This window comes from Spinacia oleracea, chromosome 4 (assembly GCF_020520425.1).
Source record: "Spinacia oleracea cultivar Varoflay chromosome 4, BTI_SOV_V1, whole genome shotgun sequence".
In the NCBI taxonomy this organism is placed as follows: domain Eukaryota; kingdom Viridiplantae; phylum Streptophyta; class Magnoliopsida; order Caryophyllales; family Amaranthaceae; genus Spinacia; species Spinacia oleracea.
In genome coordinates this window covers 182,653,741-182,725,829 of record NC_079490.1, presented here as the reverse complement: position 1 = coordinate 182,725,829, position 72,089 = coordinate 182,653,741, and the positions used below count along the sequence as shown (strand labels likewise).

Sequence of the window (72,089 nt, the reverse complement as noted above, 5' to 3'; positions counted from 1 at the left end):
CTTTATTTTTTATTCATTTAACAGACGTTAGTAACAGAAGTCAAAAAGCAGCGGTTTCCATCCATTTTGAGGGACCTAAATGCTCCTTTTGAAACTTGAGGGACCTAACTGGTCCTTTTGGCAAAGTTTAGGGACCTCCAGACCTATTTACTCAGTCTGAAACTCTCAGAGCAAAGTGGGGGAAGTTTTTACCTTTTGTGACGGGCTACGTTAGTTAGAGCATCAGTGATTAATCAAACTATGGTTTATGCACCCGGGTGCACAATGCTCACTGTGCACCCTATTTTTGAATGAACATATAGTTCAAATACAAAGAACATATTGTTCATCCCCAAAGAACATATAGCCAAAGAACATACAGTTTAAATTCATAAAACATATAGTTTAAATATTTCACTAGTATATGTACATTGAAATCATTCTCCATATTCATTAGATTTTCAATGAATGTTCAACGAGGTTCACAATGAGTACTGTGCATCCGGGTGTATAATCCAAATTGCGGTGATTAAGTGGTAACTCTTATTTTTCATCTTTATATGTCTCACTTCGTCCACCTCATCATCACTCTTAATAAGAGTTAACTACTAAAAAAATACAAAAAGTACACTAACTCTTAGATAACTTTAGCATATTTACTCTTAGATAACTTTAGCATATTTTTTTATTTTATTTTTGTATCAAAGATGCAAAAAGGAAAACATAATACCAATCAATATTTCCTCTCCTCTCTTAATTTTTAAGAGTAGCTAATAGGATTGAAGGTCCCTCAACTTTCCAAGAAAAACGCAGTTTAGTCTCTCTAGTTGCAAAAGTGCTTTAAAAAAGAGAAATTAATTTACACGTGGATTAATGATTGAAAATAGTTGGTTTTGATTAAAAGTTAGCCTTTTCAACTTCGTTTTTATCCATTTACATGTGTAAACCTTTCCAACTCCTCCCCCCCCCCCCCTTCTGGTTTCTTCCATAACTTTTTTTGGCGGTTCTTTTTGTTTACTGTTCCTAACCTTATCTCCCCTCTTTTCACGTCCCTATTTATATGGTCTCCCCCCCCCCTCCACTTTCACTTTCACTTGTCTTTTTCTAATTTACTCACTTAAACACAAGAGAATTTGAAGTTATTGCTCTGTGTTTTTCTGCAAAAATGGTTGCTTCTTCACCGTCATCAAAGCGATCTACTGCTGCCAAATAGGAAGGTCTGTCCAGGAAGAGGCCAAGAATCTCTAGATAGAACGAAGGTACTCCTCATGGTACTTTTATTCATTCTCTTTGTCGGTTTTTTCAATAAATGTTGGTAGTTGTTGCATGATAAATTTAGGGCTTTTTTGTTAAGTAAGTTTTTCCCGAAATTGGTGCATGCATTATCTTGCTAATGGTGTTTTTATGTTAATTTAAACAATCGTGGCTTGATTTTGCATAATCTAACTGTAACACCTCGACAATTCTCCGTTTTCTAGAATGACCCTTTTTATAAATATAACTATAGAGAATTATCAAAGTATTATCGCCCGTGTGAAAACGTATCAGCTTATTCAGAATTTTGCAGCAGAAAACATAAAACTAACTTTAAATTTATAAATAGTCAACTACGGAATTAATTCCAAAACCAACCAACGAAAGCAAAGTCGATGTAACTAGTTCAACAAGTTTATAGTCCACTTAAACAAACCAACTTAACTTAAAATATTAAACTAAACTACAAGCTCTCCAAACCCGAACCCAATGATGCATCATCTTCAAACCTGCAGATGGACAATTCTTATTGATCCTTAGAGACTGCTCACCAAAATGGGTCATCTCAGGATCAATAAGGCGTAGCCGTGATCAACACACACAAACAAAGCACGTAATCAGCAAAGCTGAGTAATTACATACTAAATCAATGATAGTCCTAATATGATTATATTAAACGAACAATCCTAACATGATATTAATAAAACATCGTTAAGGACAACCAAAAAATATTAACTTGAAAACCACACTTGACTAGACTAGACTAGACTTTTATAATATTAATATTATTTTAATTGAAATAGTCAATGGACCGAGTTGTCTACTAGAAGCCTTCACTAAGGAAGACGAAATACGGGCGCGACTCCGTAACCCCAATAACCTGCGATATCGAGGAACTTTTGAATAAAATAGAACCGGTGATCAATCCGGCCCCGGAAAAAGCCATAGGCGACCCATGACCCCAACTCCTGATTGTCCGTCACTTCAGATGTGCACATTCTCAAGCTTTGATACTCAGTTTCACTTTACATGATTTACCAATTAATACTTTGTTATGACTCATCAATCACATAAATCATACAATCAACAAGTATTCACAAATGTTTTATCTTGGAATTAAATAAGTGATCACAAAGCTGTCAATCAAGAATTTATTCCAATTAATTCAATCCTTCCTTTAATAATGGTTAACCACCTTTATGTAGGTGTAAAGTTTCAACTTACTAAACAAGGTCCTCGGCCCTCATAAAGTAGTGAAATGCTAAAAGGGAACAACGATCAATCGATCTAAACCAATATATATAAAATAATATAATGTTCCCAACTGACATGCTTGCATCAATCATCCATGCTAACATGTTATAATTCTCATAATAAAATCTATATTTAACATGTTCGTCCAACGGCATTAAACATGTAAATTTCAACATAACCAAGTTCATAGGCATATTCAACATGGTTTCCATAATAGCACACATCCACAAGCACACAGGTATGTACGTACCTTGTGTAAACAAACTGCGAGACCACTTTAATAATTCAAAAGTCGCCTACGGAGAATTTTCCACCTAACAACAACTAATATAAATCAATTCACATTGAATTTCAGCAACATTAGGATGCTTCAAACCCTTCCTAAACATAATTAGAACATTCTCCAATGTCAATACTTAATTAGCTACTAAACCTCCTAGCATAGTGATTACTACACTAATGATCACCAATTATCATAAACTTCAATAAACATGCCCTTTACAAATTTCCAGCAATATAAGGTGATTTAAAACTACTCCAAAACATATTCAACATGCTTACAATCATAAAAATCATAACATTAATAATTCATAATCATCATACTATGGTTTTCTAACTATTAAAACCTTAAAAATTCATGCTTTAATAATTAAAAACCCTTATTTAACAAAATTAATATATCTGAAAATTAAATAATTCGTTATGCAAAATATGAAATATGATTTCTATATTTACATAATTAAAACCATAAATTTAAAGCATGAAAACATTAATTAAATTACTAAAACAAAATTAAAGCATTAAATAGTTTTAGGATTAAAGAAATAAACCAAAAAGAGAAGAGAAGAAGGGTTGCCGGCGGTTGGTGCAGCGGCGCGGCAAGGCCACGGCGGTAGGGCGGCGCTGGGTGGTGGCGCAGGTGGTGGTCGTGTGCACTAGTGGTGGTGGCCCGTGTGGAGCAGTAACAAAACGGAGAGGAGAGAGAACAAGGCCGGCGAAGGAGATGGGCGGTCAGTGAGAAGCTGGACGGTGGAGGAAGCCGGGCGTAGGAGGAGAGCAGCGGCGGCGGCTGCTGCTGATCGGCGACGGTGGTGGTTGCGTGAGAGGAAAGAAAAGAAAATCAACGTGAAAGAGAAGAAGAGAAAGGAGGAGAGGAGTTTTCACATGAAACTTGAAAACTAAGGAGAGAGAATTTGTTGTGTGGGTAAACTTTTGGGTTTAGGGTTTATTTGGGCCTAGGTATTTTAATTAGGCCAGGATTAGGATACCTTTTCTAATTTTAAAGTGTTCGAGTCCAAACTCGAATAGTAATACTTTTCTAAACCGAATTGTTTCTATGTTTCAAATCGTTTTCGAATTATGATTCTAAAAATGTTTGATTTCAATCAATCATTAAAATATTTATAATGCATTTAAATAAAATAATACATTAAAAATAAATTTATTACTAAAATTCACACATTTCATTTAAATATAATTAATTCATAGTTAAAATATATTAATAACTTTATAAATTTACGGGGGATTGCATTAACAATTTAAGTTGGAATTAGGGTTTCGTCTGTTTTTACTTTTCAATTTTTAATTCGAAATGATGCTTGCATGTTCTTGAAAATGGTGTTTAATAAGTTTAATTAAACAATTTTTGCTAATTTGAAAGTAATTTAAAGTAGATTCTGTAGTAATTAATTAGGGTTTTACTTACTCTTTTCACTTAAATCAAAAACAGAGTTTGCTTGATATTAACTTTGGCCGTTAATTTGACTTTAGGAGTCCTTGTTTTGAGGGAGGCACACCCCCTTTGCCATCATCAAGACATTCTCATGAATGAGATCTTCCCCGGGCTGGACTGGGAGGGGCAGGTTGTTGTGCAGGTGGTCTGCAATCAGTGGCGTAGGTGGTCCAACTTGCGTTACCGCCTCCCATGCATACTTGTACCCTGCAGGATGCTACCGTGGGTGGCTGCGAGAGTGGGTCATCATGGAAATCATTGAGAGTGATGGTCGTGACTTCCACGCCTGGCTTGACAAGCACATGACCGTCTACTTTTACGGCTTCCCCCTCCTTTTCAAGGAGGAGCAGTAGCTGTTCGTGGAGGCCATGCAGGGGTGCGTGGTGGTGGCGATGGTGGTGGCGCCTGTTTTGTTAAGCTTCTGATGATCCAACTTGTTTAAAGATTTTTTTTTTTAATTTTCTAGGTCTAACTCACTCACTACTGTCATAGCAAAGTAGGTTTTTGTGGAAGGTGGCAAATATTGATTTTTTTGGAATTTGTCACTGCTATGACAGTATGTTATATTTAACTGTAGGTTTCTCCCACAATAATTGATGGGGGTGTTTAATGTAAGGGAAGAAGCCTACCCTTTTGTAACTGGAATGATTCTGATGATGCAATGAAACTATTTCTTTTGGTTATCTCTTATGTTATTATTCAAGCTTGCATTTGGTTTGATTTCTTAAAATTTTGTTCTTTATTTGATATTGGTTTAACTGTGATCAGATATGGATGTTGATGACTTGACTTTGAACCCTTGCATATTTGTGAATCATGGTGGTCAATGAGTTGTACAAGGGGATGTGGTTTATCATAGGGGGAGGGTGGATGTCTTCAGAATGCAGATGGAAAATATGTGAAGGCATTAGTTGATGGTTTAGGGTACACTGATATAGAGAAAGTACATTTTTGGGAACCAAGAAAAGAATTCAAGAATGAGGTAAGGTTTTTAGGTTTTAACACACTACTACAACAATAGCCTAAGAAAACAGGCAAAATAAGGCAAAGAGACCTCATATTGTGCGGTGCCTAGGTAGTAGGTCTGTTAGCATAAGAGACCGGATTTTTGGTCTGGTTTCTTTGATATATCTAAGATATCATTTTTGGAAGAGAACTGGTTTCTTAGACCCTTTGTTGTGAATTTAAACGCAAAGAATAAGACACCAAATTGAGTAAATATGCAGTTTCTTTGATTACACTAGGAAACCATTTCTATCCAAAATACGTTTCCTTTGATTTTTTTAAGAGACCATTGATGAGTGACATTTATGTCATAGAGTAGTAATTTAGTCAATTATTTGAGTGGTTTTAGTTATTTTTAGTGTTTTAGTCTCTATTTTCCTTAATTTCTCTTTTAATTATTAATAAATTAGTTTAGCCTAATTAGTTATTTTTAGGTCTTATTTTAATAATTTGTTTGATTTCTTTGTTTTTATAATTTTTTATTTAAAATAGTTTAGTTTTTATTATTTGTTTCCGTTTCTTTTATTATTATTATTATTATTATTATTATTATTATTATTTTATTATTATAAATCACGTGTAAACATATTACATAAAGTTGGATGGAAGCCTAGAAACAAGTTGTGCTCCCATCCCTTTCTGAATGCAAAATCTCAATCTATGAAAAATAAATGCCCCACTCTATTATTATAATTATAATTTTTTTTTTTATAATTTTTTTATATATTTCTCGTTCTCCACTCGTCTTTTATTTAATTTTGTAGGTGTGTCTTGTTCGGAGTGTCCGGAGTACAAGTTTCAATAGCCGAAATCAATTGCATTACATTGTCAAAAAAGTCAAACTTGACTTTGAGAACAACAAAGCAAGGAGCTTCAAACCCTTCTTATCCTACACCACACTACTTAAACTACACTACACCACCTCAGCTCACCTGAACTCCACCTCCTTATACCAACCTCGACTGCCACCTCACTCCCACACCAACAACTCCAACAGCACCAAGTTGCTACAGCAACAACAAGTCAACAATGCAACTCCAACACCTCCTCACCACCTTCGCACAACCAACAACAACATCAAACGCCTAACAACTGCACCACACAACAAAAAGACCAATAACAACTTTAAAATCGAAGCTGAGAAACAAAGTAAAAAGCAGAGTATTTATGTTTGGGCGAACCTAAATTGAGTTCGACCGAACCTGAATTTTAGAAAAGTTCCTGCAAGTTTGAGGTTCGATCGAACCTGAATGAAGTTCGTCCAAACCACAACTAAGTTTGAAATTGAACGGCTACGATTGATTGTCATGAGCAGCGCTATTTGTAGCCGTGTGATTGGTTGCGATTTGCTGATGATGATGATGGAATTAGACAATGATGAATGATTGATCGTGGATGGGGATGATCGACGGCTATGACTCAGTGATGGATTGATGATGGGCGGTGAGGATTAAGGACGAGAAGAGGAAGTGCAGCGAAGTAGAGGAACTGATGCGGTAAGGATTAAAGACGAAGAAGGAGAAAGGGAGCAAAGAAGGATTTCTTAGATTTGGGGGTTCTGGTTTTGAATGTCTGATATATTTTGTTTATTAGGTTTTAGTTTTTAGTTTTATTTACATTTTTTTTAGTTTTCCTTTTTCTTTATCTTCTCCCCCCTTCCCTTTTTTTTTCCTTTTCTTTTCTCTTGAATTCCTCCTTTATTTTTACTCTTTCTTTTTTTTCCTCTTCATTTTTGAAGGGGTATAAATACTTAAATACCCAATTTTAAACTCATTACCATGTACATAATTAAGTTTTAGCTCTTCTTTTTCTTAGAGTTAGGGTTTATGCTTAGTTTTTGGGAGAGAGAGAAAGTGAGGAAATCAATGGACAAATTAGGGCTTTTCAATTTCAAGTGTGGCAATTTGTATTGAGCAACCAACAATCAATCAATGAGAAATTTCTATCCCTCTCTTCATTTATTTAATTATTGATTTATTTATCGTTTTAATTAGTTTAATTGTTTTTGTTTAGTTTTAACAATTCATGTTTAGATTAGTTGTTATTATTGTTTAGAATCACGTTTTTAGTTGTTAATTTATATAAATTTCATATTTTTATGTTGATAGAGTAGTTTATTGGTTAGGGTTTGGGTGAAAACCCAACATTGATTGGTTTGGGCATTTGTGATTGGATTTTGGGATTTTTCATGATTAAATTATTACATGTTTGAACATTTTCAATACTTGTTGCATTCAAATTAGCTACTTGGGTGTTGCATGATTTCTTGAGGTAGTCTAGTCGGGCTGGAAAGGGATTAAAGACCTAGCCTTGACTATTTGGTTGAATTGGACTTTGACTTACTCCGGGATGATAGTGTAGAATGGGAGTTCATGCTTGATGCTTAGGAAAATTGCTAGATACCGGGAGGTGGATGTAGATACTCGTGAATTCAACGTTCATACATGCGGTGTTCATGTTCTATCCTCTATTTCATGTCTCTTGTGCTCATTCCATGATTTGTGTTGTTTGACCCCATTCCCTAACCTCGTTTGTCTTTGGTAGTTAGTTTAGTTGATTTAGTTTTAGTTGGTTAGTTGATCGACTTTCCAACTCGTTCCGACCTAGCTTGTTGTTCGATTAGCATAATCTAGTGCTCCTTAGTATAAGTTTATTAGATCGATGGTTACGACTTAATCAAAATAATCTAACGGTCTAGATTTGTCTAAGGTTTTGAGTCGTCATAGGTCGACGACCTTCACAGAATTTTTATATTTTAAGCATATGTGATTTCTTTGATATTTTTCTGATTTCCAATGTATATAACAAATTATTGGCAAAAGACATTTTCAAATTATCTGGTACTTGTTCCATCCAATATCCAACTTTGCTCAATAGAATAATAATCATAATCCTATATATGCATAAAAATTCTCCAAACACACCAATATACCAACTTCTTGTTCTCCAAAGCGGTAAATTAAATAAAACTATTATAGTTAAAATAACCTTCTCCAAACTTCAATTACACGTCTAAATCCAAAGTACTTCAAATGTATTAACTTGCTAAGAAATTCCGAAAACCCACTTTCCAATATGCACGAGCTACAAAGATCATTCACGGTCAATTTTCTTCATCTTCATCAATCTGATCATTGATAACTTGTTTTTGCTTGAAAAAACATGTAACAGAAGTATCTTGTGTCTAGTCAATCATTGCCCGTGAATAAGTGGCGAGAACTTGAGGAAAGTACTACATAAAAACGATTAGAATATGTATAGGTTAGAGATATAAACTAATCAAGTATGTTAGAAGTAACATTCCCCATGAAGAAAATACTAGTCAAGTATAATATATATAAACCATCATATAAAAACCTGAAATTTAACACTATAGGTTATGAGCATGGGAACACTTTTTTTTAACTAACATCTTTGAAAAGAGACCTAACCTTAAGTCTTGAATGTTTTTATGATACTTGTTAAAGAATCTAAACTTTCTAAGAATAATATATTAGCTAAAACACTTGGGCTTACTGTCAAAAATGCAAATCTCTGGACTCTTGAGAAATATAAGTAGTTGTAAATCCTAATTTACCTAGGCTTTTCTTTCTTTCTTTTGTTTCACTACAATTGGCCATGGCGCCTGTAAACATCAGACGACAAACTAAGATCGTGGCTCTGAAGTTCCTTGGAGTCTTGAAACTTCAAAAACTCATCTCCTCCGGATCCATGGCCAGTCATATAGAAAAGTACTTAACAGCCGTTTTGACCTCTGACCAGCATCTTCATGTAGTTCTGGTCAAATCCTCATGAAGTTTTCGACAGTCACCTCATAACCTAGCTCTATAATGAACCTGCAGACCAAACCATTTATTATATTTTACTACTGATCATTATAAGGAATAAATGTATCTTAATAGCTATGCTCTCCCGGTACAATGAAATTTATAACAGATTCTCCTTCAAGAAAAGTACGGAGTAAAATACATCGTATATACACCAAAATTTTGAGAAACCGTCAACTACTGCAAAACAACCTTCCAGAATTATCAATGACATGCACAAGAGTTTGCACACTTGTACAACAAAGAAAAAAAAACAGTAATACCTAACCCTTCTACCCAATTCAAGAAAATAGGCAAAAAAAAAATACAAAGACTAAGGGAGAATACACCTATGACCTATGTGATTGATACAAAAATGCAATGTTAAATGAAATATCTACATTAATCTCCGAAAATTAGTTAAATATTGTTAAAGAGTGACATTTACTGGGGAAGAGAAAGAGTAAATGATAGCATATCTAAGTGCACTAATAGTCCATTATGGAACTTGTAAAATGTACGGAGTAGTAAAACAAAGTATACTGGCAGCACAACTGTACAAGTAGGAACAAGGAAGTAAAAACTCAACAAAGCATTAAATTCATAACTAAGATAGTTGAAGAATAAAAGAATGTACCTCAACATTATCTCCATACAAGCGTTTCCATTTTGAAAACTGTTACGGGTCGTTTTGTATCACGCGTGTTGCAGTCGGTTCCTACATTCAAGGAGTCGTTATCTCCACTTCTTGCTTGTTGGACAAGGTGAAGGAAGCTAGCAGGGGTCAAACAAACAGTTAGAGCAAATCAAGGGATCGGTTGAGAGTTTCAAGGGACAACTAACAGCATTATTCTGTCTTCTATGCTTGACCTAGCACTATAAAAACACCACCAATCTACAGTGAAGGGACACCGCAAAACCCTTACAATCATCTATCTACTTCCTCTGCCAAACTATCTCCTAAAAGCTAAACTAGCTACTGCATTACCTTGTAATGCCCGTAGCCCATCCCTACAACAACAAGAGAATAACAAATCTACTTCCCCTAAGCTCCACCTAGACTTTCCACTACTTATTCCTAATGATATTCACCTGATCTATCTCTCAAATAATACACTTTCCCATTATACATTTTCCTCCACGAAGTACCATCCGCCACGAAGCAAACCTTGGAAACATCAGTCGTCCATTACCAATAACCTTCTCCGATAATCCTCATCCACTTATGATCTTGTATTACATTCTACTTAAGCATTGCCATTAGTTATATTTACGTATACGCATATATACTTTGTATTTATACTCAACAAGGCTTTTCACGCCAACAACATAGTGGATTGGTGGACTCATTGCCACCCGCGGTTTTTATCCCTTTCGGGTTTTCCGCGTCACCATCTCTTGTCTCGTCTCTCTTTATTTTCTGCCCTTTATTTCTTGTCATTTACTTACTTTATTTAATCTAGTCGTCTATGTCCCAACCAAAGGTCGTCCATACGAAATTTGGCATAAACAGTTTGGCGCCGTCTGTGGGGAGATGGCTAGATTTATCTTCAAACACATATCCACAAATATCCTCCCAAACACAATATCCGACCCACTTGGGCTCACCAATAAAGTTACCGCCAGGCGAGGGATTGTTGTCATACTATGTCGCCACCATGAGATGGAGCAGCGTCAGGGCACATGTCGTCGACATGACAGGTGTCGTCACGGGTCAGGTGTCGTCGGCGGGTCAGGTGTCGGCGAAAGGTTAGGTGTCGTCGACGGGTCAGGTTTCGTCGACGGTCAGGTGTCGTCGACGGGTCAGGTGTCGCCGACAGGTCAGGTGTCGTCGACGGGTCAGGTGTCGTCGACGGTCAGGTGTCGTCGACGGGTCAGGTGTCGTCGACGGGTCAGGTGTCGTCGACGGGTCAGGTGTCGTCGACGGTCAGGCGTCGTCGACGGGTCAAGTGTCGTCAGCAGGTCAGGTTTCGTCGCTAGGCTCGTTGGTCGATGGAATATAGTATGACGTCAGGGTACATGTCGTCGCCAGATCAGGTGTCGACATCAGCAGGTGTCATCGCTAGAAGTGACGTGTCGCAGTGGTCGAATTCAACCTAGATGATGCATATCGTGACAACAACGACACCAACGCTTGATGACATTGAAAATAGACGTCACGGACGGTCATGCAGATGTCACCACAAACAAGATACAATATGAGTTGTCTCGTACCTTGACAAGATCTCGAGACGATTTGATCACTTGATGTCGCGAAAAGTATGGTATAAAACTCAACCCCAGTGATTTTAATTTAAACTAATATTGTTTCTAGTCTTTGTTGTCACTAAAACAGATACGAACACGTGACGTCATCCACCAATGACATGACGCCAACGTAGTTTCATCCGACGTCACCTCCACATCAGTCGACGACGTCTCCACAAACGAAGACGACAAATGGAGATTCAACAACAAAATGTCGGCAATACTAGATTTTGTGGCTAACTGCAGTACAAATATCAAATAGGAGAATTTGTAGTCGTCCTGAAGTCGCCACAGGGGAGCAGGGGAGCATATAGTATACTCTATCTCATTTAATTTTCACATAGTATACTTTACTTGATTTGCTTTTTATATAGTATGCTTTGCTTGTTTTAATTTACAAAAGCACTTTGAAATATATGCTATACGTTGTTATCTCACTTTTTGTACTAACGTCGTCACCACTTGTCGTTTGATCATGTCGTGTCGCCAAGTATTGTCTTGTCTAAGGGTATTGACGTGTCGCTTGGCTAGGTCATAAGTACATCAGACGACCGACGTTAGAAGGCAGGTGACAAGGTATTGTCTTGTCTACCGGTACTGACGTGTCGCTTGGCAAGGTCGTGAGTAAAGCAGGCGACCAACGTTAGAAGGCCGTGAGCATATAGTATACTTTATTTGATTTAAATTTCATACGATATTTTTGATGCGATTTAATTTTCAAAAGTATCTGAATTATTATTACCATGTTGATGCATGTCGATTGTTATAATTTCAAGTTTAGTTAAGAATAAACTTCTCATATGACAATGTGGTTGTGAACAAGATGTTAGCCAGGTACGTGACATCGGGGGCTCGGCATCAAATAACTACTCACACAACCGGACCCAAAAAACGTAACACCTCGAAGTGACTTCCCACATCAACATTGCCAAGCCTACAACACAACCACCTCTCAAAAAATTAACCCTTCGCCATAACACTTTCCATGTCATCATATTTTCACCCCCCACCAACATCAAACCACTTGACATCATAAACCCAACGTTGTGTCCTTTCCACATGTCCTCATCACCAAGTTCTTCATCAGCGCATCATAACGCGTTGTCACGACAACATGTCACGATAGCAGGACGTGATCAGCCACACAAGAAGATAAGACATCATTTGGCGTAAAGTATGACACATAGAAATAAATATCTAACATTCTTTAATTTCTTTGGTGATAGTGTTACACGAGGTCACGACATGACATGAGGTCACGACGGCACAACATGACGCCACGACAGCAAGTCACGACAGCAGGACGCGACCATTACGGTTACCCCCATGACGACAAGAAGTTTCTTGGAGTTAAACATGGTACGTAGAAGTAATTATCTAATATCTTTATTTTAACAATATATTTCTTCGTAAGTTCGCCAACAGATCGTTGATACATGGATTTCAATGGGAGCTAAAGGTACGAACATACTTTCGAAGTAAGTTGTCTTTTATTTATAATAGATACGTATTGTCGCTGCCATGTACATCGCAGATCGTGAGGGTCATCAACACAATCGAATGGTATGAGTGACTCAATTCATTTATGTTAATTAGTGACGTCAAAATTTTACAAACTAACACCTCATGCATGTTGAAATTTTCTCACATATCTTCCGTGATAACTATTTTTCATTCACTAACGACATGCCGCGACTATACACGTTAGTATGTATATTAATGACAACAGATTACCTTGATCATGACGGTATGCCCCAACGCCACGAGATGACAATGACCGATGACACGACGCCACCAGACTACCGAGAAAGCTAAGGAAATCGGAATGTCGAATAATCATCATCAATGACCATGATGACACATGAGTAACTTCTAAACTATTTTTCACACACTTCTCATTTCAATTCATTCGTTGTTTTTCTCTTGTATTAATATGCCTCGTATTCAACTTTCATCAAGTTAACTAATAAATTATTGCATCGCACCATGAATATCTCGATTTCTGTAATGACTAAACCATTTTATCAAATCGTTTTGAGGTAATTTGACTTGACAGAACGTTTGGAGGTTGCATCATGCTGGCACGCATGTACGACGTCAAATATAAACGAACGTCATCATATATGTGGCCGAATTCAGTCATAATATCTTCCTAAAGTTGCCACAGGGGGGCAAGATAGTACATACTCCTGTTCAGTTTAATATACTTGTTACAACTTTGAAATTTAACTAATGATGTGATACAATTTATTTTCATGGTGATCTTGTCATGAGATTTTGGTAACAGGTACGACGCTAAGACAAATGTACAAACATTGGGGGCTCAACTACTATCACATGTCGAAATAGGCGGACAAAGAAAAGTCATTGGGTTTCCCAAAGACGACAAGTGATAGGACGTCAATCGATTAACAAGAAAGTTGACCAACGTTGGAATGGACAGTGTCAAGACCAGCGATGCGTCATCATTCAACATGACGGTACGACGCCAGATGTGACGACGATGGTACAAGCGATGACAATGATCTCAGGAACGAAAACAAGATCGGCGACGAGAGGTGTCACGACATCAGGACAATGCTGTTGATTGTAGAATCGTCATCAAGGGACAGTCAACGACACGACGTAATTTCGTAACATAAGCCCATATTAAGTAATATCTAACACTTACTTCGTGCGTTAATTAATTTATTACATTTTTTTACTACATTGCGATTAAAGTTCAATTTCAGTTTTCGTTATTTGTCGCATTGAATATATCTTTCCAAACGCAATTATATTATATTTATGTTTCATCTTATTCATTTGAAAATCAACGCTAACATCGCATCAAGCGAACGTCCACCTCTACCTTTTCTATTCTCTATAGATCACTTGGTGACGATATCACCAACGGCAACAGCAACGAACGACATCATCAGAAGACGACATCAACGAACGACGCTATCGACTACAAGCGACAACGTCTCCATGGTCATGACCCTTGAACTTATTGGATCCCAACGACGACATGTCGCTTCTAAGCGCGACCACTACAGACGACGCATGTACTATTTATGTGCACATAACTTAGTTTTTCGAGTACCTCATAGGTGACATCTATTCCACAGCGAACAACAGAGGCATCGTAAACAACATTTTAAGCTAACTACATGTATGCACCCCGACACTTATCCAAATGCCTAACCAATCGCCAAATACAAAATAGAAAAACACGCGTCTTTCCCCCTCAACACTTACGACAAACGAAGCCAACCCGGAATGCTTCAAACCATCCACTTCATTCACCTGTAACTTCAACTTAGTCGCCTGCTACCTACCCTCACACGACATTACTTCCGACTAAAATAATTCTACCTTGTGCCCACTCGACGCAACTTCCTTCTCCAAATTCTTCGCATGACTACGAACAAACGAAGAGGCTTATATCGCCTGCATACGATGGATGTCACACAACAGCGACAATAGAGGCACGTTTGTAAACATCAGACGACCGACTAAGATACAACAGTTGGCCATGACGCCTGTAAACATCAAACGACCGACTAAGATACAACAGTTGGCCATGACGCCTGTAAACATCAAACGACTGACTAAGATACAACAGTTGGGCATGACGCCTGTAAACATCAATCGACCGACTAAGATACAACAGTCGGCCATGACGCTCGTAAATATCAGACGACAGACTAAGATACAACAGTTGGCCATGACGCATGTAAACATCAGACGACAGACTAAGACACGACAATTGGCCATGGCGCCTGTAAACATCAGACGACAAACTAAGATACAAAAGTTGGCCATGACGCCAGATACCTAACTAACGTTGTGTCTCAACATATTTTCGCGCAAGTTTCTTAAGAAATACATTATGTTCTCTTATGTTCATTAAGAAAGACGATTCTTTCATAAGATGCCAAGTTTACATCAAAGTTGGTGACGTCGACGTCGACATGAAAACATCAATGTTTGTACGACGATCAAGTGTTGTTGGAGATCATGGGTGACACCGGGTGGCGACGTCATTGATCAAGATTAAGTACGGAAGACGACGGACAGACCGAAGACAGTGACAGATTAGCGTCGACAGCAAATGAACGTGGTGACAGACTTTGAAGATTATTTTCCTAACTTCCAGCTCGCTGCAATTAGAAAAATGGGGGCTACTGTTACGGGTCGTTTTGTATCACGCGTGTTGCAGTCGGTTCCTACATTCAAGGAGTCGTTATCTCCACTTCTTGCTTGTTGGACAAGGTCAAGGAAGCTAGCAGGGGTCAAACAAACAGTTAGAGCAAATCAAGGGATCGGTTGAGAGTTTCAAGGGACAACTAACAGCATTATTCTGTCTTCTATGCTTGACCTAGCACTATAAAAACACCACCAATCTACAGTGAAGGGACACCGCAAAACCCTTACAATCATCTATCTACTTCCTCTGCCAAACTATCTCCTAAAAGCTAAACTAGCTACTGCATTACCTTGTAATGCCCGTAGCCCATCCCTACAACAACAAGAGAATAACAAATCTACTTCCCCTAAGCTCCACCTAGACTTTCCACTACTTATTCCTAATGATATTCACCTGATCTATCTCTCAAATAATACACTTTCCCATTATACATTTTCCTCCACGAAGTACCATCCGCCACGAAGCAAACCTTGGAAACATCAGTCGTCCATTACCAATAACCTTCTCCGATAATCCTCATCCACTTATGATCTTGTATTACATTCTACTTAAGCATTGCCATTAGTTATATTTACGTATACGCATATATACTTTGTATTTATACTCAACAAGGCTTTTCACGCCAATAACATAGTGGATTGGTGGACTCATTGCCACCCGCGGTTTTTATCCCTTTCGGGTTTTCCGCGTCACCATCTCTTGTCTCGTCTCTCTTTATTTTCTGCCCTTTATTTCTTGTCATTTACTTACTTTATTTAATCTAGTCGTCTATGTCCCAACCAAAGGTCGTCCATACGAAATTTGGCATAAACAAAAACTTTAGCAGGGTATTTGGTTCTCGCATTGCCATATCACCAGCTAGCCTAAATATTATCATATCATCCGATATTCTAAGTGTCTTTAACGGTCCTAAAAGAGAAAGGAAAGAAATCTTAACAAATTGAGAGACATGATACAACCGAGAATGGGAGGGTTAATTTTCTTTGACTTTACCGCCACGTACCTACACCTAAACCTACATCTACGAGGCTAAGATAAGGCTAAAATTACATAATTTATGGTATGTTTGCTTCATAAACATAGTTACATTATTAAAGAACAGAATACTAGTTATATAGTTGAATTACTTACATGCTTGCCTAGAAAGTAACTTTTGTTTAGATGTATTTAAAAAGAAATAATGACAGCAGCTTGTAATCATACAATATACACAAATCTACCTATTTTGCAAATCAGATTCGTTTAACAACTAATTTTTTTTTTTAATATAATAGACAATCAGATAGTGTTGTGACTTAACAATTTAATGTAATATACAACTAAATTGCTCATTGCGCTACATACCAATAAACCAAGGTCAATGCACATTCTTCACCGCACTAGACATGATAATAGAAATATTCATTCTTGAATCCTTAATTACTTTGGTCATCTCTTCATTGTCTTCAACGGTGTTTGTTTTCATTGTCCATATTGACTCGATTTGGTGAAATTTCTTGTGCTTCCCCCTCCCCCTCTTCCGGTACTTTTAAAAGGTCAATCAACTCCAAAATTTCTAACTTTGACGCACGAACATTTGATGCATTTTTCCGAAATTGTTGGGGACCTCCACCGCTTCTAGTTGAATGTCTATCTCCTCGGCCACAACCAATGGCAGGGCTAACATTTCTATCTCTAGCACCAAGTACCGGCGGAAATTTAGCAAAATATAGAGTTGGAAATGTACTACTTGGGTGGACCAGTATGTGACAATATCCTCCCTATCCCCCGGAACAAGAGTATTCTCATTGTTATCGAGTCTACTCTTGACATTTCTATAAATAACCTTTGACCGCACAGCTAGGTTGCACGGAAACAGGAAACGGAAACGGATAAGGGGAAACGGATATACGGGGAAACATCAAATTTCAAAATTGTAAAATACGATGAAACGACTTAAATATATAAATAGCTAGCTTAGGACTCGTGTCACGCACTGATGAAATTAAATTTGTTTACGGAATATTATAATTACTCGTAAATAATATTAAAAATAAGAAATATTTTTAATGAACTAATATTTTGTTACGGCGTAATAAAATTTTAAATATATAAATAGCAAGCTTAGGACTCGTGTAACGCACTGATGAAATTAAATTTGTTTGAGGGAGTGTTATAATTACTCGTAAATAATATTATAAACAAGAAATATTTTGAATGAACTAATATTTTGTTACGGCGTAGTACAATTTTGAATTTGTATAAAACAAAATTAGTACAAAGTGGTCAATTAAACATTAATTACACTACGTACATAAACTACAAATTAAAACTCATTTTTTTAAATTTATTTTCACTTTTTTCGGGATAATTGAATAGAAATTATGTTTAAAAATATGTTAAGTTTAAGAAACATAAGAGTAAAATGATTTATCTAAATTTTTATATTGCAGTTGAAATTCATTTGTTAAGATTATAAAATCATATATTTTTATTATAGTTATTAGTAACATTATAATGCAATATTAGAAAATCAATAGTACTCCCTCCGTTCCTAAATACGTGTCCACTTTGGACATTTACACGGTAATTAATAAAATTGAAGGGTGTGTAAGAGGTAATGATTGTGAATGTTTTTTTTGGGGAAAGAAAAAAGTAGATAATTGTTTATTAATAAAGTATATATAAAAGTGGATGTGGTGATTGAAAAGTGGTAAAAGTGTAGAATGTGTAAGAAAAAGTAATAATGATTTATAGAAAAGTGGGAAAAGTGTGTGGAAAAGTGGGAAAAGTGTATGAAAAAGTGGGAAAGGTGTATGTCCAAAAATGGAAACTGGACACTTATAAGGGAACGCTATTTATGGGAAATGGACACGTATTTAGGAACGGAGGGAGTAATAGTTACAAAAGAAATGAAAGAACACAATAGTTTACACAATAGATTATATTCTAGCTAATCAACAACATCAAATCAAACCATTTTCTTTCAGCAATATCAATCACCAAAATAGCACCTAACAATAATGCATTTGATTAGATATGTAAACTACAAAATTTCATGAAATGAACTAAAATTAATCAGCTGAAATCGCAAATTAAAAATACAAATAGCCCGGCACTAACGTTGGACGAAATTAGGGTTTCAAAAAATTAACACATAGCTTGAGCATAGAAAAATCAAAACCCTGGCAAAGAGAGAGGGGAGAGAAGAGAATTATATCAGGGTGCAAAAGCACTACAATCCTTAACATACCTTAAAGAAAGAGCAGCAGGAGACGACGATTCAAGCAATGGCGTTTAAACGGGGATTTGAGCATTTCGATTTTTGCCGATAATCGAGGAGCAAGACGTTGTCGAAAGGGGGCAATAGACTATACATTGGAATTTTTGATGGTGGTTCGTGGCGCGGGTGCGGCAGAATCAACGTCGTAAGTGGCTGAAAAAGGTTGAGGCAGATTGGAAGTGGAGGAGACGGGGTCTTATTTGGGGATTGGTGGTGGCGGCGAGGTGGTGGTGGCGACGATGAGGTGGTGGTGGTGGAGGTTTTGGGGGAGGGAGGAGTGAGAGAGAGTGAATGAGAGATAGACCGGCAAAAGTCACTGTCACTAGTACCCGGTTATCCGACTTACCTAATGTTGACCCAAACTTTATCCAAAATGAATTTTAGCCGATCAGATTTTAAACTAAACTATGAAAAATGGTTTCTGATAAAGATTATTTTATAGTAGCTAGTGTTTTTACCATGATAATAATAAAAAAAAAGTGACCGGTCTTCGGAGGCAGGAAAAAAAAGTGAAAAATGTATGAGTAACAATTAAAGTGTAATAATACAATTCATGATCGAAACCATGCTATTAGATTAATGACTAATAATCATATTTAATAACTACCAATAACTAAACATTCAACCTCGTCTACAATCACTTCTTTAAGACAAAATCTCTCTAATGGAAAACGTTGTGACAGACCAGGCCAATGTCCCAAAATCAAATCAAGAAAAAGACCAGATCAATCGATCAAATAAAATACCAAGGAGAAAAATTACACATTTAATTTTTAAGAAACAAAACCAACAAGATTTTCAGGATGTGCAAATGGTTGAAGCAGGTGCAACACACCAATCAATAGAGCAACGACCACATCTTAAGGGACATCAGGTGACTCTTTCTCGGTGGAATCAGACAGCCAATGTTTCATTCAGAGATATGCTACGGAGTAACCACGTAGGAACAAGTCATCTAGACGCACCTTTGGACTCATTTTAGGAAGAAGATGTATCTGATGATGATGAAATCCCGGAAGAATTTATGCATGATGAAAGATGCCAAGAAGTACTCCTAACCGGATTACAACTACTTTCTCACACAGGGTCCATGGATGTTAAATGACAACTATTTAACTATACGAAAGTGGATTCCAGACTTTATTCCCGATGAAACCCCCATCAAAGTACTAACTTCCTGGGTTAGGATCCCAACTTATCAGTGGAATTTGATATGAACTTCCTGAATAAGATAAGTTCAAAATTTGGAAAGGCTCTACGAGTGGACAAAACTATTTCTCAAGCTGAAAGAGGACAATTCACAAGTCTCACTGTTGAAATCGACCACACAAAGCCTTTGCTATCGAAATTCTGGCTCAAAGGAAAGATCTGGAGGGTACAATATGAAGGCATTTGTATGATCTGTTTCAAGTGTAATATCATAGATCATGATGAAGAACATTGTCCAACAAAAGTAAGTATAAACACTAAGGAATTGAAAAACTGAATGCACAAATGCAAATTGCTAGTTTCACAATAGATAAGCACCAATAAAAACTAGAGGAATTAAATGACTTTGGCTCTTGGATGATGGTTAAGAAATCAGATCGAAAGCGTCCAGCTAGACTTGAGAAGGTGAACCATGCCGGCGGAAAAGCAGATGGTGCAACGAAAAAATCCAAGGGAAAATTTGTCCAACAACCGGATAAGGCAACTAGAAGATTTTAAGTCAAAAAAGTGGAGGAAAAGGAGGGGGCTCAAGATTTGAAATTCTTGGAAATTCGGAGGATACTGATCAAGCACAAGATATGGAAACAAATACTGTGAGAGAGGATATTGAGGAGACTATTGATTTGCAAATAGTTGACTTACGATTAAACTCTCAAATTAATCCTAAAAATACTACCAAGAATTTATCCTTTAATAAGAAAACCAACCTTTCAAAAACTTCTTACAAGATTTACCAAGAAAAATAGAAGATTCTCTTACAAGATCACAAAACGGATTATTGGAGATTGTCCACAATATTTCTCAAGTATATAATGCTAATAACCCTTTAACGAATGCCCTAGGAAAAGAAAAATCCCTTATTGTTTTCAACGCCAGCATTGAACAAACCTCTACCAAGCCAACAGACAATGTCGAGCAAGCACACCCAAGCCAATTAGCAGCCCATCACTCATGTATCCTCCACTCCCCAACATCATCCATCTGTTGATCCCTATAGAGAAAACATTGTGTGTGAGGAAATCGACGGACGATCTATACATGGTCACAACGAACCCCCTGGCCTATATTATAGAAGTGAGGATAGACTAGTGGATCGAACCCCCTCCAGAGAAGCCAAAGTTGGTGGTAACATTGTTACTTCCCAATGAAACCACAAGCATAATGCGATTAATCAGCCAAGCCTTTATGACAACACTCCCCAACATCCCAATTTTGATGGAGGATAGAATCCCTAATTTAGCACCAGATACTTCACCAATAACTTGCTGTGGAACGTCCAAGGAGCTGGTAACAAAAACTTTGTGGCTCCACTCAAAGAGATCACCCTCTTGCATCGACCTAATGTACTTGCATTGGTTGAGACTCGTATGGGATGTAACACCCCCAAATTTCTCTCTTTTTAAAACCAACATTTAATTGAATAAAATCAACATTGAGAGAAACTTAGGAGTATTACTGCCACGTGATTACGTTAAAGACTAGTTAACTCAACTAATGCAGCGGAAATAACTCAAATACTTTTCTTTATTGAATAATAGCAATCGAAATAATAATAGTGTATATTTGATAAACCCTTGAAACTAAAATACTAAACTCTGAATTCACAAATGAAAACCAACTTAGAAAATATATTCTAACTATAGTGAACTCTCCCTTAATCCCGTATGCAAGCATGTAACATCATCATATCAAGTTCATGAAAACTGCTCACCAAAAGATGAACATGGCCAAGCCAAAACAAATAGGAAACACGGGTTAGCAAAAGCTAAATACAAATATATGCAAGACATGTAAAACATTTATATATAGTTGTACGTACTTTCACAAACCATTCAAATCAAACTTGCTTAATTGAAATAATAGAAGATTAATTTTTCAAAATTAGAAAATTTCCGTAAATAGTAACTTTCCAATTCAAGAAACTTTCCAAAAACAGACCCCAACTAGAAATCATAGAAGATTCATTATTCAAAATTAGAAACTTTCCAATTCAAACAACTTTCCAAAACTAGACTCCAATTAGAATATGAAAATGCAAAATCTCTTCTTATCTCCCCTTCCTTTCTAAATGTGCACACCTTCAAACTAGTATTCCATCACAAATATATACATTGGGGTAATAACCAAATAATAGCCAACACGTGTCCCTTGACTTACACAACAAGTGATGGGTATGAACTTTAATGTTCCATGAAATCCATTCCACTTTGAGACTTTACAAAAGCATAATAATTCCATGAAAGACTTTCAAATTCCATATCATATGATAAACCAATAACCTCCTTTTATTTAATCAAACATAATATTTCGATTAAATAACATGTGTAAATAAATGATTTGTTATTAAATCATTAAAATCCATCAATAATTTTGAAGTGCCCTTTTATTGAATCATTAACACTTCAAAATCAGTATATTAATTATCAATTCGAAATCCATAAACCATTTGTCCATAAATTCAAGAATAAAATCAAAATCGTAAGTTCACAATTCAATTGAAAATTGATTAATCAATTAGAATATAACAATTCAAACCATTCATAGATTTAACACATAATTTATCAAGTCACATACACGTACCTTGATTAATTAACACCTCACACAAAGATTAATTTGATCCTGCTACGGATCACTCACGAGTTCCTAATAATTAATAAGTAAAAACCCCAATTAATTCCTGATTGAACAATTAAATTAATAAAAATAAATCTAATGGACTTAAATTTAATTCACGAGTTATGCATGCATAATAACAACATTATTAATCAAATTTTTGAACTCATGGTTTAAAAATCCACTTTTAAAAATTACGACATTAATATAAAAGAGTTTAATCACTAAAAACTGACCGTAAAAAGAGAAGGCTTTGAAACCAATTGGGGTGTGGAAGTCACGACACCAAGGGGTAGACGTCAGCAGCAAGGAGTGCACGACTGGGGTCTCGTGGTGGTGGTATTGGGTTTTAGGGAAGAAGGTTTAGAGCCAAAGAGGGAGAAGAAGTTTAAGAGCGGGCTTGAGAAATCACTCAACTTTTGGTGTGAGGAATGATGAATGAAGTAGGGGGTATTTATAGTTGTAGGATTAGGGTTAGGGTCATAATTCAACCCTAAGAGGTAGATTAGGAGTTGGTGTTTAAGCAATGATAGGATTCTGAATCTAGTCATGATTTTGGTGATATTCGGTTTAGAGTAAAACAAATTCAAAATAGAAATACAAAAGATAAAATCACAAAATTTTAAAAAGAGGCTTGAATTATTATTTAGGATTTATCCTGAAAATGTCAGAATTTATCTCGAAGATTTCGTATTTTTAGAGAATTTTGAATTGGTAAAACTCTTAAAACTCAATTTTTATATAATTATCTTATTTTTCGAAAATAAATTCGAAATATATTCTCATAAATATCTTACTGAATTTATAAAATACTAAATATAATTTTCGGATTTATAAAATAATTTGAAGTTCATTAAAACTCTTTTTCTCCGAAATTGATTCCTAATAGAATTATGAATCTATATCCACTTTAACTAATTTAGTAAAATCCAAAAATAATAAATCAAACTTATTTCTGTAAATAATATTCCCTCAAAGACATTTGAATATTTTTCCTCCAAAATATTTGAATATTTTCCCTCCAAAATAATCCGATGCTAAATATATATTGAAAAATGCATAAAATATTTAATAAAATGCCTAAAATATGGGGTATTACATGGTAGGGGCTCAAGCCCAAAAAATCGCTGCTATTCTTGGTGATGCAGGTCAGACTAGGGTGGATGCAATGGGGTTCAGCGGAATATATGGATTTACTGAAAATCGGAACTGAACCGATTCTCAAGCACAAAATCCAATTTATATTTACATTTATATTCAAAAGTTATTCTAGAAAAGAGAGAATTGTCGGGGTGTTACACACTTACACTTGGGATGCTCGATTTTGTGGGTCGGCACCCGAATTTGGATCACTTAATGGCATTTTGATTGGAAATAGGTTACAGAGACCAATGGTGGTATTCGTTTTGAGAGTTTGTATTTGGATTTTAGAATTGTAGTTTAGGAATTGAATTTTGTACCAAGTTCCAAGATGGAAAAGGACTTGAGAATTGGATTTCGGATGATTGGAATCGAATTTCTTTGTACTTCTGCAATTGGGAAGTCCACTCGGAGTTGCACCAAAATTAAAGCTAGGCTAATGGTTTTGTCATCGGCCCTATAAAGGGGTGACACAAATTAGGTGTCTACATGAGTATATTACTATTTCATTAAAATTTGTCAATACATTTTTGAGTTTAGGTAATGACTATTGTTTTAAACTTTTGATTTTGAGTTATGGACCATATAAGTTCTTTAGTAGGGATGGAAATGGGTGAGATTTGGATCGGGTGCAACATCACCCACATCCATCCGCTCCACCCGGTTCATCTGTCACCCGCTTTACTTATCACCCGCATTGCGTCTATCCATCACCCGGGGGTGAACCGGGTAGATCGGGTGATATTCAGGTAAAAAATATTAACCATTAAAAATTCATCACCCAATAATATGCATAATAGTTAACCAAAAGAAAAAGTAGATACCTATATATTTATTTCCGAAACATATAATTACTTTTTGTCACGCATAACTTATAACCAAAAAGAAAAATTTAACAAGCACGAACTTTAATAAATAATGGATTTATCAAAATATTTTATCTCTACCCTTTAAAAAGCCAAAAGTTGAAAGTTAATATTTTGATTAATGCCCATAACACCCTTAAAACCTTCATAAAAAATCACATTTCTCTTAAGAATAGTGTGTCGACAAAAATGCCCTTATTTATTGATGACTCGGCTGCTCACGTTATTCCAGATGACATATTTATGACAATTTATGTTTTTCTTTCCTTCAACATTCACCTTCCTGCATGGATACACCATTCAGTAATGGCAATGACAACTTCCTCCACCCTCCCCTTCTCCTTCCTCCACCCTTCTTCTTTATGGTGACTTATTCCTTTTACTGTCCTCTACCTCACCATCACTTTCCAGAGTCTCTCTTTCATTTCTCACCCATGTGCTACTGTGTAGTTTCCCTCTCCCCTTCGCCGAGCCCTCGAGAAACCAAACAAAAATCAGCTTCAACCAACTCCCACTAATCCACAACAACATTAGATGGTACGCTGCCAATCTGCCATCATCACCAACATTTATATCTTCACCTTAGGCCCATGTTCCAGCCATTGTTTTTCCAACTCTTTGTCCATAGTTTCCTGCAAGTTCGCATCATTGTATGGATTTCTTGATTAATACAATATTATAATATTAAAAAAGGTAAGAACTATTAATATCCTAAATTGCAATATGTTAATTTGTTTTTAGAAATGTATGCACTCTTTATACCAAATTAACTGATTAGTTGGCTTGAAATTTTATAAAAAAATCCTTATTGTTTTATGCTCTACCTTATTTTTATTAATCTATAGAAAAATATTGGTTTAATGGTGCACAAATTCTTATTTACAAGTAGTGTACAATAAATATTATGCATAGTGACAAACATCAATACTATGGATTGTTAGAAAAGAAAAGAAAAGAAAAGAAAGCAAGTTCATACATAAATACTTTAAGAACTACTCCATCCGTCCCTTAATACTCGACCTGTTTTGACCGGACACGCTTGCCAATGCACAACTTTGACCACCAATTTCTCTAACTACATATTATAAAAACTTATAAAAATATTAATATTTTGAAAATATATATTAAGATGAAGCCAACAATATATTATATACTAACATTTGATTTCATATACTATAAATAAAACAGGGTCAAAGTGAATTATGTGAATAGTGCAAAAAGTCAAAACAGATCGAGTATTAAGGGACGGAGGGAGTATTTGATATTGCATTTGGCAAGTAAATGTTAATGTTGTTTTCTACATCTATGAATCTATCTTCTCTTTTTCTTCCATTTTTCTACTTTTGTGTGTATGGGTCGGGAAGGACACCAAGGATAGTGTCTATTCACATAGTAATTGCGCTTAAACTTTTGCAAAGAATTGAGCTTTTGAAAGTTAAGATACCAAATGCAATTGGACTTGAGCTATACTTATATACTTTTCTTTCTTCTTATTTTCTTTGTTTCTATCATGTTTGATTTTGCACATCTAAATTCATCGTTATTTTTTGGCGGGTATTCGCGCGCGATAGCGCCCGCCGGATCCTAGTGTTTAAAAATATAAATAATATATTTATAATAAATAGGTGACGGATCGGGTGATAAACGGGTAATGGATAAAAACATCACCCGCATCCATCATCCGCTTCACCCTTCACCCGCTTTTGATCCATTTAATTTAGGTTTTCACCGGGTTAATGGCACATCCACTGGATATTTTCATCCCTATTCTTGAGTATGTTGTAGAAAATATTGGTCAAAATTACCACAAGATATGATGAGTTTTGTTTTTGGTAGAAATTTATTTGTCATTATTCATTATTATTATTACTTCATACAGAGTGAAACAAATTGTTACTTTGTCCTAAAATCCGTCAATAGAACCTTGAATCCATGTTATGACCTGTATTTTAGGTTAGAAATGATACTACTTAAAATATTGAGATTAATATACTTGGTCTAAATAAAATTTCAAGTTCATCACAATGGTTGTAAATTTTTCAAATGGCAAATTGAAGCATTTTTTAGAAAAACTATTCACATAAATTTTTGTTAAATCTTAAGGATACTCACCTCCATAAGGATAATAAGGGGGAGGGACCGAAGGAGGTATGTTCATGAAACTAGCTTTTGAGACCGTTCATAGAACGAGCGGTTGTACAATGGTTGTTCAGCTGGCTTTTAAAGTTTTAATTAACGAGGACTTATGATTTTTGGTAATATATGAATTAAATAGAAGTGCAATTTAAAGTAGGGGTGGCAATGGATCGGAGGTGGATCGGGTGGAGATTCATCCGCCTCCATCCGTCAACTTTTCATCCATCATCCAACCCATCCGTTACTCCATTTACCCTCCATCCACATCAGACTCATCCATCATGCATCCGCGGATGAATCGGGTTGGTCGGTTGATTAAATATAGTAATTAAAAGTATCGTCAACTTTATTTATAATATCAATCAATATAAAGTAATATGTGTTAATATAGTGGACAATGAATTATAATTTTGAAATCTACATTATAAAATAACCGAAAACTAATAATAAAAAATTATTAGGTAATACATACAGGATTTTATTAATAATTAAGTAATTGTAGTAAACAAAATTAACAATTTTAATGGATGGATGGATGGATCAAATGATGGATCGGGTGACGGGTTAGATGAAGCTCCACCCGAATCCGACCCAACCCATCATCCGATCCACACGCCACCCGTTTAACATCAGCGTTTTATTGGGTTTCAACCATATATTCGGTTCGGGTTGTTCGAATATCCGTCGGACTTTGATGAAATTGTCACCCCTAATTTGAAGGTTGAAAAAAAAAAAAAAAATATATGTTGAATTAACATTGAATGTTAAAGGGGGTGAAGTGGAAGAGATTAATGTGTATATTGGACTATTGGTAATTGATGTTGAATAAGGAAGATGAAGTGAAGAGGAGTTAAAGTTGTAAAACATAGAAACAATAATAATAAAAAAAAAACTAATAATGAAATGATGAATGAAATGAGAGATGGCACATGGCTTCCAATAATCTATGGTGACACATGGCTTCTAATAATCTATGGTTATCCTTTTTAAATACTAGGTATAGATTATAGTTTTTCTAAACATGGTGAGATTTCTTCTAATATATTAGTCATATAAACAAAACAGAAAATATCTATTTACATCTATTGAAAATTTTCAAAGAAACTTATTCAGCTTAAAATATATTTAAAGTTTTATTTGTAGCAAAATAATATGCATTAGGAATTTTATTTTTTTTAATAAAAAACTATGTTTATGATTTATTAGATATCTCATCGACTCATCTACGAGTTTTTTTTATATTATTCATCTACATTTGAAATTACGGAGTAATATTAATTGATTCTTAATATTACGCATTTATCTAAAAATGTGCGAGAAAAATTCTTGCAAAGAAGTGACACATATCATCCTAATATTATTTTAGATAAGTTTTGTTAATAAGTTGTAGCTGTATGGATGTATAATAAAACTACGTACATAAATATTATTTTTACTATTGTAGTGATTTTTGAAAGTCATTAAGCAGGTTAAGAGTTTTAGGTTTTTTTCAATAAATAGTATGTATTATATAAGGTTTTTGCCATAAAATAGAAGATCGGGAGGAAATGAAATTATTTTTTTCCTAAAAGATATTGAGTTTTCAAAAGTTTCTTTAATATATATATAAATATATATATATATATATATATATATATATATATATATATATATATATATATATATATATATATATATATATTTTAAAAAGGCTAGTTTTATTTTTTTAGAAAAAAATTGGAAAGAAAACACAATCTAAGACAAGCAGGGTCTCGAACCCATGACCTTTGAGACAAAAACAAACTAACCTACGTTGATGTTATGGCAACTATTTACACAGAAAAATAACTATACCATGTTATTATAATTTCAAATTTTGGTCCCCTAAAAGTCGTAGACCTTGTGCTATTGAGCTAGTTGCACAACCCAATAGCCGGCCTTGAAGTACACTCGAGTGTACCATGTACCTAAGGTACATTATTTCATTGATGGTCCTCTCACCTATAAGGAGAAAGTGTAAAATGGTGCACGGTGCACCTTAAATGTATTGTACTTAGGGGTGTCAAATCGGATCAACGGATCGGGTTTGGGTCGGACTCATCGGATTCGGTTTGAAACGGATCGGGTTAGAACGGATTATTTTGGTTAACGGGTCGGATCGGATCGGATTGAAAACTTAACGGATCGGATCGGGTCGGATTATCTATTCACGGGTTCATATCGGATCGGGTTGTAAACGGGTCGGATTGTAGTCGGTTCGGATCGGATCGGATCGGAATATGAAGGATTGTTAACGGGTTTAGTCGGACTAAAACGGGTTCGGGTTCATGTCGGTCGGATTCATATCGGATCGGATTCGTATCGGATCGGATTCGTATCAGATCGGATTCGTATCGGATCGGATTAATCGGTAACAGACTAAAACGGGTCGGATTGAAACAAATTTAGCATGGTTAAATTGGATTCAGTTTTATATTGGTTCGGGTAATTATCGGATCGGGTTATTCGGTAACAGGTTGAAATTTTGGTCGGCTCCATTCGGTTCCAAATTATATATTATATATCGATAACTTAAATAGGAGACGAAAACGATAACTAACTTTTAAAAGTAATAAGAATTTAAGATCAGTAATATAAGTTATTGAGTATATTGTATAACTTGGTTTAATACTACCTCCATTCCTGAAAGTTCTTTACGTCTTGGAATATGTGTACAAAGTATGAAAATTTATCCGTACATTCTCACTATTATATACATCAAAATGTTATCATGTAAGATCTTATATTGGTCTCGATATATATTTTCAGAACATCAAGTTTTTATCATTTTTCATATACGAAATTGGATATCTTATGGATTGATGATGATAACCATATGTACGGCTTACTCCATACAATAAACGGATCAGATTAAAAACGAATCGGATTAAAAACGGATCGGATTAAACGGGTCACGGGTTGAAACGGGTCGGATTAAACGGGTCACAGATTAAAAACGGATCGGATTAAACGGGTCACGGGTTGAAACGGGTCGGATTAAACGGGTCACGGATTAAAAACGGGTCGGATTAAACGGATATTCCTCTGTATGGAACGGATTCGGATTGAAACGGATCGGATCATAAACGGGTTTCGGATCTCTTCGGATCGGATTAAATGTATTCGGATTGTCACGGATCGGACTGTTAACGGATTCGAATCTTAATCGGATCAATACTAACGGGTTGGGTCGGATTCGGGTTGAATATAATCGGATCGGATCGGATTTCGGATTTTAACTGACGGGTTCTAAACGGTTCGGATTCTAAACGGTCGGACAAACCCATCGGGTTCACTGGGTCGGATTAAAAATTGACACCCTAATTGTACTCAAATGTCCCATTTCTCCAATATATGCGTCTAACAATGAATAAAAAAAGGTAGAAAGGTTTAGCGGATCAAATGTGAATAAGAAAAAGATGGTTGTGGGATTTGGTGGGTTAAAGGAGATGACATTGACGGGTGTTATTATTTTCTCTTTAAAGACCTCAAAACAAACACCCCCTAAATCCTTATGCAATGAAATCAATATTCACTTATCCTACTCAAATTTCAGTCCCTTAAACAGTGATTCCCTTCCATCGTTCCATCTGGTTGAGGATTCCATAATAAATCATTAACGATCTCCAACTCTATTTATAAGCTCAACAAACGAGGTGTAGGAAAGCAGGAAGAATCATTACAATTAATCATATGACAGCACACTTTAGTTATTTTGATCTAACAGCCTCTAAATGAATCTTCTTATCTGTAGGAAAAGCTTTCTAACAATCTTCGACTGCATTAGAAGCTTCTAGGCTTTTTCCTTTGAGTTGCTTTCTTCACAATCAGGACTTGAGAAAGCTGTTGAGCTGCAACTGCTTTGCTCGAGTCTGCATACGTTGAGCTGTGGGCTGCTTGTGAAAAGCTTGTGTGGCAGCTGAACATACAACAACAGAAACAAATATAAACTCGAGAATAGAAAGCAAAGAAATGAAAAAGAACTATACGCAGTAAGGATTCTTACGTTCAAAGTGACAGCCAAGTTGTAACTGCTATCAGAGGCAGCATAATCAATAATCCACGATTCACAAAAGTTTCAACATCAATGATACTATCAAGTTTCTTTTCCAGAGTACTGCATAACTGGTGAATAGGGCAAATCTGATCCTACAAAGTGCAAAACAATACTTCCTCTATAAGACTCGTCACAACCAGAAACTTTGTACTGAAAAATCAAAGGACTTATAAATGCTGTACCGTTGAGTAAGAGAGAGTTTCCAAACCACTGTCAGCTAGCAGCTCTCTTCGTTTCTGAAAGTCAGTTGGCTGCTCCGATGGCATGCTTCTAATATCCCTGCTGAAATCCTTGTTTGAGAAAGCTTTATATGCAGACTGAGTGTGAATTGTTTCCATGACTGAACCAAAGAAGTTTGTCACAGGAACCTGAAGAGGGAGGGGGAATAGGCCAGTTAAATGAGGGTTGGGGGCAAGACAAGTTGAACATAAGTTTTTGTTTCTCAAATTAATGCAAGTATAGAAAAGTAAAGAGTAAGTATAGAAAATGAATGATCGGATAGAAAATTTTAAATTATTCCATCTTTTGTTGCTAACTAAGATTAAAAAGATATACTCACTATATATCCCCCCCCCCCCCCCCCCCCAATCCCCAAATCCAAACAAGCATGGGAAAATAGAAACTTCAACTTTGCATAAGCCAAATTTTGATCAGAATTTTCCACAATGTTGTTTGTAAGAATGTCGAAGAAAGTGTGTTAAAATGGTCAAGCAAAGAAATTCTTTCGCAGTGTGTGCATGTCTGGTGCCACTAGTCTCACATGCATACCACAGGAAAAGAAAGTACTTAGTACATCATATAGGTGCAGAGCATTACATACCTCTTCTAAATTGCGCTGGTATAAATCAGTTCGGTAATACGCAGTGGACATGAGCAAATTTGGGTTGTAAGAATTAAATAAACTGCCAAGGAAGATAATGCACTATAAAATTAGATAACAAGAGATATACAAAATGATAAAACACTAGAAGATACTAATTGTGGGACAGAGAATTTTGAAGCCATGCATTTAACTTCAGTTGATATTCTCGTGGCATCTTAGATGGAATATCTAACAGTCACTTAGCCAAATAAATAAAGAACGTCAAGCCAACAAAACAAGCTAAATTTGAATGAGAAGCTTAGATGTTGAGACCAACTAACATGTAAGGATGCAAAAAGTATTGCGGTTAGATTGTATACTCCACATTTTATTATGAAACTACAAAATACCACACCTTTACAGAGTACATCAACATTAGATTTCTTCACGGTTAATAAAAGAGACAGGAAGCTCAAACTGTAGGTGATTAACTGCAAAGAAAATTGTGGATACAAAACTAATGTAAATACTAGTCTATAGAAGATTACTTTCCAAATACCTGCTCAAGGAAGCATTGCCATACATATTTAGCCTCTCAAAGAAAGCAAGGGTATAGTAAGTGAAGCGATCTACAACAGAAACACCAACCTGAAACAGAGGAAGTCACATATAAGAAAACACATGGCTCCATCCAATTAAACACTAAACCTATGGTATGTAAACATTGATGCGGCTCCATGTACAGAAAATTCAGCTAATTGTCAGGAAGTAACATGAAATCTTCAAAATCTGTACTTACATCCGAATCCAAGTGGTGAGAATAAGAGTTTTCCCCTTTCATACTGCTTCCAATTGCCAAAACACCGGGTGATTGTAGCTGCATGGTGAAAAACTACATTATGCTCCACAATGAGGTGCAAATCATTGAAGATTTTGAAAACAGTAAAAAAGCCTTCCTACATGGCTACATGGTCTCTCAATTTCTCAATACTTGATAGCTTAATATAGTGAGGCTCTACCTAGACCTTTGAACCTCTTGTCTCCAAGTAACCATGGGTAAATCCCCTAGCGCAACTTCCGAAAAGAGGGAAAAAGAAACAAGAGGGGATAAAAGCTAATGAGGCCAGTTCTATTCCCCTACATAATCAATAAAACCATGTATCATGCCCCTAACGAGATTAGTGGAGATAAAGAAGTAAGCAACCTACCCCTGACTGGTCGAGAATGGCTGGTTGGCTATATACAAGATCCCATAGAGGATCCATGTTACTTGGACTCTTCATTTTACCTAAGTACTCGTATCGGATCCTACACACCCCGACACTTCATTTTGGGCTAAAATCATGGAAAATTTTCCCAATTTATCCGAGTCGGACACGTATTCGATACTAGTACCCAAGTCCAAGTAACATAACAGAGGACAGCGTTTTCAAAGGAAGTTTAGTACTCCGTAATACACAATGTTACTGCAAGAAATAAATACAGCAAACCAAACTTTCATAGAAAATACTGAAGGTAGCAAAAGGAATAGGGGAAGAACATCCCTACATTATCATCACACTCTCGTACTCTTTTATTTATTTGTAGTGACATGAGGCAGACACAGAGTCACTAAGGTGACATGCACAGACATAAAAGTAACTGCAAACCTGATTGAAAAGAGTGGCAGCTTGGCAAGTGTCAACCATTATCAAAAGTTCCTTGAATCTGAAACAGAGAACAACCCCCTGGTACTTTAGGAACTGCACTTTTACATCAAACTAGCAACTGAATATCAACTGAAGACATAAAAGTTCCATGCAAGGAACGAAGCTCGAGACACTCACAAGTCACAACACTCTGAGAGCAGGAATCACAATTGTGACTTAGGGATAAGTAACATGTTGTACCTACACCCAAGAGGCTAAGATTACACATTTTATGGTATGTTTGCTTCAGACATAGTTAAAGAATAGAATACATACGTCATGGAAAATTTTATGTAAAGCCTGTGATAGAATATTTAAATTTATTAATTATGCTCGCCTGGAAAGTTAGACATTACTTAGGCCCCGAAAAACAAAAAATGTGAAACATAAATAAATCAGTTACTTAGGCCTCTTTTTTCACCATTAGCGAATTAGTTTCAGTAAAGGTAAGTTCAAATATGGGCCAATAAATTGCAATATGGGCTACCAAGTTCTATCCAGTGATTCATGACAAAAACAAATTCAGATAAACGCCAAACGTCCAGATAAGGAAATAAGTTCAGATAAGGGGAAACAAGGTGAAAAGAACACAGCCTTAAATCTAGTTCCTGGCTGTAGAATGACACAATGTGATAGCAGTTGTAACCTTTGTAAATAAACCAAGGAGTTAAAGAAAGAGGAAAACACAGTCTTTTCGTGCAGGGGGAAGGCTGCAGAAACTGTTCCATGTGAAAGGCAGTGGGCCTAGAGCCCTAGAGGCCCACAAATTCAAAGAAAACAAAACGTAATTGAACAGATCATTCAAAACAAAGACCAGCACATACGATTGGCTGTCACCAGATAAGGCAGCCAGAAAAATGACCACGAGTTACTTGGCAAAAAGACACTTTAGGTTGCAGGCCTCCCAGTTAAAGCGCTAACAATTCAAAAATCGGTAAAGAATCTAAATGGATTTCACTTTTAATTGACAAATCTAAAATATCACCTTTTAAACTCGAGATCTAATGATTTGGTTATTTCCTTCTATGGAGAAAAAGAAACATGTAGAAAGAGCCAAGCTAGAGAAGCTCAATGTTGGCTCACCAATTTGATAGACCCAAAAAGCACACCACAACAATTTGTGAGTACCTAAAAATGGTTCTTCGGGGGTACTGAGCAAAATAAGGTAACCGTGCCTGTGCCAAAAGCAACGAGAAGTTTTTTGGTAATGTAACACTCGTTGCAAAGAGAGAATTGAGGCAAGGGAACCCTTTATGTCCTTTGCTTTTTGGATAGTATGGAGTACTCAACAAGAATGTTGATGTCATTAAGTGGGTAAGGGTTTTATTTCCATCCAAAGCAACTAAAGCTGAATAGTCTATGTTTTGCTGATGACTTGCTGGTTTTTAGTAAGGTAGATGCTTAATCAGCCATGCTTCTGCTACACGGAATCCAAGAGTTCTCTGAATCTTCTGGTCTTTATACAAACAAGAACATACTGAATTTATTGTGCTGGTATGGATGCAACTGAGATGCAGCATCTTAGTGTAATTTCTGGTTTCAAATTTAGGTCATCTCCCTTTCAAATTCCTTAGGATTCCTATTTGTGCCAGGAAACTAAGGGTGGGTGAATGTGAAACTTCAATTGAGAAGATGATAACAAAGAACCAGAATTTTGAGCTCAAGAAATATCTCCTTCGCTGAGCATTTGCACTTGGCTCAAATTTTTATGTTGTATCAAAAGCAGTCCTCTTGAAGATTATAAAATCTGCAGGAATTACCATTGGCATGGAAGCAGTGACAGCAATAAACCAGGGTACATACTATGGGACGAAGTCTGTAGTCCCAAGAAGAGTGGAGGCTTGGGAGTTAGGAACTTTCTGGGACAAAGCAGCTACGGGGAGATATGTTTGGGAGGTTGCAGATAAAAAAAACTACCTTATGGGTCAAGTAGGTTCACTCAGTATACATCAGAAATGAAAACTGATGGGATTATTAACCGTTAGTGGCTTCTATCTGGGATGGGAAGTCGGGTGTAAGGTTAAGGTTAAATCTGAGCTGAAGCAGAATGGAGTAAGTATATGACCTCTTTGGAGTAACTGAGTGGGCCAGAACAAAAAGTTAATTGGGCAAAGGCTATTTGAAACAGACAGTCAGTAACTTAACACAAGTTCATAGAATGGCTAACTCACAATCATCTCTTTTTGTCATTTCAGTTCGAGCTGTTTGGCGTTGGGTAGGACTTACACCTGGTAAATGGGTCAGCAGAGACTAGTTGGACTACAAAAGGATCCAGAACCAGAAGACATTTGATGTTTGCAACCATTGCTGCAACACTATATAAGTATTTGGTGTGCTAACCCTGCTAGGAACAAATCTATGTGGGACCAAAAGTTTCCAAGAACTGCTGCTACAGTTCATAATATGAAGACAGTAATTAGAATTAGCCAATTAGGATTAAACTTCTGACTAGTAGGAAAGTCAATTCCTTAAATAAGGACTGGTCAAGAGTTTGTAATTGTGTGTAAATTGTTGTTTTTGGCTAGAGTTACTAGCTAGTAGTTTTTCCTTTAAGAGTAAGGGGAGTCGAGTTTTGAAGGCTGCGATTTTTTTACTGATCCTGATTCAATTTCGGAGCACATTTTATCTTTGTCTACTTTTTTCAATTTTATTTCTTGGAAGCATGCTAAAGGGAGGGCAGCTCTTAGCCCATCACCTTGCTATATTAGGGTCTTTTGGAGTTTAACAAGTTTACGTAACTATTATCCTTGTGAAGTTTCTCCTTATGTGACGATGGACAAATTATCCCTTAATTAATGCACTTACGTTTCCCTCAAAAAAAGTAAAAAAAGTTCGAAGTTTGTTAATTTGGTTAGAAATTCTAGTTATTCTTGTCTTCCAACTTCCAAATATGTTTGTGTATGTTTTAAGGTCAAAATTCACTGTCACTGACCAGGTCTAAATACAAATATACAACTACGGCTAAAAAGAAGCAGTTGTGGCTATGTTGCTACGTATGTTGAAGGCCAGTCCGATAAGATCAATCAAGATATGCCTGTGGTCCATAAAACTAAATTCTGGTTAATAAACTTCTAAGTAAAACTTTCTTACATCTTAACATGATTCTCTCAGAATTCAAACCACTGTCTCACTCAAACCTCTAGATCCAAACTTTATTTCCAATCTCCTTCCTAGAAAGTTTTCCCTCCTTGTTTGGAAGGATAGGTTGTATGTGATCCTATTGAGCAAAAATATAATCTTTACTTACGTAAAAATTGCTCTCCTTCGCACAGAAATAAAAACAGCTTTATCAATCAAGTATAAGAGTAGAACAGTTAAAGTATTTAACATGTAAAGATGACAGGATCCAAGTAACCTAATTTAATCCTTCACCATTCACGTAAATCACACATCATAACATCAAGTATATCCTCTTTGCTAAAACATATCCTCTTTGCTAGCTTTCAATACCAAAATTCTCCATGTTTCAATTAAAAATGTACTCGTGATAACTAGAGTACTAGACACAACCAGATTTCATATATCGTGATCATAGATAGCAATAATCAGGAGGTAAGGCCCACCAAGCTAGGCTACCAGTGCAATCATATATAACATGTGCATACTTATCACTGTTATAAGTACAAATATCTGGACTCGTGAGCCGTGAAAGAAATATAAGTATTTGTAAATCATAATTTACCTATGCTTTTCTTTCATTTGTTTCACTGCATCAGCTAGATCGTGGCTCTGAAGTTCCTCAGAGTCTTGAAACTTTAAAAACTCATCTCCTCCATGGCCAGTCATATACAAAAGTATGTGGCTTCCTTCATCACTTAAGAGCCGTTTTGACCTCGGAACAGCATCCTCATGTCGGCCTGTTAAAACCCTCATGAAGTTTTCGACAGTCACCTCATAACCTCTATAATCAACCTACAGATGAAACATATTATATTTCAATTCTGATCAGTAAAAGGTATAACTGTATCTTTATAGCTATTCCCTCCAAGTAGAATTAGAATTTATAATAGATTTTCAATAAAGGCTTCATACAGAGTCACATTATAGTTATACACCAAAATTTGAGACAGCTTTAAGTGTTGCACAACATCCTGCCAAAATTACCAGTCACTATGTTGAAAGGCTGATATGCATAGCTGTATAAGGGTCTGCACACATTGTGTACAACAAAGCTAAAGATAAATATTAGCCAGCCCTTCAACCCAATTCATGAACAAACGGAAAATACAAAGACAAAGGGAGAATACACCCTTTGTGTTTAATACAAAATTGAAATATTCACACTACAGTCTCCACGAAAAAAAGTTACATATTGTTAAAGAGTGATATTCACTCTGGAAGAGAAAGAGTAAATGATATGATCACTATGTGCGTTCATTGTCCATTATGGAGTTTATAAAATACAGTGAAACAAAGTATGCTGGCAGTACAACTGTTCCAGTAGGAAGTAGGAAGTAGAAAATCAACAAATCATCAAAAGATAGTTGAAGAATAAAATAATGAACCTCAACATTGTCTCCATACAAGTTAAGCCGATGGTTTTCATTGTTGAAAACTTGAGCAGGGTACTTGTTTCTCGCATTACAAGCCATATCATCAGCTAGCATAAGTATTATCCTCTCATCCGGAATTCCAAGTCTCTTAACGGTCCTAAAAAGAGAAAGGAGATAAATCTTAACAAATCGGGAGACTTGAAATAATTGATTACAGAAGAATGAGGGGATTGATCTGCTTAGATTTTACCTATACAATGATAGAGTATTGGCCATGTGCCGATAGTTGAACCTTCAAAAGAAAAGATATATCAAGTTTACCAACAAATCAAGGCAGTGCTAAGAGGCTTATACAGGAGTTTAAGACAAGTTGAAGGTCAAAAATATCACAATAGCAATGTGCTCCCTTAGATAAAACTCCACCTTCTCTCTTTCAATTTCCAACAGAAATAGGTCATCTAGGTGCAACAATGCACGATATGGAGGTAAAATACGCCACCTATTATGCAGCATTGCAGCTTATTGGTTTATGGAGTATAGAAGAACGGAGGCAATCAGTTGCTCTGAATAATAGAATACAGCATATGAAGTACAAGTATTAGATATTCAATGTATCGCCTATACTATAAGGTAGCATTTCGTGTCGTTTACTCATTTATCACTCCTTAAGCCTTTTTCTCCAACAGAAGTAAAATCACTAAAATTAATTAGTAGCAAAACCAGTTTAGCAAGAAAGCTCTCTCCGAAATTGTGAATCAAAATGACTCCCTCTCCCTATAGGGGCGAAACCCTCCCCGCTTGCCCAATTCTTAAAACCTCAATCTACTAGCTCAACTTCGAAAGGATTAACTCCTAAATCACCAACAAAATACTTTAACTTTGAAAGAAATCGTTTCGATTACTACAATCAACTTTCATAAAACATTGAATTCCTTCCATCTAAATTTAACCCAGCTCAGAAATCTCATAGAATTATCTGTAGTTGAACATGAAAGACACAAAATTAACGGGTGTTCTTTAGCAGACAATGACTAAGCTTGTAAACCAGAAATATAAAAATCAAAGATACTTGAAATCAATCTAACTAAATCGTCTGGGCAATCAATAAAATTACCCAAAACAATTCTAAAGAGCCAAAAAAATCTAATTGGGTATCACAAAATGCAAATTCTACAAGAATTAGAAAATGGGAAACATCAATAAGAATAAAATGAAGATGAAATTGAGGAATTTACCAAAATCGAGATGTACAGACTAAGACAGCCCAGTTATTGGTGTGCATCGTGGTGGAAGTTGAAGAACTCGATTTAGCAGCAACAACATTGTGATCATATGTCAAAACCAATAATAATGAGGAAATAATTATTACTGGATTCATTTTTATGAACATTTTGTTTGCAATTTTGGGAGAAATTCGAAAATTTGAAGCCTTCAGATTTCGCAAACCAAAAAAGTGGGCGAACTCCTTCTGAAACTACATAGCTCCAAGCCTCCAACTTTGAGTCTTTGATTCGACCTGTTTTTTCCCCAAATAAAAAAACGTTTTTTTAACAATAAAACCAGTGTAGTAGTGTGTTTCCAGGACGATGTCTGGTTGCTACAATGACATCTTGTGTTTAAGCCATCAAAATGAGTTTCACATTAGATGGTGTATATTCAATTTTCCTTACTTTGTTTTTTGAACCTATTTCGGTGGGGGCAGTGTCCTATTTAGCGATTTTGCAGGTTTAGTGAATACAAAGTCAAATCAAGGATCGTGAATGGGAAAAGAAATGTGCTAGCTTGGTTGTATGAATAAGGTTGTAATAGATTTATTTGAGTATTCTTAATTTAATTATGAGAGTTGTTGGTGAGATTGTTTTAATTCCTTGTGGATTAAGATTTAAGCTTGATTAATGTTTAATAAGTAAGTCTAATTAGCAGATTGAAAGTGCGGGTTGTTACAATAACCCTCAATTTTTTTTACCCTATCCTTACGAACAAATAAGGGATAAAAGAGAATTGAGATAATAAATTCCATTTTTTTTGTTTTTGAATGCAACATAATACTCGTAAATTCTTATCCCTAGTCATTATCCCTCTAAACAAACAAGGCGTAAAATATATATATACTCCGTATAAGACATCTTCAAGTAAAAGTGCATATTCCCTCGAAAAAAAAGAGGTAAAAGCGCAAATGTTTAGTACAAACTACCTAAATCATTGAAAAATTCACAACAAACTAGTTAGTAGCCCGGGCGATGCCCCTGAGTATTGGATACAGTTGGAGTTTCTTTTCCTCATTTCAAATTCACTTCTAAATTTATTTGTACATACAGTTTGAGAATACTATGAATTTCATTATATATACTCCCTCCGTCCCTTAATACTTGCACCGCTTTCCTTTTTGGGTCGTCCCTTAATACTTGCACCGCTTCTATAAATGCAAATTTATACCAATATTATATTATTTCTCACACTTACTTACTAACCCCACCTACACCCATATTCCCTACAAAAATTCATTAAAAATTCACACCCCCACCCACCACTCTCCACCTCTTACACATTTCCCACTAACTATATTAAAAAATACCCCACTATCAACTAACACCCATTAAATTAATAAGTCAATATAAATGTCTTAAACTCCGCACCGGTCAAACCGGTGCGAGTATTAAGGGACGGAGGGAGTACAGTTTAAGAATAAAGTTGGTTAACCAACAATCGGTAAATTAAATTTTTGAACTTATCTGAATTTATCTGAAATTAACTGAACTTATATGAATTTATCTAAACTTATTTTGTCTGAAATAAGTCAAAATAAATCGAATAGAACAGAACAGAACAAAGCCCAAAATGCCCTCTACTCTTCTTTTATAGAATAGAAATATCAAAAGGTCTTGCATGTATTAGTTGTACAATAAATTTATTGTACACCAACATAACTTTTACCAAGTTTTCTCTAACTTTTACCCAATTTTCTCTAACTTTTATATTATTAAAAAATAAGTTGATAGATAAACATTTTAAAGAGCTAAATGATAAATTTTATACATTATTAGTGATTTGAAGAAATATTTTTTATTAAAATGAAAAAATCTATCAGTAAAAAATAGCTAACTTTTACGTATATAAGGGTAACTTTTAAGCATTTTACATAAACTTTAACTTCGGTGTACAGTATTTATCGTACAACCCATGTAAATAAGAATTTGTGTAGAAACATATAGATGTCCCAAGTTCCCAACCACCTCTTAAAAGGTTCGACATTTTGGATAAGAATGCAGTCTTAACTATTTGACCCGGTTTACACATATGGTCCTTCTCAAATACTCCGTATGTCTGATTCCCAATACATTACCTCCCAAATTTCTCCCGCGAAATTTCTCTCCTTCACTTGCTGTTCTTCCCAAAAACTCCAAAACTCGAATCAGATTAGTATTTTCCCCTCAAATTGGCCTCAAAATTACTTTCCCATATCACCTAAAATCCAGTTTTGTCCAAATTGTGTCCCAAATTCTACTGATCCTAGCGTTTTTGGAAAAATAATATTAGGGTTCTGCGTGAGAATATTAGGAAATTCTTTGCTGTACACACGGTGTGGAGGAAGGGATTGTTTCTCTTCATTTTATGCCTGTTGGCGCAGGTCGCAATCAAGAAGGTTGAGTTGAGGTAACAGGAATTTCTGGTAATCATCGGGTGATAATTTTGTTGAATTTTTTCGTTTTCTTTGTGTGCTACTTTTTCTGGAAATCGACTTTTATGTGTTTCTTTTTTTGTGATTATTGTTGTTATTATTATTGTTGTTGATGGCGATGTATGAAGAAATTGATTAATTTGACATGAAATATTTTCAATTTTTTGTATTTATAACTAATTGCTTTCTATTAATGTCTATGTGTAGTTAACAGTATTTGAGTTATTCAAAATCACTACCCTAAAACTATGAGATCAGCTTTAGATGAATCTGCATCATATTTTCTCTAAACAGCGCTTACTCTCTTAGGAAGGCCATCAACCAAGGGGTAAAATCTTCTGTAAGCCTTAAATTATTTCCATCAGGGTACAGAATGCGAGTCGTTATTCTTCTAAGCTCTAGATTATCCAGGCATATCATTAAATAACCTTGATAATCTGTTTAACCAGACCTCTAATGTTAGTACTTCTCTGCTTGAAGAGTCACTGCCATGGTCATTCTCTAGACCAGTCTGGAGTTGCAGTTTGTACGAGCTAGTCCATTCATCCTGCAACTGTCATGGATGTATTTCAATCCGCGTCTATCTGAACTCTGAAGCCATAAACTTCACTCTTGGTGAAAAATTTACAATGGAAGATCAGTTGGTCTCCGCTCCATTGATCTAATCTTCACACAAAAATACTCTTCTCAAAGAGTTTGAGCAACTTGGCTTGGTACTTTGGTAGGCGAGGTTGTCAAGATCATTCAGAAAATGATGATCAAGGGTCTGAAGCCCGATAGTATAACACTATAACTTATTAAGGTATAGACGTGTGATATTGCCAGGGTGGCAACTTGGATGAAGCACTTAGTCTGATACATAAGATGACTCTTCAAGGCATTTCACCAAGTATTACTTCTTACAGTATTTTGCTTGACGGTCTGTGTAAGACGAAGCATTTCGACAGGCACGGAGAATCTTCCCGAATTTAGTCTGTAATGGAACAATTCTCGCGAAGCTATGTACAAGGGGATGACGCCTGAGACAAGAATGTACTTTCATACCCTGACAAAATGTGATAGCTTTCATTGTTGGTCTGTATAATATAATGATTCATGGATGTGTGAAGTTTGGTAATAATGGAGGTGTTGTACTGTTATACATGCAACTACTAGAAAAGGGTATTAAACAGTTATCACATTAAACTCTTTGATTCATGGTTTTTGTAGAGGAGGAAGACTAGGGGTGACTAGAAAGTGGTTAAGAAAGTTGCTTGATGGAATTTTTTTAAACCTATGATCAACTCGCATGGAAGCTTTTGTGATCACCTAAGGTGGTATGATGATTTCTAAATGTAGAATGATTGCATTAGGCTCCTTAAGCGATGTGGGCCTTGTAGCCTTTTAGGATTGAGCCTTAAGATTACATCCAGGGACGGTGATAGTGTCAGCTAGAGATAACTATCCGGGTTTTGGCGAAAAATATAATGGTTGCTTGATATGAATGATGTCCTACACTACCAAAATGTCGTGTTTTCGGAATTCCCTCTACCTTTTCTTTCTTTTTTTTCCTCAATGGTTTTCAATCTTTTCACTTGTTCTTTTATTTATTTTTAGTAATAAGAAAAAATAATATACTCCCCCCTCCCTCCCACCTTCTCAAGAGAATTACCTGGCTTCGGAAGGATTCATCTCTTATTAGATCCTTTATTCCTGTCTGGTATGATTTGTTGAAGTTTCCCACTCATCTGGTAAAATATTCTCACTCACATTTTGATCTTACTCAATGTCAAATATGTAACTTCTGAATTTCTTAAAGATGTATTTCTTGAGAGCTAAATATTTAATATATGGAACAAAACAGAAGGCCAACTGAGATTCTGGGCCTCATATTACTTCTGCAATCGAAATCATTTAACTGCATTTTGATCCTAGAGAAAGAGTTGCTCTGCTGGTTAATGTGCTCTTTTTAAGATGCATGTTGTCCGTGTTTTACTCTTGATAAATGAGTTGTCTCATGCATGTATGACTGATATTTCTCCACAGTCCAGTTTTCCCTTTCTGCAATCACACACAGAGAGTCAATAGTTTTCTTCTCTTTCAACTTGTTTATAGCACTGTCATATGACGTATGATTTTGTCAGCCCTGGTTGCTTGCTCGCGGGAAAGGGTAGGAGTTCAGCGTTGTTGGTTGTTTTCTTTACCTGAATGTTATCTCAAGTATTATTTGATGACATGCAAATCTTGGAGTGATATGGATTACTTTGACTTAGCTATGAAAGATGCTTGAAATTATTAGTAGCAAGACATGGGAGTATTTGCAGTCAACTGATCTTTTGCTGGTCTGAATTTTTCCCTGTCCTGATTATTTGGGAAGTGTATGACGAGCTCCTCCTTAGAGAAGTTGCAGAGTGTGTACAACAAATGTGTTTGTTGATACTTCATATTCTTGATTCTAGAACTCTGGCTAGGAAAGTTGCTTGTCACATCATTTTAAAGGATCACCTACACAAGATGCTATAGGGAAGATGCTGTATAGTGGTTTCAATATCTGTCTACTGATTGGCTTTCCTATACTGCCCTAGGCCCTTCCTAGAAGGTGGGTCTAGGGACTCCTTGTGGAGTTGTAGGGGGTGAATTTTGTTAATTGGTGAACTTATCTTTTGTACTGTTGGTAATTAGTAACAAGAGAATCGTTTTCTCATGTTGACCAAGCTATAGAATCTAATTGGTGGTCAAAGGATCATCATCTCTCTCTAGCTAAGCTTTGACGTAGGAACGTTGGTCATATATCTGTATTAAAAACGTACACGAAGTGACGGGATAAAATTATACTTCTTATTGTAAAATGACCATTAGGTGCTAGATATTTTCGCTTAAAATTCTTTTTACTCTTCTCACCTTAACATTGTCCGTCTGTTATCCCAAATTCCCTACTAAGTGACTCAGTTCTCTCCTTTGTATCCTTCTCATGTTAACCCAACTTCCAACAATACTAAGACAGACCTTGTACCAAGTGATTCATTTTATCTATTCACAGTATTATGCTGAATGCTGTAGTGCTTCAACGAGCCTGAATACGAATGACTTAAATATTAGTGGCTACCCTCCAAGGAGCTTGAATGTGAATCTCTTCAGTTGTAGTTTATTTACTCAATTTTTAAGTTGATATGCTTGTTTTCTTGTCATTATGGTTGTCTATAGTCCCTTTTATTTTCTTTTCTTTTTAAAAATTGGATGTATTTTCTTCATACCCTGAAATTGTGCTGTTCATAACAAAATATTTTAGAATATTTATTTTAGAACTGGCATCATATTGGTACACTTCGTATTATACTAAGTATATAATATGAATTTGGGTAGAGTAATATCAGTCAAAGGAAAGAGTAATCAAATTCTAACTAACAGAATAATAGTAATGTGACTAATGTCTCCATTGTCTTTTATATTCTCAACCCCCAAGGAAAGTTGTTTATGGGAGGAAGAAGGCAAGACTAGGGACTTGTTTGGTGAATGACTTTTAACAAGATTTTTGTTAGTATATTTCCTTCTAGCATATCAATAGGGTCAAGCTGCAACATAAAGTATATTTGTTTTGGTCTATTCAATTGGCTTAAACGCTGGCTTTTCTTTCCAAAAACGAAAAATCTAGTTGTTGTATACTATGAGGTCCTGGATGGTATCAAGTAGGTGTTTTTATATGGAAAATTGCACTAAAAGTGCCTCTTTTGTGAAATTATATATGAATGAATGAGAATCCAAGTTGATATTTTTTTTTTATGTATGATGATTTAACTTGCAGATGCAGGAGAAGTTAGTAATCCCTCTGTGGAACAAGCTGCCCCACGAGAAAGAAAGCATGACGTCTCAGGTGGCAGGTAAAAAAATACTACTTCGCATTATAGAATATGTTTGTTTTGTGGGGGGGGGGGGGGGGGTGGGTGGGTGGGGGTGATGGGAGGTGGTGGAAGAGGTGAATCAGTCTGAAAGACTGATCACAAGAATCTGACTCTGAAGACTCTGGAGGAAGGGGAAATTTGTAGAACCATTATAAATTTATAATTGATGCTGTAAATCCACGAAAAAAAAATTGTAGAAATTTGTTGAACCATTATGACCGTTGCTCATTACATTTGGATGAAGATGCTCCCTTGATAGATCCAAGTCCATGGCCTGTTTAAATTGAAGTTATTTTCATTAGGAGATATAATGAAGGATTATACATCACATTGACAGTGCGCTTTTTTCTCCCTCCATCCGTTAAATAAAATATACAGTATGTATCTAGTTAAGGGAGGGAGAAAATGTAATTTATTTATTTTCTCGCTCTCCATTAAATTGGAGTAAATCAATAACTCCAGGCCTATTTTCTTGTTAATCAATTGAGTTTTTATTTATACTTTTAAATGAAGCCGTTATGAAGAAAGCACATAGGATGATAGAAAGCCTTTCTGCCTCACTTTCATGTTGAGTTAACTGTTTATTACTTAAAGTCTTATACACAGGGGCTATGATCACATAATAGAATCCAGTAAATTCCCAGGCTTGTAATGTTTTTTTTATGACATGAAAGTGAATGTGCACATTCTAGAACACATTTATTAGTTTGATGCACCTATAAGTTTACATCATATAAGTGAATGTGCAAATTTCCCAACTTCCCATGTTAATGAAATATTACTTCCTCGATCAGGGCTTCAACATAAAGACTTCTATACATGCATGAATGGTGCTGTTATGTGGTCAGCTTAGAGGAGGCCGTGCCCACATCAAAGATTACATTTCTTCAGGTGATTCAGTTTACCTTCTTTGCTTTGCTGCAATCTGTTGTGATAAGAGCTATGAGCCTCTCTTGTGAGTTCTGAGGGTCTGACTTATGTTGAGACTTCTAGCAGTTGCTGATTATTAGTAGATAAAAATATCCACTCATGGTTTTATGCTTGAAGTTACGGCGTACTATTCATACAGTTCTTAAGAAATGTAGCTAACTGCATTTCATTAATAAATTAATAGTTTTAAACATGCCTGAAAACGTGACACTTGAGTATATTTGGCTATTTGCAGATCAACAGATGTGTCTTCTAATTTATTCCTTAAAATAATGTCACAGATAATCTCGAGTGCTTACATCAACCCTGCAACTCACCAGAGGCAGTTGTTTATATTTAAGCTTATTTCGTCTTATATTAAGTACTAACAATACTCTTCTAATACTTGATTTTTTTGACAAATTATTCGTACAGAACATCTGCTTCTTTTTCAAGTTTTTGGTACTCCAAGCTGGGTCAATTCTTTCACCAGCTCATCAAGGGCAGCTGCTGAACTTCCGCCAGCTTTCACTGCCTCTAATGCCTTGTTACTCATTGCTTTTGCCCTCGCCTTCTGAGGTATATCTTGACCAAGTGACTCGTAGATGATTCGAGCCAATGCATCCGAGTCAGGCACCGTGTGTTCTCCTTGACAAAGTTTCACTGCCAACCCTGTATACTCTACTAAAAGCTTGGCATTGATAAACTGATCAGCCTCCATTGGCCAAGCCAACAGCATCACCCCAGCCGTTACACTCTCCAACAACGAGTTCCACCCACAATGACTCACGAACCCACCTACTGCTTTGTGGTGCAGTATCTCCACTTGTGGGGCCCAACCTCTTAGCACCATACCACGATCAGAGACCCGTTCGTCAAATCCATCTGGGACCTGTTGACTGGACACTGACTTCACCACCCATATGAATCGGGTCTTGCTTCGCTCCAAACCTAAAGCCAGAGCCCTAATTTGAGGTTCTGTCAGCAGCTTTTGACTTCCAAAACAGACATACAGCACACTACCATCAGGGCATGTATCAAGCCAGTTGAGCACCTCATATTTGGTATCTGAACTCTTGGATAAGCCTATTAAGCTTAAGGGGCCAACGTTGTATACACGGTGATGACCCAATTCCTTTTGTATGTTATCCAAATACTCTCCTTCCAAGGCGTAGAAAGAATTGTAAACATATCCCCAGCTCTTGGAATTTGCAAGCATACCTTCCTTGACAATCTCCCAGTCAGGATCACCATCCCTGAAATTTCTAAATATAGAAGGAAGATGGTGTTGAGGAAAGGAAGGGGATAAGGGAAGACCTGGAAATTCAATAATATCTGAAGAATGAAGTTTGTCCAAATGCTGCCATAGATGGGTAAGAATAGAAGTCAATAATGCAGCAACTGAGAAGAAAGCAATTCTAGGAATGTTGAGGTGTGTTGCCCATTGTTGAGTACACCCAAGGAAGAAATCAGAGAGGATAGCTTGAGGGGGGGAAGGGTGAGCCTGGAACCACTGGATAACTTCCCCTTCGAGCTTGCTAAGGGAAGCCGTGACAGGAGCATTACCGGAATTTCCAATATCCTTTATATTCTCAACCCCTGGAGGAAGTTTAGGGTGGGGAGGGAAGGGTAAGACTAAAGTATCAATGGAAGTTGAGTGGGTTGAGAGGAGTGTGGTTAAGGCAGGGAGATTTTTGGGGGTGATTAGGATTGTAATTTTAAGGCCTCTTAGAGCTAATTGATGGGTTAGATCCAGGAGGGCAGGCATGTGGCCTTGAGCAGGGTATGGAAATACTAAAATATGGGTGGTGGTGGCAGCCGCAGCGGTGGCATCTTCAGTAGCAGTGGTGGCCATTTTTTTAATTGAGTACAGGTTTGATGAAAAAGGTCTTTGATTCCCCCCTTTTTTGTAATTATTGAAATTGTTGTACCATCCACATTTTCCTGTTTTTTAGTGAAACTGTTTTTGTGTTAACTGATAATGTGAATTCATTTCTTGTCCCCTAATCTGTGCCTTGTCTGTTCTGGGAGCATTTGTAGTCCAGTGACTGTAACGTGACTATGTGTTTGCCAAGGGTTTTAGTCCAGTGGTGGCTTTTTACTAGAATGCCAACATTCTCCATTATAACAACTCTACGCTCTATCTTAACCGTCCTTTAAAATCTTTATATATTTTACACAAAATTTTCAGAATTTTTTAGGGAAATGAAAAAAGAGGAAATGATTTTGACACTTTAAAGGTTAAGTTTGGCATTCTCCCTATTATGAGGGTGAGTTTATCCCTAGTCTTGAAGGGAGTCTTGAGGTGAGTCTCAAGCCTAAATCTTGGGATAATGCGGTAAAAGGCTACACCAAGTCTTGAACTGAGTTTGAAAATCCAAGACTCACTTAAGACTCCACTTTTTTCTTCCTCCAATCAAATCATGTCACATCATCAAACGTAATTTATCTTATTTCACCCAATTAAATTATTGATGGTTTATGTATTATTTTGTTTCATTTGCCTTTAAATTTATGTTCTAGATCTTTTGAATTTAATATGTTGTATTATTGTTTTTTAATTTGTACGGAATATATGTCAATTTCAAAATTAAGCTTTTTTTTTCTCGAATTATTAATTACTTTGTTTTAGAGGTAATCAACATGGGCGCGGCCCGACCCGGTCTGAAAATTACCGGGTTTTGGGCAGAAGATTCCGTCCCAATTTTTTTTTAAAAAAACTTTGCGGCCTTTGGACAACGCAAAACAACAATTTTAGTTATAAATTTGGCATGGCCCGAAATTGGTTCGAAAACCCCGCTATTTTTGGCCCTAAATAGCGGGCTTTGGGCATACAAATTGGCTCGAAGCTTGGCCCGGCTTGGCCGGCCGACATAATGGACCGATTTTTGTGTCCTCGGCCCGACCCAAACCCGGTCCGGCCCGCATGTTGATCAGGTCTACTTTGTTTGTATATAAGAAAACATAGTTTCAATATTATTTAGAAAATGTACCAAAAAGAAAAATATATACATAAAATATTATTTTAAGAGTTAAGTGAGTCTGAGATGAGTCTGGGGATAATGTGTAAAAATAGGGTGAGTTTTGTGTGAGTCTGAATAATGAAAAAGTTAGTGGAAAACTGATGTGGCAGAGTCTGAAGATTAGAAGTGAGTTTGAGGATAAACTCACCCTAAGGATGAGTGTCAAAATAAATCTTTACAGTGTCAAAATAAGTTCTCTCAGAAAAAAGTGTGCTTTGGGGAAAGAATTCCAGCTTCAGTTAATAGTAATACCGTCGCGTTTGCATAATCTGATAAAATCTGGTTGATATACACGAATACTTTGTACTCCGTAGTCATTTTATTAGAGATTACTCACATATTGTAAACAGTAGAAAAAAAAATGTTGCTTCTTTTTCGGAGACTAAACTCTAAAGTATGAACTCGTATTCAGCATATATATAGGAGTAGCAAGGAAATGTGAGTTGTAAAATTTCATACACTGAAACCACCAACTTGTAAAATCATATTCTTCGAAATGATATACATACCAAGTACTTCGTACTTTTTCTTATTGCGCAGTACATGTGATTCAAATGGCGTATGCACAACAAATAATTTGCACAACCAAATGACGATATACTCAGTGAGTCAGTGCCAGTGGACATGAAATCTGTATCGCCCTGCTCTAATAACAATTACAAGCCACAGGGATGATAAATCTATCATAAAATTGGGCAAATAAGGTTTTTGGATATTTCTAACATATTTAGAGGTATTTTGGTGCTTTCTATAAGAGGGGTATTTTTCAAAAAAAAAAAGAAAAACTTGGGCTTACAACAAAATTTGTGATATTTAGACGGTCTGCCACTCCAATGCAATGTGTATAATTCCATTCCTTGAATTGATTAGATTGTATTTCTCGTTGAGCCGTCCATTGTTCACAACATCAGCAAGAGCGATCTCCACCAACCCGAGTGATTCCTGCAGAACACAATGACAAATGCTAAATCGACATGGAATAGAATTGTACAACTTCTATTTTTACATGGGAAAATTGATTGAGGAGCATATAGCATGTTGTTTACTTTTCTTGTAAAACCAAAAGTTCTACGCTTGCTGAAAATTTCAACGCACAACTTTCCATGCAAAGGTGCCTCGTCAATTATAAAACTAAAGTGTTCATCCCACCGTGGATTCCGACTCTTCTTGATAGTCTGCAAAACCAACATATACATACATACATACATGCATCAGAAAAAGAATACTGTGGTGTATTTGCCCAAAAACTTGTAGGTAGTAATAAACTGATATATGAACAAAAGTATTTTGTAAAATGAACGAATGTAGGCGATATACTTTCAGATAATAATTATAGTATGATACTGAAATTGTTTTAACCTTATATCTATGAGAATGAGAGAGAGGTTATCATCAGAATTTAGAAGGAAGTGACTGACCTTTGTTTTCTTCTTTTCACCAGCGAACATGATCTGAACATAAGGGTTGGTGTGATGCTCTCCCTCAACATCTTTAGCCGATATGACAGAAACCAAAAGTACACCATCTTGATTACTGACAGAGGCATGATCTGATTCTCTATCCATGATGCTTTGTTTCCTAGTCAGTTCATCCCTTGGTGTTCCAAAGCTGTCACTCTCTAACTTGAAAGGATCGAAAGTTAGCTCAACTACAAGCTGCCCCCTTGGCTTCTTATCAGGAGAATCGTCTATATCAAAACTCTTTAGTAAATCAAGGGTAAAAAGCTTCGTCTCATGGGGAGTTAATTGACTTAAAGGTACTGCTTGCATCCCCAGTTTATCATGTCCTCCAAACTAGATGCAAAAGATCGAAGAAACAGCATTACATTACATTACATACAGTTGTGACATAATTAAACTATATTCCAAGTATATGCCTTTAATAATGAGGAGCATAGAAAGAAAAACCTTGTCCCAGTCATAAACTTGTAGCTGAAGAACTTGGGTTTCAGGATCTTTGACGATTAGCTTAAAATCCTCATTCCACTCTGGATTCAAGTTTTTCATCTTCACAGATGTTTTTTTTGCTGGCCTTTTTAGACCACTCAGCCTTAATTTAACATAAGGATCGGACGTTCCTAAAATATCCATCTTCAAAAGCTTCATTGCCCGGATAACTTTCACATGTAATATGCCAACAGGCTTCTGTAAAGCAGCTCTACAAGGAAATATAACAAAAATGAGATACTTCCTACTTAAAAGATACTTTATGTTTGCCTATTTACATAAATCACACTTCTATGAAGGAAATTAATCTTACGTAGAAGTATCAAGAACGGGAATTACAAGTGACTGGGGCCAATGGTAGAGGCTTGCAACTTGTTTCTTGATAGTTTCCTGCACGTAACTAGACTAGTCAGTCTGTTAAACAATTATCTACAATTTGGACTACTGAGCCAAAATGTATCTCCTACCCATTAAAAAATCCTATGATTGCAGCATTGCACCTGAACTAAGCGATAAAGACCAGGTATAGACATGATATCTCCTCCAAGAACTTTTAGTCCAAAATCCACATGCGGCTGCAAAATGCATTTTAGTTAAACAAAGGAAGTTTCTAACATATAAAAACATGTTTGAATAGGACAAATACCTGTCCCATTAGTGAGACCACTATGCTAGCGAAACATGGGAATGTTGGAACAAGGGGTTTGAAGTGTATCCTTGGATTAGCGAATACTTGTGCATCCAAAAGCTGAAAAAGATAGATAATTCATCATTTTTAGGATGATTGTGGGTCTTAATAAATGAATTGGAAAAAAAGTACCTGATCAGCCAATTCTTACCTGAAACCTGATTTTTACAGACATCAACTTTACAGCCAACACTATGTTGGGATTTCCTGCCCATCTAATAGCTGGCTCCAAGACTAGTTGTTTTTCATTCGTCTCATATACTTTCATACCTGCAAAAAGCATCCAGTGAAATGAGAGGTTCAGATGAAACTGAAGAAATAGATTGATCTGGAATTAAATTTCACTAGCAGCTGCAGACATTGAAAGGATACCAATTTTAGTTAAGCAAGAATAAACAAAAATATAGGTTTCCTCTCCTCTAAATGATCTATGATTCCGATAAGAAATAAAGAATTATCCTTTGACTAAAGATATCAAAGATGATATGCTATCCGTAAACAAAGACTTTTAGAAGGATTGAATTTTAATGAACAAACATTTTCTTTTCGTCCATTAAAATCAGAAGATATTACGGAAGTGTGATATAACCACTGATCCACTGAACTCTCAAGTACCCTCAACAGCATCAGTATTGAGGATTATCAGTCTGGAATAGCAAAAGTAAAACTACAAGCACACCCTCAAGAAACTGCAAACTTCTTAGCTTTGTGGCAATATAATTGAATCAAACCTAAGCCCGCACCAAACTGAATAGAACACAAAAGAGCCACAAACTGACTGAGCTTTGTGTAATAAAACTGAGATCAATCTCAGAAGCAGTGGGAAGAATATACATGTGCAGTAGCTTAGAAAACCCAAAATTTATCTGATCTGACATAATATATGATTATATGTTAATGCAATTCTGGAAACTAAGAGAGGAACAGCAATAGTATGCCTAGAAGGATGGAAAATAGCAGACCCAGACTCCCAAATTGACACAAGTCACTAGGACCTGACCAAGCTGAAAACAGCTAAATGTGACACCAGCTGATATCATAATCTACACCTGAACACAAAAGCTGCAAATTTGAATAGTAAGTAATAGTACAAAGCAGAACACCAAACTCTGACCGAATTACATACCTTTATATATCATCTACACATCTCTATAACAGAAAACACTACAGCTTTAAAAAAAAAAACTCTCAACTGATATTGTAGAGATCCAATCAGTTTTTTTAGAGTTGCCTCAGAGATTCAGAGAACCTGCTAGACATTTTAAACATAACTTCCCTATACATGTATTCACTAGATATAAAAGAATCAGCAAAACATTCACAGTATCTTTTCAACCGAATTATATTAACAGTTTCAGTTAAGAGCATAGTAAAGCTGAGCCACATCTGACTAGTAGTACTTTCTAATGTCCGATTAACGAACATTAGAAAAGGTTGTACTCATATTTATTTATTAAGAATTAATTCAAAGGATTATGATGTAAGTAAAAGAATCATAACCAGAGATATTTTGCTGCTATATTGGCCATCACAAATCTATCACCCCTTATTTTCTGCTACTTTAATTCCTCAAAATGGGGAGAAAAAACACTAGTTTTCTCTAATGCTAAGTCAATCACGTAGCATAGTTCATAGAAAGATTTGTTTCTCCACACACAATATGAGCTATAACATATGCCGTATATGTTATTAACTAACCAAACTGCTAAAGCATACTCACCATATAAAGTGGGTGGAAGGGTTCCAAGACTTATATTCTCAAAATAAATGTCTTTTATCTGATACTTTCCTATGTAATCTGCAAATATAGGCGTTGCCGTACTTCGGATTGTATTGCAGATTGCCTGTTCATGTTGATGAAAAGGACATTAGAGATTTAAAGTTTACACACTCACAAAGTCTTTTAGTCAAGATAAACTCACCTTATCAAGATAAGGCCACATGTCCAACAAGAACTTGTTCAGCCAATCTACCTGATCATACATTGAAGCTTGCTCAGTAAACCTTCATTTTATAGGTAGTTGTTAAGAAATCTGAAAAGTGCTACTTACTCGCTCATAATCAGGACTTTTTACCCAGTTTGGAATATCGGGTAGAACACTTAACAGGGTATTTGTATCGAAATCCTGAAGTGGGGTGATAACTGGTTCCTGCATCCATTTTAACTAGCTCATTAGTATTTAGACAATTTAAGACCACTGTCGATGCAAAAATAATTTGAAATTTTCAACCGGACTAAGCAAATTGAATAAGATTGTTAATATGATGCATCTGAGCAACTTGTCATCCCTTTAGACATTAGACATCTAAAGTATTGCTGCTGGTACTGCAGAGCTTCTTAATCCATAACATTGAAATAAATCACATTGTACTGTTAATTGCAAATGTCCAATTATTACATTTGAACAACAGATGCATCAAAGCATCTCAATTCATTATAAAAATAATCAATACTTCCGGACAGTAGATTAGGAGACCGTAACAACCAGAATGCCTCGAACGAGACTCTCAACTCTTGCCTATGGACGGATGTGGGATATAATAGCATCCAACCTCACACCTTCAATGAAAGAGTAGTTGTTTATTTGACCCTTGCTCAATTAAAGGCTGCTACTTTATTAAGAAGTAGAGGCCCTTGATTGAGTACATGCTACAATGAATTTATTAAATTTTAGGTGTACAAGGTACTGCAGAGGCAATGGTTTCAACTGGTGTTAATAAAATCCATTCATAGGTCATGAGTACCACCCCAAGAGTTTACCAACTAAGCTAGTAGACAGCCACGTAACATATCATCAAATTGTAAAGCTGGAAAACAATTATTATAATAGGTCATCCAGACACAAAATGCAGGAGCATGCACCATTGCACCTAGAAATAAAATACAGCCAAGTTTTATTCTGTTTATACTACAGCTATACATATATTAAAATAGTAATCAGTAGGACAACATAAGAATCAAATAGCTGAATATTTTAACATCCCTAATCATTATTATAATATTGAAGATCTTTGCAACTACTATCTGATATCTGTCCACTCAAAGGAAGATACAGCATCAAGTCATCAACCCATATTGGCCATATCTTTACCCTTTTCTACGGATAGAAATAATAACATCAGGATCTCAATAGACCCAGATAAGGTCAAAGAAACGACGAAATGTAAACATGGAAGAGCAGGAAGAGCAATCCCTCCTACTCAACATGACATCACTGACAACTATCAAACAAACAAGAACTTTAACCATTGAATCAACCAACTTAACCAAAAGGCAATCCTCTGAAACACCAACTTAGCCAAAAAATTCAGCTCCGGATACCCATTGGATGTTTACATAATGACCAATTCCTTCCCTTTTTTATTCGAGATTTAGTAACGAATCATATCAAACTCAAAAGCTGGAAGTAGTCAAGTAGATTAACCAAATACAAAAAATAATGGTTTTGCCATTATGATGATCGCTCTTTTAACATGACTACTAAAAAAAATTAACTGAAAGAACTAAAACCCAAGATCAATATCAATATATCAATCAAAAAATAACCAGAATATAACAAAAAAACTACAGAAGATCACATATTTATAACTTACAAATACAAAAATAACAATTCAGTGAGACAATTAATCAAACAGGATACATGCATGCATTACATTACCTCGACTTCTTTAGGCTTGGAATATATAAACAGGAAAAATCCCACAACAAGCCCAATTGGTAGACCAATGCCAAAACCCAGAATTCCTACAAAAGTACCCACAAATCCCATATCTGTTTTCCTCAAGATTATCAATTTCTTTAGATATGAATGATCATTTTTTTATTTACTTTTTACAGAGTGTAGCAAGAAAATTAGCAGCAGTATTGAATAAAGAAAGAAAGGATGTTGAATGTGGGATTCTGGGGTTTGGTGAAAATAGTTGGATTTTGCAAGGAATTCGAAAACGCTACGACAACACTTGCCTTTCGCTCTCAGAGAAACCAATAATATTTTGGTTTATTTTTTTGAGGGGGGTTGATAATTGAGAAGAATTTGATATGATGGGGATTCTATGTCGAAATTCCCCACGATAGAATAATAATGTTGATGAAAGTTTGAAAATGTGAATGAAACATAAATGAATTAATTGAAAGGGATTTTTTTTTCTGAAATTAATTGTTTTATACTTTTATGTGGTGAGTGATGACTTCATCAACCAAATATAGTTTACTCCCCACACATTCAAAAGATAATATAAGCCACTTAAATTAGTTCCACGTGTATTAGAGATTTAGAGTCGTAAATTCTTTCAAAAATCGTATCTATTTTAAAATGACGCATTTGTTTATGATACGGAGTAATAAGTTCAAATATACTTGATATGTGTTTCACATTTGAAAAACGAAAGTAATATTAGAAATATTGAAATTTTGATTAAAGCACGTGAAATACATAAAAAGTAAGGATATTTTAGACGTTTTAGTCGACATCAAACTAATCACTGGTTGGGCTATCTTCCATGTAATAGAGATATAAGCAATTAGTTAAATTAAAAGTGAAAAACAAAAAGTAAGTAAAATTTAGATTACTGGGAAGAAATTGGGGAAAAAGGTTATCCGAAAGTACAAGAATCCTTAAATTTTAAATAGTTATTCAAATTTTGATTAAATAGTTATAGAATAAACAATTGTAACTTAAAACATTTCTTACAAGTTATAAGCAAAGTAGGTACAAAAAATAAAAAAATTTACACAAATTATGCAAAATTACTCAAAATATTAGTTTAACGGTAGTTGGTTAACCAATTTTATTCTTAAACTGGATATGTAATAAAATTTATATTATGGACAAATTGCGTAATAAAGAAATTTATTAGTGAATTTGAAATGACTAAAAAAACTCGAATTATATGTAACATTCTGGGATATCGCTCGGGCCACTAACTAGTTAGTTAAACTAAAAGTGAAAAACAAAAAGTAAGTAAAAAATTATACTACTACGAAGTAGATTTTTCCTCTTTTTTTTTTTTGGACATAAGCTAATTAAGAGAAGGTTTACAAAAGTAAACACCTGGTGTTTAGAGGCCATTATTGAGAAAGTAAAACAAACGAAATACATAGGTTCTTCTGTTGTCGGCCCCTGAGTGTTGAAAATATCTTGTGTTACACCACCAACAAGGTTTATTTGCGCCAAGGCCACTTGAGGTTGTGATTTCCTTATAAAACGTGGAGGTGAAGTTGGAACGGGAAGTAGTTGGGGAAAAAGGTTATCCGAAGTACAAGAATCCTTAAATTTTAAATAGTTATCCAAATTTTGATTAAAAAAGATATAAAGTTAAATTTTGGATGGATAGTCTCAAAAGATCGATAGTTGGGGTGAATTTGACTAAATTTTAGTAATTGGTATTTATTTTTAGACAAGTTTTCAGTTTTTTTTTAACTAGTATTCTATGCACGTGATGCGTGCTATTATTTTCAAAAACCTGATTTGATATATACACAAGTAATGTTCCAACGTTTTATAAAAAAGTGTAACAATTTTTGTAAGGGTATTATCGATATCTTACTTGGATACCTAAGTGTAAGGGTACTAAACTAAAGTTTGAGCAGAATGAACTAAAATAATACGTCAATTACCTTCTTCTCTAATTTGTTAATTAAAGCATAGTCTTATGTACACGCTAGTATGGTACACGTGATTAGTATGCACATTTGCTAAAACATGTAAGAAAATTATTTAACACTAAAGAAAAAAATAAACATATTTATATTTAACAAAACCTATTTAGGAATTAATATAGTAACAAATTAACTAAGACAAACGTAAAAGATTGAGTTTTTACTTGTTTATTTTTGTTGTGTTTTTTGCCGCAAGTTACTTGTATAACCATATAAAATTAGGGCGTGATTAAGAGTAAGACTAAATTTAATGTTGTAATTAAAAAAAGCGAGATTGAAGGGATAAATTCCTCTTTTGTAACTGCCTTAAAACTTGCTTTCGTGTTTGCTAGAGGAATTCAATTAAATTGTTGTTGACTTTTGATTGTCACGTGCATTGAAATTTCCTTTTTTTTTTGCAATAGGACATTAAATAGTCAGTTTTTAGAATTATTACAATTAAGTTTTAAATAATTAAATTAATTATAAACTTATTAAGGATATTATGTATATTCCATAGGGGGACACCAAAAGGTCATATGACCTAACGAGTTCCATTATAATAATAGAGATGCATGGGCTTGCAAGATTAATGTATTAATATGGAAACTAGTTTTTGAGCCCGTTCATAGAACGGGCGGTTGCATAGTGGTTGTTCAAATGTCTTTTGAAGTTTTAATTAGTGAGTACTTCTGATTTTTGGTAATATATATATGAATTAAATAGAGGTGTAATTTGAAGGTTGGAAAAATATAAAAATTATATGTTGAATAAATATTGGATGTTAAAGGGGTGGAGTGGAAGAGACTAATGAGTATATTAGACTATTAATAATTTGATGTTGAATAAGAAAAATGGAGTGCAAGAGACATTAGAAGTTGTAAATCATAGAAACAATAAAGAAAAATTGAAAAAAAACAAAACAAAATGATGGATGAAAGGAAAGATGCCACATAGCTTCTAATAATATATGGTGTTCCTTTTTAAATACTAGGTATATATGTAACCATAATTAGTTCAAAAATATAATATTACAAATCCTATAAAAAGAAAATTTGTAATTTATATACTACTACGGGTGCGTTCTGTTCAACTTATTTGACCTGAACTTATCTGAACTTATCTGATCTTATCTGAACTTATCTGAACTTATCTGATCTGAACTTATCAGAACTTATTGGAACTTATTGAAACTTATCTGAACTTATCTGAACTTATGGAAACTTATTGGAACTTCTTGAAATTAATAATTAATAATTAATAATTAATAATTAATAATTAATAATTAATAATTAATAATTAATAATTAATAATTAATAATTAATAATTAATAATTAATAATTAATAATTAATAATTAATAATTAATAATTAATAATTAATAATTAATAATTAATAATTAATAATTAATAATTAATAATTAATAATTAATAATTAATAATTAATAATTAATAATTAATAATTAATAATTAATAATTAATAATTAATAATTAATAATTAATACTACGTAATTAATAATTAATAATTGATAATTAATAATTAATAATTAATAATTAATAATTAATAATTAATAATTAATAATTAATAATTAATAATTAATAATTAATAATTAATAATTAATAATTAATAATTAATAATTAATAATTAATAATTAATAATTAATAATTAATAATTAATAATTAATAATTAATAATTAATAATTAATAATTAATAATTAATAATTAATAAAATAATTAATAATTAATAATTAACTAAATTATATTAATAATTACATAATTATAATTAATAATTAATAATAATACTTAATTAATAATTAATAATTATAATTAATAATTAATAATTAATCATTAATAATTATAATTAATAATTAATAATAATAAGTATATACAATTAATAAATAATTAATAATGTAATAATAATAATTATAATAATTAATAATTAATAATATAATAATAATATATAATAATAATAAATAATAAATAATAAATAATAAATAATAAATAATAAATAATAAATAATAAATAATAAATATAAATAATAAATAATACATAATAAATAATAAATAATAAATAATAAATAATAAATAATAAATATAAATAATAAATAATAAATAATAAATAATAAATAATAAATAATAAATAATCAATAATAAATAATAAATAATAAATAATAAATAATAAATAATAAATATAAATAATAAATAAATAATAAATAATAAATAATAAATAATAAATAATAAATAATAATAATAAATAATAAATAATAAATAATAAATAATAAATAATAAATAATAAATAATAAATAATAAATAATAAATAATAAATAATAAATAATAAATAATAAATAATAAATAATAAATAATAAATAATAAATAATAAATAATAAATAATAAATAATAAATAATAAATAATAAATAATAAATAATAAATAATAAATAATAAATAATAAATAATAAATAATAAATAATAAATAATAAATAATAAATAATAAATAATAAATAATAAATAATAAATAATAAATAATAAATAATAAATAATAAATAATAAATAATAAATAATAAATAATAAATAATAAATAATAAATAATAAATAATAAATAATAAATAATAAATAATAAATAATAAATTTAATATTAATATTAATATTAATAAATAATAACATTATTATTAATATTGGAACTTATTGAAACTTATCTGAACTTATCTTAACTTATCTGAACTTATTGGAACTTATGGGAACTTATCTGAACTTATCTGAACTTATTGGAATTTATTGGAACTTATCTGAACTTATCTGAACTTATCTGAACTTATTAGAACTGAAACTTATTTTTTTAAGGTGAACTGAACGCACCCTACATATGTGATTTTCTCTTTACGTCTTCCATTCATATTTAAAACATTCATAATTTGACCAAATTATTGATGGTACAACCGACTAGACTATACTATAATACGTACACGCTCGTACGTCTCAATATAAACTACTTTGAACTCACTTGTTTATTTATGAGGTCCTTTGTTTACTTGGAGTTTTCAATGAAATTAAATTATAAAAAATAATCTTAGTTATATCATGCAAAGATATTTATGTTTATAAATTGTTTGTTCAAGGCAAAACACTCTATGTCTATTCCACGTAAAAAGTGATGTTTGATGTAATGATTATTCGTTTTGGGTAGAATTTCTTTTAATATCTTTTTAAAAATTTATATTTGTGCATGTAAATGGTGGAGAGTGTAGTTGTGGTCCTTGTGGCACATTTGTTTGGTTTTGGAATTGATACGGAGGACAAGTTATCAAGGGAAGAATCTAATATACATATATAAAGGATGCATATTTGTTGAAAGATTAAAGCGCCACTTAGGATTACTAATGGTTTCGGCTAATGAAAAATAAGATTTCTAATTTCTTTTTGAATTAAAAAAAATCGATTGCCACGTAAATAATTAATTAGGTGTCACGTAGATATTTTAATTAATTAATTACTAATATATACAACTCCATCTAAAATCAAACTCTAATAATTAAAAAATAAAGTTAAAATAAAATTCTAATGGTTTCGGCCAATGGAAAATAAGATTTCTAATTTATTTTTGAATTAAAAAAAATTGACTGCCACGTAGATAATTAATTAGCTGCCACGTAGATATTTTAATTAATTGATTACTAATATATACAACTTCATCTAAAATCAAACTCTAATAATTAAAAAATAAAGTTAAAATAAAATTCATCCAAAATCAAACACTAATCTAAAATAAAATAAATAAATTCAATTTAAAATCAAACATTAATCCAATATTAGAGCGCCACGTAGGAATTCTAATGGTATCGGCCAATGAAAAATAACATTTTAAAATAAATTTTGAATTAAAAAATTCGAATGCCACGTAGATAAATAGTCAAGTGCAACGTAGGTATTTTTATTAATTAATTATTAATATTACACATATATAATTTCATCCAAAAACAAACACTCTCATAATTAAAAAAAACTAAAATGAAATTCAATGCAAAATAAAAAAACTAATATAATCTAATATATAAAATTGGTATATATACATAGGAGTTTTATTTAAACATAACAATTTAATAGAACCGTGCATCGCACGGGCAAAAATCTAGTATACTATAAGAGAGATATTTTAAAGATTTTAAATTCTTTTTTTATGAGCAATAAAAAGGAGATTTTAACAATAACAAAATCAAAATAATCCTTATTAAGGGTTACTTAAAAGAATTGGATGTACTATAAAAAGAAAAGGAATTGGATGCTTAACAATAGTAATATACTACGTTGTCTACCGTCTACGTACATGTACGGTCAAAGGAGAAAAAAATGATAATACATACTCCCTCCTTTTCTTTTCTTTTTGTTACGTTTAAACTTTTGCACGTTTATTAACGTATAATAAAGATTCTTTTGCTTTTTTATTAAAAAAATAAACTCAAGTAAAACCTCAATCCACTAATCATTACAACAACCTATAAGATTGTTTTATTTATCAAAACAAACTAATTATGAAAAAGCACAAAGCTAGATTGCTAACTTAACATACTTGGAAATTGTAAAGAAATTTAATGAGTTGAGAAATTTAATGAGTTGAGAAATTTGACCAATTAAAATTAAAAGTTTGCACAAAAAATGATAGTATAATAAGTTTATAAAAGGAAAGATTTTTTCCACGTAACAAACATTATGAAACACCCTAAAAGGATTACGTAACAAACAAAAAGAAACGGAGGGAGTACTATTTATTCATTTCAATTAGTATGGTATATGTTTGGGAGTTGCTCAAGTTTTGATCTGCGTAGTTGTGTTGGTTAACGTACTTGTGAATTGTGATAGGTGTTAGTTAATTAGAGTTCTTGTTACCTAAGAATAAATAAATAAAAATTAGTATGTGTATATTTAATCAACATCTATAGTATTACGTACCTCTATTCCGTGTAGATACTCCAGTTTACTATTCATGTGATCAATGTTATAAGTAAGCTAGAAGGACAATACATGTTATAAATAGGGGAGGAGAATCAAACATGTGATGAACTGCCATATACGGGCTTTCATTCTTAACCATTAGACCAATATATACAAGACATCATTGGTTATACATTGATCAATTATTCTTCACGTACACAATAGATTAAGGCAGTAACAATCCTTTAAAATTAAAGCATCTAATCCTCTTTCATCTTAAATATAAAAAATTAAACAAAGATAATTTAATCACCATATCCATCTCATTTTTTTGTTAATGAAAGTGACATACATACTATAAATTATATAATTTCCATTCCAATCCAGCAACTTCTTCAATTTGTTAGTTAGGACTTAGGTGGATGAGAATTAAGTTGCACAATTGGCTAACTAATATAATCCACCTAATAATGACAATTATAATTTTATTCTTTAAATGGACAAAAATATTCATCAATCCACCTCAAGATGAATCATATCAAAGATTAATGCGTCTTTGAGATTCATTATGTGTTCTTTTGACATGTGGCATATTGACAAATAAGTCATTACTTGAATTATTTGTTTTGATCTTCCATTAACTATTTAACTAGTTTGTGGCCCGGGCGTTGCTCCGGGTTTTACTTTTAGTGGGATTACTTATTTTAAATATGTGCGTATGTGGTGCTATTATCTGATTTCCATGCAAGATCAGTGGCCGATCAATAAACTTCATTCCCATATCCGAAAATCAAAACAAAGTCGAGTTCTCTTCTTCATGATTAGTTGATTATTATACTCTTGTCAATGTTTCCCTCTTCCACACTCATAATTACACTCCATTACCCTAAGTTTTTTTTATTTTTCAAGCTTAAGTTGAGAAGAGAAGAATTGTACATTTATAAGTTAAGTTATTAATTTCCTTTTGTTCTTTTTCCCTTTAATTCATTTTTATTCATTTTAAAAAGGTTGTATTTATTATTTAAATAGAAAAATTTAACATCATTGTGGCTAGCTAAGACGGTAAGAATGGTAACTTTTAATTCAAGAGGTCTAGTGTTCAATCCTTGCTACATGCTTTTTGGGAAATGATAAATCCAAGGAAGAATTTCACTTCTTCCAAGGAAATCACCTTTTAAAAAATGTGGATTTCCTTGGAAGAAGTAAAAATTTTCTTGGATTTATCACTTCCCATGCTTTTTGGTTATCAACTACATATCATGATACTTAGTAGTGGTGATGTGGCGTAATAAGGAGGGATTTACGTGGCACATATACGTTCTTATAAACGTCTTTTAATATATTAGTATAGATTTTGACACATGTGTGAATATAGATATTTTGTTGAGAGATGGGCTACGTAAAGTTTATGAACCACAAGTCCACAACTATCTTATTACTTCATTCCCCGTATTAGATTAGGTCAATTCATTTTTTTTTATAGAAATTGCACGACAAGTTTATAGTCCGTATGTTAGAGCGGCCTTTTTTAAAAGATGATAAACATGTCGAAATTCTTAAAATATGCTATTTTTAACATAATTTTTAATTTACTGCATGTCCACGTAAATAAGCAATTAACCTTTTAAAAAAATTGGTAAGTACAAAATCGTCAATTGAATGGATGGTCTACTTTTTGGTGCGAATGAGCCACAAGGGTGGGGATGAGAATCGATCATAAGATCACTTGGAATCAGGGTGGAAGCTCGATCTAACCAACTGAGATATCTTTCAATCTCATGGTTTATAACTTTATATAGGTGAACCACTATTTCAATTGACAATATCTCTACCCCTCGTGTGGAGAGGTTCCTAAGTTCATTTTGCTTACCTTATCAAAAAAAAAAAATAACAGTTTCTAATCATGTAGTGGACATTTTCCACTTCACTTGCCCTGTAAAAACCAACTGAATTGGCGTTTTTCATAGATTGCAAATTCTGTTGGCAGTTCATTGTTGAACCTGGGGGAAAAAAATAATTATGACGTAGACGATAAATTGATAATTACGTTAAAATGACATATTTTGGATATTTCGCATCTCATTTTCTACAAAAATCGCTATGTTATCTCTAATAATTCGTATAGGACCTACTGGCCGATTTCATTTATTTGTGAAAGTGACCCTTTTTTAATATGTAGCCATGTAGTTGGAGGATGATAAGCATTACAAATTAATGACTTAATAGTGATTAGGGAGTAATAGAGAAGTAGGAGGATGTCTCAATACATATTTGATATGTATTGCAAATGCATATCACAGCGAAAGACAAAATAGGAAAAAGACAAAAAAAAATATTATTGTCAACTTTTTTTTTGAAAACTAATATTTTTGTATTTACTTTATGAGAGTAATTATGAATAAGAAAAATTGTACTCCCTCTGTTTTCGATTAATTATTAGTCTCTCTTTTGGAATCTTGTCTGAATGGAATCTTCTAATTTCTTTCCAATACGTATTTCAAAATATATTCATGTAAGATCTTTTTTTGTTCGTTTCAATGTGTAGTTTAACAATATCAAATTTTTATATTTCTTTAACGTACATATTGGAGATATTTACGTTTAAATATGGAGTTGAAACGGATGAAAAAAGTCAAAATGGGACTAATACTTAAGAACAGATGGAGTACTTTTAAAAAAAAGAAATGGTACTTGTTTTAAAAGAAATATTACTTTTTTTTTGGCAAATAAGGTTATATTATTACCAAAAGGGCAGCTTAACAAGCTTTACAATGAGAGCAAGAACACTAAGGCAACAACAGCAACAACAAAACAACTAGCTACAGACAACTAGCTCAATAACATCTGCCTCTGGCTATCACTAGCTCTACAAGCAACACGAAATTTTATATCCTGAAGCACTGCCTTAGGATCTCTGCATTTGTGGTTAAACACCACCTCATTTCTCTGTATCCAGATTCCATAAACACATTCAGCAAAGTACATAAGCAGCAGCTTATGCCTATCCCCAGTCCTCTTTGTAGCCTTCAGAATCCATAGCAGCTCTTGATCAAGTTTAGAAGGTCTCGTGGCAAAATGTAGACTGTCTAACACTGATTGCCAAATGCCAGCAGCAAACTCACAGTCAAAAAAGAGGTGTGAGACAGATTCAGGACATTTTGAGCATAATGGGCAAAGATCATCAGTCACAACTTTCCACTGAAGTAGTCTATCTTTTGTTGGCAACCTATTCCATAACACCAGCCAAGTAATGAATAAAATTTTAGGAGTGGCTGCATTATTACAAACAACTCTCCTCCAAGGTACCTTCACTTGATCCCCCATTAAGGCCTGGTACATAGCTTTTATAGAGAACTTGCCCTTTTTACACACTGCATCCCACCCACCAGCAGCAACAATATATTGGTGAGAGTTGAGAATCTTCTTTAATGACCAAGAAACTGAAGCAGGCCACTGAAAAGGATATCTCCCTTTAATATAGTAAGCATGCACCCATCTACACCACAGTTTGTCCTTTTTATGAGTGAGACCCCATAACATCTTAGAGACAGCAGCTTTGTTCCACAAGCTCATTTCCTTGAGGTTCCACCCACCTACACTTCTGGGAAGGCATAAACTATGCCAAGCAACTAGTGATTTCCTAGATGGGTCAGTATGACCTGTCCAAAGGAAGATTCTGCAGTAGTTTTGGATCTCCTTAATTACTTTCTTTGGAAGGATGAAGATTTGGCACCAGTAGGCTTGCAAACTTAGCAAGATAGACTGAACAAGTTGCAATCTACCAGCATAGGAAAGATTCCTAGCTGTCCAAGTTTTAGCCCTACTAATGACTTTATCAATCAAAGGCCTGCACTGGTTATAGACCAGCTTCTTTGTAGACAGAGGTACACCCAAGTATCTGAAAGGGAACTGGCCTTCAGGAATATGAACCACATTAACTATTGCTCTCCTTTCTGAAGCATTGACCCCACCTATATAAATATTGCTTTTATCCAAGTTAGCTTCCAGACCAGAAGCTTTAGAAAACTTAGAAAAAGCATCAAACATCATCAGAACAGAATGGGGGTCAGCTCTTGCAAACATTAGCAAGTCATCTACAAACATCAGATGTGTGATAGCAAGCTTCTCACATCTTGGATGAAAATTGAAATCAGGAAGAGATTGCAGGTGTTGGAGGTGCCTGGTAAGATACTCCATTCCCAAAGCAAACAGAAAGGGTGACATTGAGTCACCTTGCCTCAATCCTTTCCTAACTTTAAAGGGGAGAGTAGGGGAGCCATTAATCAGAATACTGTAGGAGACAGTTGTAATGCAAGCCATTACCCACCCAACAAAACATTCAGGAAAGCCAAGCCCAATCATTACATCTTTCAAGAAGGGCCATTCAATAGAGTCATAAGCTTTTTTTAAATCAACTTTCAGCATGCATCTGGGGGAAACATGAGACCTAGTGTAACCTTTTATCAACTCAGTAGCCAACAAGATGTTATCTGCAATCTGTCTTCTAGGAATAAAACCTGATTGAGCTTCATTCACAACTTCACTAATCACAACTTGCATTCTAGTGGTCAACACTTTAGAAACCAGTTTATAGACCACATTGCAGCAAGCAATAGGTCTAAAGTCTTTAACCAAAGTAGGGTTAAGAACTTTTGGAACAAGAGTGATAGATGTAGTGTTGAACTGAGGTAACATAGTGTTAGACAGGAACAACCCCTTAACTGCTCTATAAGCATCCTCCTTGATTATATGCCAAGACTTCTTAAAGAAAATAGCATTAAGACCATCCAGACCAGGAGCTTTATCATCTCCAATAGCTTTCAGGGCTAGATCAATTTCATCATTAGTAACCTGTCTAATCAGCCAACTCTTAGCAGAAACACTAAGTGTTGGCCCTTTTCTCAAAGTAGGCAAGTGCACAGAAGGGAGAGAGTGAGCAGAAGAACCAAGCAAAGCTTTATAGAAAGAGATAACTTCCTTCTGAATAGCCTCAGCATCAACTAATTTGTTGCCATTAGCATCATATAGGATAGAAATCCTATTTATTCTGTTTCTTTCTTTTAGTGAGGAGAAGAAGTATTGGTGATTAGAGTCCCCCACCTGCAACCATTGGATTCTAGATTTTTGCCTTAGAGCAATCTCATCTACCTTGAGCCATTTCCTTAAATCAGCTATACAATCAATTTCTTGCAGATGCAACTCAGGAGTAGGAGCAATAACCAAGTCTTGCTGTACAGATGCCAGCAAAGTTCTAGCTTTGTCAATCTTCTCAGCAATACCAGCAAATTCCTCCCTATGGAGACTCTTCAACTTACACTTCACCTGTTTCAGTTTACACCAAAGTTGGAACATACATGTACCAGCACCAGGGGAGTCCCAAACTGCTTTCACCAATGGTTCAAACTGTGTATGATCAGCAAGAAAATTCAAGAATCTAAAAGGTTTACCCCCTTCTGGAACATCAGGTAAGCAAGAGATCATTAAAGGCACATGATCAGAGATAGAAAAGTTTAAGTACTGCACAGACACCCCACTGAATTTCATCACCCAGGCAGGATTACCCAAGCACCAGTCAGTTCTACTTGCTACTTTCCCCACACCAGCCCCTTTATGCCAAGAAAAATAACCACCAACACTCTGCAAAGCACACAGTCCAACAGAAACAACAAAATTATTAAAATCACAAGTTTCAGCAGCTGTAACAGGACCTCCATTTATTCTATCACCATCAGCCAAGATGGTGTTAAAGTCACCTGACAAGATCCATGGGTATGCCCCCACACTGGCTTGAATCTGTAACAGAGATGACCATAAGCTTTTCCTATCCTCAATAGTATGCAGCCTATAAACTGCAGTGAAATACAGGTAAACACTCCCAGATCTATCTCTAACCACAGAATGAATGAACTGCTCATGGCATGTTAGAATAGACAAATCCACCTCAAGATGTTGCCAACCTAACCAAATCCTGCCCCTAGGGTTGTCTTTATAGTTCTCTCCCCAGCTCCTGTATCTACCAAACTTACTAGAAAGTTGCTTGAACTTTGTTTCTTTAACTCTAGTTTCAATCAAGGCTATAACATGAATACTATTCTTATTTAAAAGCTGCTTAACCTCAACAATCTTACCATGATCATTAAGGCCTCTAACATTCCAAGTACAAAGACTAACCTTCTTCATGATTACGTGCTTGAGTAACAGTGTGGTCATCTCCAACTTCAGTCATATCCCCATCAGTTATTTCTTTGAACCCCAAATCACTTGAAAGAACTGTGAATGGATTACTAGGACTCATGTTTCTCATTCTAGAAGGCCCTTTAGTCCTTCTGGTTACAATCTGCCAGTCAACATTTTCACTAGCTTGTGGAACTACTTGAGTGTGAGGTGGTGTATGTGCATTGGTACTTACAACATGTGGTTGTTCAACCTGTTGCATCTGCTTTGGCACCCAAACTTTCTTTACAGCTGGTTTAACAGGCTTAGTCTTTTGTATTTTATCACAGTCATGCCCCACTACATTGCAAGGTTTACAGAATTGTGGCTTCCAATCATATGACACTGGTTGTTTAAAAGCTTTCCCATTAGTATCCTCTATCCAAACATGATCAGGCAATGGATTAGTGACATCCATTTCAATCAGTACCCTAGCAAAAGAGACCCTTTCTTGTCTTGTTGTGCACCTATCTGCAAATAAAGGAACTCCTAGCAAGCTGCTGATCCTGCTAAGAGAGTCACTACCCCAACAGTTGAGAGGAAGGTTAGGGAATTTCACCCACAGTGGAATAACCTTAAGAACTTCTTCATAGAAATTGAAATTTGCTACCCAAGGCTTAATGATGACAGGTTTACCATAGAAGGTATAGGGTCCACCAGCAACTATAGTGTTTTTATCCTCAACATTAGCAAACTTAAGGATGAAGTACCCCTCATCATGGTAGAAGACCTGTGGTTGTGCCACATTGTTCCACACAACAGCCATAAACCTCTTGACAGAGGAAATAGTGGGGGATTCACCCACCACATACATGACAATCGCAGCCTGCCATTTATCAGCCATAGAATCCAACTCCTTCTGCTGGAGTTGAGCTACCTTCCTACCATCTTTAACAAGAGGACTAATAAATCCAAGCTCAGCCCCCTTCGAAGCCATTTTCGAACCAACAAATAAGTTTTTCCAAGGATCAGCAGGTAGAGTAACAACTGGGTCTACAATCACATGAGCACTAGTATTGCAGGTATTAGAGTTTTCATTACTTGGTTCAACCACAACAGGGACAACATCAGGGGATTGTGAAAAAACAGAGTCCGTACAATTTTTTTCGTTCAATCGTCCATTCCAGGTTAAACCTAGCTCACGATTTAGTGCAATTATGACTCTAGCTATGGAGTTTCTTAGGGATCATACCAGCCGAAGGATGCACTAGATCTGAGTGGATGAGTTCATCATCATCTCCAATCAGCGCAAAACTGGAGCCATCTGGGTTTCCATTTCGAGCATCAATATCTCCTTGAATGTTATCACAAGTAGCAGGAATCACACGAGAATCATCTTCCAAAGCCACCAGAGAAGTTACCGGAGCAGTAGCCTTCTTCTTCCTCCCCATCAATGGAGGGGTGCGCACGTTAGTAAACACCCGTAACGTACGCCACGCTCAGCAAGAGAGAGAGAGAGAGAAAGACCTTTTTATTTTTACTTATTACTTTTTTAAAAAAGAATTAGTACTTGTTTTAAAATAAATGATACCTGTTTTTTTCAAGAAATTGTACTTTAAAAAAAATGTATTTTCTCTCTCTACTGTCGTCCCCTTATCTCTCTTTTTTTTCATTCCCTCTCTACTTTTTTTTTGTTTTTCTCTCTTATTTTTCTGTTCTGATGGTTGTTTTTGTCATTTAGTGTTCGGTCCTTAGCTCTTATTTTTTTTTTTTCTATTTTGTCTTGTTGTGGGTGATATGTGTGTTGTCACACATATCTGATATCCCCTCGCCTATCTCAAAGAAGTAGTACAATAATGCCAATTATAAAGTGTCATGTTGCTCCTCGTTTTCTTTTGCCTTTCTTTTTCTTCATTTAATAATTTATTAAATCAAATGGTCCCTTTAATGCATCCCATCTAAATCAGATGAAAAATAGGAAGAGTTTAAAGTATCCAAGAGATTGAGATACTGATTAGGCCTGGTTATTAGATAAAATAGTTTTTTTGACGGGAGATAAAATAGTTCGTTGGGTAAAATGTTAGGGTAAATGATTTTTTATTGGACATATTAGGAAACATTAGACATGGCATTTATTGTGCAAGGTCGATACATAACCAAAATATTAGCCCAATCTTTAAATTTAGTAAACGGAAATAGATAACGTAAAAATAAACATTTGAATAGATTAGTATTTACATGAATTGTCTATTGACTCTCGTTTCCAACTTTCGGTTCCTTTTTCTTGCTAATATATTGACTTTTGAGTCTCTGACGGCAGTGGCGGATCCAAAAAATAAAAAATGGGGATCCAAAAAATTTCAAGTGGAGTAAATAGGATTCTTAATTTGTGGGTTTATTAACTATAGAAAGTTAGAAACTCAAGACTTGGTTCAAATTACAACTAGAATTTAGATCGATTACCTTTTAAAAGAATTTTTTTTTACGACTGTATACAACGGGTTTTATGCTTGTAAATAATTTTGTTTTGTTACAATTGTTCTTGAACTAGTACAACGAGACACTAATAAAAAATAGTTCAAATCTTCTTCTAACGAACTAATCGGGTATTACGGAGTATAAAATTAGGACTCTAGAAAAATTAAAACAACAAAAATACAGTACTACTACTATCCCATCCAATACAAAACAAAGACAAAAAAAACAAAAACAAAAAAAAAAACAAAAACAAAAAAAAAAAACAAAAAAAAAAAAAAAAACAAGAAGCAAACCATGAAAAGATCAATGATGGTTAAAAGACAAAGATATAAAAGCATGACAAAAGGGTAAGAAACCATTAAAGATGAAGATAGCTTTGGTAAGTAAAAAGTAAAATAATAGAAACTTTTAAAAAAAATCTCTGCGTAGATTCGAACACATGATCTTCCATGCAAACTAAAAGTTTTGGGCGGACTCTAATAACCACTGGGTTACTGCAGTTTTTCATGTTCTTTAGCGTACATTGATAATTAAGTATATATATGTAGTTTATTAGTTTTTATCCAAAATTAATGGGGGTCTTTTTGGTCCCCTCAAGGACCATGTAGGTCCGCCCCTGTCTGACAGTCTGACCCGCATCGACATGATTCGTTTTGGCCATTTAAAAAGTCACTCTTTAATAACCCAACCCATCAATAATCATGACCCACACTGACCCTGACTTGACCAGCCTATAATACCCCGTATTTTTATTATCTGGAGTAATAAATATATTTATAATTTAAATGGTGAGCATCTTTAAAGGATTTATATGACTATTAAATCATAAAGGATATTTTAGTTGCATTCAATATTTACTAGATAGATTAAGCTAGATAATTACCAAAAAAGGTTCCGCAAAGCCAAAGCTTCTCTCTCTAAACCCTAAGGTTTATCCGCCGCCACTCAAGGAAAGCTGCCAGCGGCTCGCCGGTGACCGGATCTCCACCTCCTCTGGTTGTCGGCGAGTCTGCTCTACAAGACC

General features: G+C 34.7%; 3 protein-coding genes and 1 long non-coding RNA gene across 5 annotated transcripts; all 4 read right to left on the bottom strand.

Moving 5' to 3' along the window:
* Positions 1–6,026: 6,026 nt before the first annotated feature.
* LOC110783677 (uncharacterized) lies at positions 6,027–6,799 on the bottom strand. Its single transcript, XR_002532134.2, has 2 exons — positions 6,427–6,799; positions 6,027–6,316 (listed from the first exon to the last, which is right to left on the bottom strand). It is a non-coding gene; the product is annotated as an uncharacterized lncRNA (long non-coding RNA).
* A 23,508-nt stretch (positions 6,800–30,307) lies between these two features.
* On the bottom strand, positions 30,308–39,344 carry LOC110783719 (uncharacterized). Of its 2 annotated transcripts, none has more exons than XM_021988073.2 (11): positions 38,989–39,344; positions 38,004–38,045; positions 37,766–37,910; positions 36,943–37,172; positions 33,222–33,279; positions 32,372–32,449; positions 32,132–32,220; positions 31,591–31,672; positions 30,953–31,138; positions 30,720–30,856; positions 30,308–30,632 (listed from the first exon to the last, which is right to left on the bottom strand). In XM_021988073.2, the coding sequence occupies exons 1-10, from the start codon at positions 39,141–39,143 to the stop codon at positions 30,722–30,724; spliced, it is 1,200 nt and encodes a 399-aa protein (XP_021843765.2). In that variant the 5' UTR covers positions 39,144–39,344; the 3' UTR covers positions 30,308–30,632; positions 30,720–30,721. The 2 variants fall into 2 exon arrangements, with proteins under 2 accessions (XP_021843765.2, XP_021843764.2); XM_021988072.2 differs by having other exon boundaries at positions 30,720–30,862; positions 38,989–39,338.
* Positions 39,345–46,468: 7,124 nt separating this feature from the next.
* LOC110783718 (UDP-glycosyltransferase 89A2) lies at positions 46,469–48,242 on the bottom strand. Its single transcript, XM_021988071.2, has one exon. The coding sequence runs from the start codon at positions 48,072–48,074 to the stop codon at positions 46,671–46,673; it is 1,404 nt and encodes a 467-aa protein (XP_021843763.1). The 5' UTR covers positions 48,075–48,242; the 3' UTR covers positions 46,469–46,670.
* Positions 48,243–49,668: 1,426 nt separating this feature from the next.
* Positions 49,669–55,976, bottom strand: LOC110783717 (synaptotagmin-3). The gene is made up of 12 exons (XM_021988068.2): positions 55,536–55,976; positions 53,928–54,026; positions 53,799–53,849; positions 53,597–53,720; positions 52,028–52,146; positions 51,835–51,936; positions 51,689–51,763; positions 51,502–51,578; positions 51,150–51,399; positions 50,661–51,035; positions 50,289–50,417; positions 49,669–50,184 (listed from the first exon to the last, which is right to left on the bottom strand). The coding sequence occupies exons 1-12, from the start codon at positions 55,644–55,646 to the stop codon at positions 50,056–50,058; spliced, it is 1,641 nt and encodes a 546-aa protein (XP_021843760.1). The 5' UTR covers positions 55,647–55,976; the 3' UTR covers positions 49,669–50,055.
* Between the last annotated feature and the right edge of the window lie 16,113 nt (positions 55,977–72,089).

Coding starts and splice junctions, on each gene's coding strand:
- LOC110783719 (XM_021988072.2), bottom strand. CDS start 39,143: ATGTTCATAAAAATGAATCCAGTAATAATTATTTCCTCATTATTATTG. Junction 37,173..37,765: donor TGTATGGAGACAATGTTGAG/GTTCATTATTTT, acceptor TTTCATCTGTAG/GTTGATTATAGAGGTTATGA. Junction 32,221..32,371: donor CTCACCACTTGGATTCGGAT/GTAAGTACAGAT, acceptor CCTCTGTTTCAG/GTTGGTGTTTCTGTTGTAGA.
- LOC110783718 (XM_021988071.2), bottom strand. CDS start 48,074: ATGGCCACCACTGCTACTGAAGATGCCACCGCTGCGGCTGCCACCACC.
- LOC110783717 (XM_021988068.2), bottom strand. CDS start 55,646: ATGGGATTTGTGGGTACTTTTGTAGGAATTCTGGGTTTTGGCATTGGT. Junction 53,850..53,927: donor AAAGTCCTGATTATGAGCGA/GTAAGTAGCACT, acceptor ATGTATGATCAG/GTAGATTGGCTGAACAAGTT. Junction 51,579..51,688: donor GTCTTTATCGCTTAGTTCAG/GTGCAATGCTGC, acceptor AGTTACGTGCAG/GAAACTATCAAGAAACAAGT.